The 60,948-nt window shown below is 48.0% G+C and overlaps 1 protein-coding gene across 1 annotated transcript; it reads left to right on the top strand.

The window, feature by feature from the left end:
* The first annotated feature begins 19,581 nt into the window (after window positions 1-19,581).
* On the top strand, window positions 19,582-48,493 carry comtd1 (catechol-O-methyltransferase domain containing 1). Its single transcript, XM_063070301.1, has 7 exons — window positions 19,582-19,738; window positions 32,542-32,672; window positions 34,194-34,299; window positions 35,685-35,803; window positions 36,912-36,966; window positions 46,209-46,342; window positions 46,867-48,493. Exons 1-7 carry the CDS (start codon window positions 19,663-19,665, stop codon window positions 47,014-47,016), a joined length of 771 nt encoding a protein of 256 aa, XP_062926371.1. The 5' UTR covers window positions 19,582-19,662; the 3' UTR covers window positions 47,017-48,493.
* The last annotated feature ends 12,455 nt before the right edge of the window (window positions 48,494-60,948 follow it).

Genomic DNA, 60,948 nt, shown 5'->3' with positions numbered 1-60,948 from the left:
TCTGATCATTGTCAGTATAATCAGGACCTTGGTACTGGTATATAAGCCAGTAACCAGTTAACTCATCACAATTTAGCAGGATGGAGGAGTCAGCTAATTAGTGTGAGCTCACAGGGCCAGGAGAACTTGTTGGATCTTGTAGAGAGGTTCAGAGCTGCCCCGGCCAATAGGACATGGTGATTCACGGCTCAGTCACAATCCCTTCCTGTCGTTTTCAGCAGTTAATGTGTTTTTAAAACAGGAAATACAAGCAACTGGAGCCCATCACTGATTTATTTTTACAGCGTCAAGATCTGCCAGAAATGTCGAAGAGGACATTTGGGGGGTTGGGGCAAGGATTGTGGGAATGAGGCCTGGGTCACGGATCCAGGAGCAGACGATAAATTCACAGTGAGCAAGCAGAACCGCCCACACGTCACTGAGAACCGGGAGGGGATTTGTTTCATAGTTTTCTGCAGAATAAGATACAGATGGCAGTGGTGGGAATCGGATCAGCTCAGTGGTCCTGGGAAAGGGCTGGCAGAGTGGGGAGTGGGAGAGGTGCGAAGTCAGTGTATGACACAGATACGAGGTGTTTGTAACTCGGCCCGTCCACTCCAGCAGCCCACTCTCTCTATGCCCATCACTCCTTCCCTTTCACACACAGACCGTCATTAATCCACTCCCAATTCTGCCTCCTTGGGACCGCTCACAGTGACATCTAACGCACCGACCCGCATGTCCCAAGGACTTGGGAGGAAAGCAGAACAGCTGGGGAAGACCGCAAAGTCGCAGGGAAAACGGACCATGGCAGCATAGGGGTTAACGCGACTCTAAGACAGTTTGGGGCGTCGGACTTCAATTCTAGCGTCGTCTGTTGGGAATCTCTGTGTGTCATCGCTGTGGAATGTATGGGTTTTCTCTGGGTTCTCCCACAGTTCAACGATGTACTGGGTAGGTTAATTGGTTGTCATAAATTGTCCCGTGATTAACAAGATTAGGGTTAAATCATGGTTGCTGTATCTCCAAATTAAATAAATAAACAAACATGCAAACTCCACACAGACAGTGCCCAAGTTGGGATGGAAATTGGGTCTATGGAGATGTGAGGCAGCAGCACTACCTCCCGCTCCACTGCAAAAACCGAGCTCTGTTGATCGATTGATGAATTAGTGTGGAGCAGGTCCGTGGACTGGGAAATCCATCAATGAACAGGCCACTGCAGCTCAGAATCCTGTCTGTTCAGCACCCCCCCACTCCACCCCTGTCACCAACCCACATTCCAGGCAAACACTGACCTCCCCTCCCCCGTCTGTCTGCCTGAGGACACAGGAAGGAGACCTCCACTAAATTAGTGTGGTCTGCATGACCACAGGCCGTCAGTGGTGGGATCCAGTCCGGGACCCAGGCTCAAGCGGTTCTCCGAGCTCCGGCTGGGGCTGACCTCACTCGACTTCAAGTTCACTCCGTGTGAAAAGCAGCAACCTCCCAGGACATTTCAAATCTGCTAAACAGTCCCAGACACTCACTTTTGGCAATTAACAACATACAAATTCCCAAAGGATAGTGCAGCACTTGGTTTTCAGCATTTCACTTTAATCGTTCACAGATTCTCTGCTGAGCTGATTTCTGCCTCTTGTGACACTGTCTGTCGATCCACAGTTCAATCTGCAAGCTTTTCTCATCGGCAAAGTCTCCGCTGCTTCTAATTTGGTAACCGGAATCACAATCAAGTTTCATATCACTGGCATATGTCGTGAAATGTAGCAGCAGTACAGAGTAGTACATAATAGTAAAGAATAAATTATAATTAGTATATATAAGAAAAATTAAATTAAATAAGTAGTGCAATAAAAGGAAAAGTAGTGAGATAGTGCTTATGGATTCATTATTCGTTCAGAAATCTGATGGTGACGGGGAAGAAGCCGTGTCTGAATCGTTGAGTGTGCGTCTTCAAGCTCCAGGACACCCTCCCTGATGGAAGCAACGAGAAGAAGAAGAAGGCTTGTTCTGGGTGATGGGGGTCCTTAATGATGGATGCCGCCTTTCTGAGGTGTTGCCTTTTGAAAATGTCCTCGATGCCTATGTGGAAACTCATGCCCATGATGGAACTGGCTGCATTTACAACTACAAGCTAGTTGGAGCCTCTCGGATCCAACTATTATGGAATATCACCGTCCCTAGAACATCCAATCACCTCCCCTCCTGCTGTCCTGGGAGAGGCCTCTTGGGGAAAACTCCCACAACATGGAGTGCACTTGTCAACACCAGCTGGACAGTCCCAAAGGTTTTATCACATGTCAATCATTCTGTTCCTAACAGACAACCTAAAGGTAACCAAGAGGGTAGATGAGGAAAAGCCAGTGGAGTTTGTCTATTTGGACTTTAGCAAGGCATTTTGACAAGGTCCTGCATGGTAGGCTGGTCTCACAGGTTAGATGCCGCGGAACCCAAAGCGAGCTACTCAGGACGTTTCAATATTAGCTTGGGGGTAGGAAGTAGAGGGCAGGTTCAAGTCTGTTTCTGGGAGCGAAGGCCAAGGACTAATGCTGTGGTGCCGAGGTCAGCGTTAGAACCCTTATTCTTTATTATTTATATAAACGTTATTTATGTAGAGACACAGTGCAGAACAGACCCTTCCAGCCCAATGAGCCATGTCCCACCACCCTGCAACCCACCGATAAGCACAATGACCAATTATAAGTAGATTACCTCACTAACCAGTACGTCTGTAAGTAGATTACCTTACTAACCAGTCTGTCTGTAAGTATATTACCTTACTAACCAGTCCGTCTTTGGACTGAAGGAGGAAAGCAGAACACCCGGAGGAAACCCATGTGGCCACGGGGTGAACGTACAAGCTCCTTGCAGACAGCGGCGGAATGGAGCTCAGTACTCTGACGTCCTGAGCTGTAATGATGTCACACTAACCACTTTGCTACTGCGGTGCCGTTGATAAACGACTTAGATGTGAATGCACAAGGCTTGATTAGGAAGTTTGTAGATAATGCGAATCAGGAGCCTTATGGTTGTAGGGTAAGAACTGTTCCTGAGCCTGGTGGTGTGGGACCTAAGGCTCCTGTAGCTCCTGTGTAATGGTGATATCAGGAACAGAGCATGGCCTGAATGATGCAGGTCCTTGATGAGCAATGCTGCTTTCTTGTGGTAGCACTCCAAGTAAATGTGCTTGGTGGTGGGAGGACTGAGTGACGGGCCAGGCTGAATTCATCACTTTCCGTTCCTAGGCATTGGTGTTTCCATACAAGGCACGATGTAACCCATTAGGACTCTGTACGCTTGTAGAAGTTTGTCAAAGTTTTTGATAACATGTTAAATCTACATATGTGTCTCAGTGCTTTTTTACATTTGTGTAAAAAACCTGCCACAGAAAGTTAACATTCATTTCAGAAACACACAAAAAGAAAATGCTGGAGGAACTCAGCAGGCCAGGCAGCATCTCTGGAAAAGAGAACAGTTGACGTCTCTGGGCTGAGACCCTTCATCATTTTGTGCGTGTTGCTTGGGTTTCCAGCATCTGCAGATTTTCTCGTATTTATTTCAGAAAGCCGGTCATCTAACATCACTTAAAGCCAAGTTGTAAATGCTGCATCAGCTGAGATGAATATCTCTGAGTGCCAAACAGCGGATGGCAGACATTATAAACGAAAGTGCTTCCATCTGGTGGAGAGATGCAGGACACGGAAACAGAGTCAGTGGACAAAGTGAAGACCTGGCTCCTACGGAGAAGATTCAAGATTGTTTAATGTCATTTCCTGTACACAAATGTAAAGGAGAACTAAATAATTACTACACTGGATGCAACACAGCACAAAATAAGCACAGTAAGATAAAGAACACAATAATGCAAAAACACAATAAATATAAATACACAAGATAGTTTATATAAAAAGATTGCTAGTATAAGCCATAAGACTATAAGATATAGGAGCAGAAGTAGGCCACTTGGCCCATCGAGTCTGCTCCACCATTCAATCATGGGCTGATCCAATTCTTCCAGTCATCCCCGCTCCCCTGCCTTCACCCCATACCCTTTGATGCCCTGGCTAATCAAGAACCTGTCTATCTCTGCCTTAAATGCCCCCATAAGGTAACACTATGGGTATGTCCATAAGGTGATGCTAGGCACAGGAGTGTCTGTGCATAGGTAACTGACCGGAATTGATAACGTCGTGGTGGTTGAGGGTGTGAAAGAGCAAAAGTGTTGATCAGCCTTATTTCTTGAGTAAAGTAACGGTTTTTGAGTCTGGTGGTCCTGGTGTGGATGCTACTTAGCCTCCTCCCTGATGGGAGTGGGACCAACAGTCCATGAGCAGGGTGGGTGGGATCCTTTGTGATGTTACTGGTCCTCTTCCAGCACATTTCGATGTCCCTTATGGCAGTGACCTTTTGGGCAGTTTCTACTCCTTGTTGTAGAGTCCTCCTGTTCACCATGGTGCGGTTTCTGTACGGTGCAGTGATGCAGCTTGCTACCATACCCTTCACTGCACATCTGTAGAAGGATGTGAGAATAGATGGGCACAGTCCAGCTCCCTTCAGTCTCCTCAGAAAGTAGCAATGTTGGTAAACTTTCCTTTGTAGCATGTGTTCTGGGACCATGGGAGGTTGTGTGAGAAGTGCACTCCCAGGAGACTGAAACTGCTCGCAGTTTCCACTGTTGTGCCGTTGATGTACGGGGAGAGTGAGTGGTGTGAGTTCTCCTCAAGTCGATAACCATCTCTTTTATCTTGTAGACATGAAGGAAGAGGTTATTTGCCTGGCACATAACCTCAAGGTCTTCCACCTCCTCCCTGTAGGTGATGAGCCCCGGCACTGTCATGTCATTGGCGACTTGACAATGTGATTACTCGGCTGTTTGGTTGTGCATTTGTGTATGAGCAGAGTTTACAGCAGTGAGCTCAGCACACAGCCCTGGGGGGCACCCATGTTGGGGATGATGCGGAGGGAGGAGGGGTTGTGAATCCTGACTAACTGAGCTCTGTTGGTTAGGAACCCAACACCCAGTTGTACAGTGGTGTGTTTATTCTGTTGGTTATGAAGCCTGACGCCCAGTTGTATAATGGTGTGTTTATTCTGACGAGTCAGGGTCTGTGGGATAATAGTGTCGAATGCCAAACTGAAATCCAGAAGCACACTCTGGCATAAGACCATAAGACAGAGGAGCAGAAGGAGCAGAATTAGACCATTCAGCACAACCAGTCTGCTCCGCCATTTCATCATGGCTAATCCATTTTCCCTCTCAGCCCCAAGCTCCTGTTTTCTCCCCATATCCCTTTATGCTCTGACTAATCAAGGACCTACCAACCTTCACCTTAAATACACCCAATGACCTGGCCTTCACAGTCGCCTGTGGCAATGAATTCCACAGATTCACCATCCTCTGGCTAAAGGAACTCCTCTCCATCTCCATTCTAAATGGTCATTCCTTTATTCTGAGGCTGTGCCCTCTGGCCCTAGACTCCCCCACTAGAGGGAACATCATCTCCACATCCATTCTATCTTAGCCTTTCAGCACTCAATAGGTTTCAATAAGATTCCCCCTCATTCTTCTAAATTCATTTGAGTACAGGCCCAAAGTCATCAAATGCTCCTCATATGATAAGCTTTTCTATCCAGGAATCATTTTTGTGAACCTCCTTTGAACCCTTTCCAATGACAGCACATCCTCTCTTAGATCTGGGACCTAAAACTGCTCTCAATACTCCAACTAAGGCCTTACCAGTGCCTTATAAAGCCTCAGCATTACATACTTACTTTTATGTTCTAGTCCACTGGAAATGAAATCTAACATGGCATTTGTCTTCCTCACCACCGACTCAACCTGCAAATTAACCTTTAGGGAGTCCTGCACGAGGACTCCCAAGTCCCTTCGCACCTCTTATTTTTTCATTTAGAAAATAGTCTACACTTATATTTCTTCTAACAAAGTGCATGACCATACATTTCCAGACACTGTATTCCATCTGACACTTCTTTGCCCACTTTCCTAATCTGTCTAAGTCCTTCTGCAGACTCTTTGCTTCCTCAACACTACCTTCCCCTCCACCCAGCTTTGTATTGTCTGCAAACGTGACCACAGAGCCATCAATTCCATCATCCAAATCATTGACATATAACATAAAAAGAAGCGGTCCTACCACAGACCCCTGCAGAACACCACAAGTCACTGGCAGCCAACTAGAAAAGGGTCCTTTATTCCCACTCTTTGTCTCTTGCCGATCAGCCACTATTTTATACATGCTAGAATCTTTCTTGTAATACTATGGACTCTTATCTTGTTAAGTGGCCTCATATGCGGCATCTTGTCAAAAGCCTTCTGAAAATTCAAGTACACAACATTCACCAGTCTCCTTTGTTTGTCCTGCTTGGGGTTCCCTCAGAGATGCTAACAGCATTCAGTCAGGTAAGATTTTCCCTTGAGGAATCCATGCTGAATCACGTGCCTCGAAGTACTCCGAAACCACATCGTTCACAATTAACTCCAACATCTTCCAATCATTGAGGTCAGACTAACTGGCCTATAATTTCCTTTCTTCTGCCTCACTCCTTTCTTGAAGAGTGGAGTGATATTTGCAATTCTCCAGTCCTCCAGAACCATGCCGGAATCCAATGTTTCTTAAGCATCCTTGTTTTCCAGGTGTGTCAGGGCCAGGTGTGTGACAGGTACTAGGGCATCTGTTGTAAAGCAGTTTTGTCGAAGCATACTGGTGAGTGTCCGATATGGCAGGAATGGAGTGTTTGGTATGTGCCATTACCAGCAGTTCAAAGCACTTGATGATGATAGGTGTCAGCGCCACCAGGCTGTAGTCGTTTAGTTCCGAAGATGTAGAGTTCTTTGGTACAGAGATGATGCTGTCTGATTTGAAGTATGTAGACACAGCAGCCTGGATGAGTCAAGTACTGAAGATGTCAGTGAGCTGGTGTGCACACTCCCTGAGTATCAGGCCTGGGATGTTCTCCGGCTGGCTGCTTCAGAACACTGACTCTCTGCAGAGTCCTTCTCACATCTGCTACTGTTACAGACGGTGGCTGTTCACCTGGGAGGAAGAAAGTGTTCACTTTCTAGTTTTCAGTTAGGTCCTACCACCAAACATTTTATTCCCCCCCCCCCCACCTCATCTTTCTGCAGGGAGTGTTCCTCCATGAACCCTTGTCTATTTAACTCTCCCCACTAATCTTCCTACGGTATACTAATTATTGAGGGGAATGGCCACTGCAATGCTCTGTACTAACTGCCTATTCACCGTCCCATTCCTTCACCCGACAGTCACCCAACTAACACACATCAAAGTTGCTGGTGAATGCAGCAGGCCAGGCAGCATCTCTAGGAAGAGGTACAGTCGACGTTTCAGGCCGAGACCCTTCGTCAGGACTGCAGCTTAGGGGTGACAACTTCCCTGTAACTCTGATCGATGATCGCCTCACTCTCCCGTACAAGCTGAAGGTCATCCAGCTGCCGCTCCAGATCCCTAACCCGGTCTTCAAGGAGCTGCAGCCCGATGCACATCATGCAGATGTAATTCCCTGTGAGTCTCTGGGTCTCCCAGGACCTCAACATCTGGCATGAAGAGCACACAACTCCACTAAATACCCCTGACGCAGTAAGAAAATGAGAAACTTAACAAAAACTTACCCAGCAACTTACTCAGAGCCAATGCCTCTTCCGAGCCAAAGCTTGACACTCCCACTGTCACCACTGGTTCACTCCCAGCAATGGCCACTCTGTTTGTCCCTTCTGTACTTTTATTTACTTCTCCGAGCTGGTCCCGCCACAGATTAGGCTGCCGGAGTGACACCAAACACGCGCCAAGCTCTCCTTTTAAACTCGCGCTGTCAAGCTGCGAGAAATCTCCTGGCTGTGCACTGCTCCCACTGCTGACCGGGCCAGCAGAATGATGGAATTGTTAAGCAACTCTGCTCCATCTGCCAAAAGCGGGATTTCCCAACCATTTTAATTCTTAGCCCATTCCCATTGCGACATGTGAGGCCTACAGTGAGGCCTTTCTCAGGGTGAAGGAGCGATACCTCATATTTCATCAAGGTATCTTCCAACCTGATGGCGTGAACATCGATTTGTCCTGCCGGTAATTTTTTTTTTCTTTCCTTTCTTTTTTCCTCCCCCTGCCCTCTTCTTCCATTCCCCGCTCCGGCCTCCTGCCTCTTCTCCTCTCCTGCATGTCTCCTCACCCTGGTGCCCCTCCTCCTTCCCTATCTTCCACGGTCCACTCTTCTCTCGTATCAGGTTCCTTCCTCTCAAACCATTTGCCTTTCCCAGCCACTTGGCTTCACCTGTCACATACTAGCCCGTTCTCCTTCCACTTCCTCCATCTTATTCTGGCATCTTCCCCCTTCCTTTCCAGTCCTGATAAAGGCTGTCGGCCTGAAACGTTGACTACTTATTCATTTTCATAGATGCTGCCTGACCTGCTGAGTTCCTCCAGCACGTTGTGTGTGTTGCTTCGGTTTGCTATGCTGTACAGTGCAGGGAAGATTGGAAATCAACCGTCCTGCACATAGGCAGATGCAGTCAAAGTCAACTTCATTGTCTGTGCACAGGTTACTAACAGACACATAGCATAAAATAATCAGCATTCACACAAAAATCAATAAATTAAGCATAAATTATACACAGTTTTTACAAGAAAGAGCACAATTCGAACCAAAAAAAGTCTGTTTCAGTACAGATTGATTATAGTACTCTAGTGCTTTTGTCATATTGATCAGTTCAAGAACCGGATGGTTGAAGGGAAGTAGCTGTTCCTGAACTTGGTGGTGTGGGAATCCTGCCTTATAGCTGCCCTGGATATAACTGTCCTGTGTATATACATGCAGAAACGATCAGTATTGTGCTGCTACACATACACAACTGTGCTGTTGCATGTATATATCAAGGAATTAACCTTGTTGTGTATGTACACTTCTCTAAACCAACTGTCTGGTTTGTGTATGCATTAAGTAGCAACAACTGTCCCATGTGCGTACACATATACTGTAGAAATTTAGTTGCCCAATATGTGTGCATCTTTAGCAGTTAACGGAACTACGTGCGTACAGATGTAGCAAGCAGCTCTGTACAGACTCAGGGCTCAGCAGCCCTCTGCACCTTGCACCCAGCTGTCATGTGTGTACAGACAAGTGGAACCAGTTCCCTATTTGTGTACACGTCTGTTCACTGCTGATGGGTCTGTTGAATTATACTGTTTAATTAATACTTTTTCTTGCAGCTTAACAATTAATTATCTGCTTGTGTTTTATATAACTACTTATATACATGTAACTGTTCAGTATGCTTACAAGTGGTCACGGTATGTATATACAGTTGTTCAGTATGCCCCCAGTGGTCACAATGTGTATATGCAGTCATTGAGTATATCCTCTAGTGGTCACATTATGTATATGCAATTGTTCAGTAGTCACAGTACTTTATACTTTATTGTCCCCAAACAATTGGTACTAGAACGTACAATCATCACAGCGATATTTGATTCTGCGCTTCCCGCTCCCTGGATTACAAATTTTAAATATTAAAAATAGTAAAAATTAGTAAATATTAAAAATTTAAATTATAAATCATAAATAGAAAATAGAAAAATGGGAAGTAAGGTAGTGCAAAAAAACCGAGAGGCAGGCCCGGATATTTGGAGGGTGCGGCCCAGATCCGGGTCAGGATCCGTTCAGCAGTCTTATCACAGTTGGAAAGAAGCTGTTCCTAAATCTGGCCGTACAAGTCTTCAAGCTCCTGACCCTTCTCCCGGAGGGAAGAGGGACGAAAAGTGTGTTGGCTGGGTGGGTCGTGTCCTTGATTATCCTGGCAGCACTGCTCCGACAGCATGCAGTGTAAAGTCAGTCCACGGACGGAAGATTGGTTTGTGTGATGTGCTGCGCCATGTTCACGATCTTCTGCAGCTTCTTCCGGTCTTGGACAGGACAACTTCCATAGCAGGTTGTGATGCACCCCAGAAGAATGCTTTCTACGGTGCATCTATAAAAATTAGTGAGGGTTTTAGGGGACAGGCCAAATTTCTTTAGTATGCATATGCAATTGTTCAGTGTGTCCCCTAGTAATCACAGTGTGTATATGCAGTTGTTCAGTGTGTCCCCTAGTGGTCACAGTGTGTACATGCAATTGTTAGTGTGTCCCCTAGTGGTCACAGTGTGTATATGCAATTGTTAGTGTGTCCCCTAGTGGTCACAGTGTGTATATGCAGTTGTTCAGTGTGTCCCCTAGTGGTCACAGTGTGTACATGCAATTGTTAGTGTGTCCCCTAGTGGTCACAGTATGTATATGCAATTGTTAATGTGACCCCTAGTGGTCACAGTTTGTACGCGCAGTTGTTCAGTGTGTCCCCTAGTAGTCACAGTATGTAGCACTTGTTAAGTGTGCTCTCTCTGATGGAACTGATCCTCACATTCAATAATTTCTCCTTTGGCTCCCCCTGCTTCCTTCAAACCCGAGGTGTAGCCATTGGCATTCGCATGGGTCCCAGCTTTGCCTGCCTTTCTGTTAGCTACATGGAACAGTCTATGTTCCAAGCCTACACTGGTATCACTCCCCAACTATTCCTTCGCTACATCGACGACTGCATTGGTGCTACTTCCTGCACAAATGCAGAGCACATCAACATCAACAACTTTGCCTCCAGCTTCCACCTTGCCCTCAAATTTACCTGGTCCATTTCCGACACCTCCCTCCCCTTTCTTGATCTGTCTGTCTCTATGCCTGGAGACAGTTTATCTATTGATATCTTTTATAAACCCATCGATTCTCACAGCTACCTGGATTATATCTCTTCCCACCCTGTCATGTAAAAATGCCATCCACTTCTCTCAGTTCCTCCATCTCTGCTGCATCTGCTCTCAAGATGAGCATTTTCATTCCAGAATGAAGGAGATATCCTCCTTCTTCAAAGAAAGGGGCTTTCCTTCCTCAAGTATCAATGCTGCCCTCACCTGCATCGCATCCATTCTGCGCACATCTACACTCACCCCATTCTCCCACCACCCTCCCAGGGATAGGGTTCCTCTTGTTCTCACCTACCACCCCACCAGCCTCTGCGTCCAGCATATATTTCTCTGTAACTTCCGCCATCTCCAATGGGATCCCACAACCGAGCCCATCTTTTCCTCCCCCCCCCACTTTCCACAGGGATCGCTCCCTATGCAAATTCTTTCTCCATTCATCCCTCCCCACTGATCTCCCTCCTGGTACTTATCCTTGCAAGTGGAACAAGTGCCACACCTGCCCCTACACATAGACATGTCAATCGACAGCCTCCTCTACTGTCAGAATGAGGCCTCACTCAGGTTGGAGGAGCAATACCTTATATTCCGTTTGGGTGGCCTCCACCTTGATGGCATGAACCTTGATTTCTCAAACTTCTGGTAACTGCCCCTCACATCTCCTTCACCATTCCCCATTCCCATTTCCCTTTCTCACTTTATATCTTTACGACAGCATCACCTCCTCTCTACTTTCTTCCATGGTCTTCCACCCTCTCCTATCAGATTCCCCATTCTCCAGTCTTTGTCTCTTTCACCAATCAACTTCCCAGATTTTTATTTCACCCCCCCATTTCACCAATCACCAAGAACCTTGTTCTTCTTTCTATCCTCCTGTCCCACATTCTTACTCTGACCTCTCATCTTTTTTTTCCACTCCTGATGTAGGATCTTGGCCCAAAATGCCGATTATTTAGTCTTTTCCATAGATGCTGCCTGACCTGCTGAGTTCCTCCAGGATTTTGTGTGTGTTGCTTGGTCATGTTATGTTAATACAATTGTTCAGTGTCCCGCTAGGGGTCACAGTGTGAATATGCGATTGCTCAGTGTGTCCCCTAGTGGTCACAGTGTGTATATGCGATCGTACAGTGTGTCCCGTAGTGGACGTCTTCTGTGTCTTGTCCTGCTCTACACGTTCCACGACGCTTGCAGAGACCGCCTTCTTGACCGTTGGACCTTCCATCGGTCTCGTCCGCTCAATCCGCCAGAGTCTGTCTTCACATGCTGGGATAGACAACTCCCTATCTCACCAAGGGTTTGAGACCCGTCGGCTACCCTCACCTGGTTTAGCCGGCTAGTCGAAGCCGTTGCCCGGGGTGTGGCCGCTGTCGCATGCAAACAGCTACGGGGAGCCACAGGTGAGAGCTGAGTGCCAGGTGGGGACCAAAGGTGGACTAACCGCCTTGAAAAGGACGCGACATGTTACCCCACCAGAGGTGCTACCCCTCCCTGACACCCCATACACCCCAACATATGCATATGTAATTGCTCAGTGTGTCCCCCAGTGGTCACGGTATGTATGTGCAATTGCTCAGTGTATCCCCTAGTGGTCACAGTGTGTATATGCAATTGTACAGTGTGTCCCCTAGTGGTCACAGTGTGTATATGCGATTGTATAGTGTGTCCCCTGGTGGCTACATCATATATATGCAGTTTTTTATACAAACTTAAAAGTTTCTTTGCAACACATATACACAAGGTACAGATAATCAATATTTACAAAGACAGTAAGTATACTCAAATTAAATTATGGTTATTACCGTCTATAAAACAGTTGTTCAGTGCGTCCCCTAGTGGTCACGGTATGTATGTGCAATTGTTCAGCGCGTCCCCTAGTGGTCACGGTATGTATGTGCAATCAACACCTCCAGAAGACAAACTGCTTCCGCTTGGCAACACATAACACGAGGGTTGGCAAAGACTTCAGAAACTGGAAAGAGGTGCTGGGTCCGCATGGTGTTGGCAAAATGAACAGTAACAGTCTACTGTTGTTGAGCCTCTGTGCTGCAAATGATCTATCACCAACACCCTGTTCAATACAAGACAACATGGCAGCATCTGAGATCCAAACAGTGCATCTTATAGATTTTCTTATCACTCGGAGGTGGGACACTGGTGACTTCAGGACAACCAGAGCAATGAACGGAGCAGGGTGCTGGACGGATCATCGGCTGGTTAGATCGATTCTCACAATATGCATTGCTCCTCAAAGTCTTAGGAAGCCAAAGGCCATTCAACAGCCATTCAATAGCGGGAAGCTGAACCACCCCTGGCATCGAGGACAATTTGCAGACAATCTGGGTGACAAGTTTATGTTACAAGGTCCCCTCACTGGAAACCCCACACAGAATGGGAGGACTATAAAGCCTGGGTAAAAGAGCCAGCTACATGTTCTGGAGTCTAGAAAGCGAAACCACCAAGACTGGCTCGATGAAAATGATGACAGCATTGCCAAGATCTTGTGAGAAAAGCAGAAAACACTGACTGCATGGCAGAATGACTTGTCTTATATTATGAAACGTGGTCAGTTTAAGCAGCTCCAGAGACAAGCACAGAGTGCACTGTGCAGAATGCAGGATGCATGGCAGGAGGGAACAGAGGAAAAAGTTCGGTTGGAGTATAAAGTCAATCTGAGTGTGGCCTCATCATGACAGTAGAGGAGGCCATGGTTTGACATAACAAAATGAGAATGGGAAGTGGAATTAAAAATGGTTTAAATGAAAGTGGTTTCAATGAAAATGCAATCATTTTTGTGAACCTCCTTTGAACCCTCTCCAGTGTCACCTTTCTAAGATAAAGGGGCCAAAACTACTCACAACACTCCAAGTGAGGTCTCACCAGTGCTTTATAAAGCCCCAATATTAATCCTTGCTTTTATATTCTAGTCCTCTTGAAATGAAATGAATGCTAACATTGCATTTGGCTTCCTCACTACTGACTCCACCTGCAAATTAACCTTTAGGGAATCGTACACAAGGACTCCCAAGTCCCTTTGCACCTTGGATTTTTGTATTTTCTTTCCATTTAGAAAATACTCAACCCTTTCATTTCTTCTACCAAAGTGCATGGCCATACACTTCCCAACACTGTATTCCATCTACCACTTCTTTGCCCATTATCCTAATCTGTCTAAGGACTTCTGTAGCCTCTCTACTTCCTTGAAGCTTCCTGCCCCTCCATCTATCTCCGTATCATTTGCAAACTTTGCAACAAAACCATCAATTCCATCATCCAAGTCATTGACATGTAACGTAAAAAGAATTGATCCCAACACAGACCCTTGTGAAACAACACTAGTCACTGGCAGCCAACCTTCATTCCCACTCTTTGCCTCCTGCCAATCAGCCACTGTTTTATCCCTGCTAGAATCTTTCCTGTAATACCACGGGCTTGTAGCTTGTTAAGCAGACCCATGTGTGGCACCTTGTCAAAGCCCTTCTGAAAATCCAAGTACACAACATCAACCAATTCTCCTTTGTCTACCTTGCCTATTATTTTTCAAAGAATTCCAACAGATTTGTCACGGGAGATTTTCCCTTGAGGAAACCATACTGACCATGGCCTATTTTATCATGTGCCTCCAAATATTCAGAAACCACATCCTTAACAATGCACTCCAATATCTTCCCAACCACTGAGGCTAGACTCTCTTCTACCCCTCTCCCTTCTAGAAGAGGGGAATGATATTTGCAATTTTCTAGCCTTCTGGAACCATTCTAGAATCTAGTGATTCTTGAAAGGCCATTACTAATGCCTCCACAATCTCTTCAGTCACCTCTTTCAGAACCCTGGGATGCACACCATCTGGTCCAGGTGACTTATCTACCTACAGACCTTGCAGATTTGCAAGAACTTTCTCCCTAGTAATAGCAACTTCACACACTTCTGACCCCTCACACTCTTGAATTATAGGCCAGTTAGCCTGATCGGGAAGATGTTGGAGTTCATTATTAAGGATGAGGTTTCAGGATATTGGAGTCCAAAGTCTGCGTGGTTTCCTAAGGAGAAATCTTACCTGACAAATCTGTTGAAACGAAGGAGAGTCAATGGATGTTCAAGCAACACACATCAAAGTTGCTGGTGAACGCAGCAGGCCAGGCAGCATCTCTAGGAAGAGGTACAGTCGACGTTTCGGGCTGAGACCCTTCATCAGGACTAACTGAAGGAAGAGCTAGTAAGAGATTTGAAAGTTGGAGGGGGAGGGGGAGATCCAAAATGATAGGAGAAGACAGGAGGGGGAGGGATGGAGCCAAGAGCTGGACAGGTGATTGGCAAAAGGGGTATGAGAGGATCATGGAACAGGAGGTCCGGGGAGAAGGAAAAGGGGGGGGGGGAACCCAGAGGATGGGCAAGGGACAGAGGGACAGAGGGAGAAAAAGGAGAGTGAGAGAAAGAATGTGTGTATAAAAATAAATAATGGATGGGGTACGAGGGGGAGGTGGGGCATTAGCAGAAGTTTGAGAAGTCGATGTTCATGCCATCAGGTTGGAGGCTACCCAGACGGAATATAAGGTGTTGTTCCTCCAGCCTGAGTGTGGCTTCATCTTTACAGTAGAGGAGGCCGTGGATAGACATGTCAGAATGGGAATGGGATGTGGAATTAAAATGTATGGCCACTGGGAGATCCTGCTTTCTCTGGCGGACAGAGCGTAGGTGTTCAGCAAAGCAGTCTCCCAGTCTGCGTCGGGTCTCACCAATATATAGAAGGCCACATCGGGAGCACCGGACGCAGTGTATCACCCCAGCCGACTCACAGGTGAAGTGTCGCCTCACCTGGAAGGACTGTCTGGGGCCCTGAATACTGTAAAGATGAAGCCACACTCAGGTTGGAGGAAGTGTATGCTCATACATTTTGGTAGAAGAAATAAAATTATTAACTATTTTCTAAATGGGGAGAAAAATTTAAAAATCAGAAGTGCAAAGAGACTTGGGAGCCCTTGTGCAGGATTCCCTGAAGATTAACTTACAGATTGATGTTAGCATTCATTTCAAGAGGACTAGAATATTAAAAACAAGCATGCAATGCTGGGGCTATGTAAGGCATTGGTCAGACCGCACTTGGACTATTGTGAGCAGCTTTCAGCCCCTTATCTAAGTGTTGGCATTGAACAAGATCCAGAGGAGATTCACAAGAATAATTCTGGGAACGAAAGTCTGACTCTGTGATTCAGAAGGGAAGGTGGGGAGAAGAGGCGAGCTGTAGTGATAGGGAATTCATTATTTAGGGGAACAGAAAGGAGGTTCTGTGGATGAGAATGAGTTTCCCAGATGGTGTGTTGCTTTCTGGGTGCGAGGGCCTGGGACATCTCAGCATTCTTAAGTGGGAGGGTGAACAGCGAGAGGCTGTGGTCCGTGTAGGTACCAATGTCATGGGTAAGAAGAGTGACGAGGTTCTGCAAAGGGAGTACAGGAAGTTAGGTGCTACATTAAAGGGCAAGAACTCCAGGCCTGTAATCTCAGGATTGCTACCCATGCCATGGGCTAGTGAGGCCACAAATAGGAAGATTAAACAGTTTGTGTAGGAAAGATTTTTGGATCATTAGGCTCTCTTGCAGGGAAGCTGGGACGTGTGCACCGGAGATGGACACGGAAATCATAGAAGTGAAGTAAAGTGTCATCCACTTCATGGGTCTGATACAGATTACAGAGAAGGAGATGTTTACCATCCAGAGGCAAATCAGGGTGGGTAAATCTCCAATGGTAGGGCCTGACAAGGTTCCCTCACACCCTGCGGGAGGCATGCAGAAATCGCCAGGGCCCTAGGCCCGAGCAAAGATATTTAAATCATCCTTAGTGGCACGTGAGGTATCAGAGGATTAGAGGGCAGCTAATGTTGTTCTGCTGTTTAAGAAAGGCTCTAAGAATAAACCAGGGAATTATAGTTCGGTGAGCCTGACGTCAACGTTGGGAAAGTAATTGGAAGGTATTCTGATGAACTGGATATCAAAGTGTTTGGACAGACATGGACTGATTCAGATAGTCAGCATGGCTTCATGTGTGGTAGGCCAAGTCTAGCCAATCTTTTTGAGGAAGTTACCAGGAAAGTTGAAGGCAAGGCAGTGGCTGTTGTCTACATGGACAACACATTTGTCAAGGTCCTGCATGGGAGATTGGTCAAGAAGGTCCCTCCAAACCTCTCTGACTGGTGGAGTGCTGCAGGGATCAGTGCTGGGTCCACTGTTGTTTTTTATCTGTATCAATGAGATGGATGATCATGTAGTGAAGTGGATCAGCAAATTTGCAGATGACACCAAGTTTGGGGGTGTAGTGGACAGTGAGGAGTACTATCAGAGCTTGCAGAGAGACCAGGACAAACTGAATTTAATGCAGACAAGTGTGAGGTGTTGCACTTCACTTGGGCCAGCCAGGTAGGTCTCACACAGTGAACGGTAGGGCAGTGAGGAGTGTGGTAGAACAAAGGGATCTGGGAATACAGGTCCATAATTCATTGAAAGTGGCGTCACAGGTAGACAGGGTCGTAAAAACGAGCTTCTGGCACATTGACTTTCATAAATCAATGTGTGGAGTACAGCAGGTGGGATGTTACATTGAAGTTGAATAAGTCATTGATGAGGCCTAATTTGGGGGATCGTGTGCAGTTTTGGTCCTCTACCTACAGGAAAGATGCAAATAAGCTCGATTTCCTTGTTTAAGAGAGGTTTGGAGGGGTAGGGAGCCCCGTGGTCGCAGTGCAGATCGGATCGATGGGTTACATGGTTCAACACAGAAGGGCCTGTTTCTTTGCAGTACTTTTCTATGACTGTGAAGGGTACAAGGAGCATTTGAAACTCTGGGCCTGTACTCACTGGAGTTTAAAAGAATGAGAGGGGATCACATTGAAACTTACCCAATATTGAAAGGCCGAGATAGAGTGGATGTGAAGATGATGTTTCCTATAGTGGGGGAGTCTGGAAACCGAGGGCACAGATTCAAAATAGGACGTACATTTAGAGAGGGCGGACGGGGAGGGAAGGTGGAAGAGGGGAGAAGGGGTGAAGGGGAGGGGAGAGTGGGGATGAGAGTAGGGGCAGGGTGGTGGAGACAGAGGAGAGAGGAGGGGCAGGGTGGTGGAGACGGAGAAGAGAGGAGGGGGAGGGGCAGGGTGGTGGAGACGGAGGAGAGAGGAGGGGGAGGGGATAAGGAGGAAGGTAAGGAAAGGGAGAGGGGCCTCATGCCACCTCAGCTAATCAAGGGAGTGCTGCCGATGATTGCAACCTGCCAACCAGTTATCACGAGTGTATGCAACAGGACAGACACTGGCTGCCTTCTCTACACTCTCAGGGGTCAGATGTTCTATGTGGGACCCATTCTGGGATTGAAACTGGGAAACCTGGAGACACTTAGCAGGCCAGGCAGCAGCTATGGAGAAAGAAACCATCACCAACTGGAAAGTGATCGTTCATGAGGATGTTCAGCATCCATACACACACCAGTCGTGGGTAATTACACACCGGGTAGTGTCCACAGGCATCTGGGAGCAGGCAGTCCTGTGTACAAACTCGAGGGCTACAAATGCCATGGAATGGTGGGAGAGATGGCCCAATTCTGCTCCTAATGAACTGGAAAACTCACAGAGCAGGAACTAAAATCTATGGAGAGTGATGGGTTCTGTGTCTCGTTGTAATAGTGGGGTATTAACTTCCTATAGTGGAGATTAACTCCTGAATTCCTAGAGTGCGGGAATTAACCAATAATCCCACAGTGAGTATTAACCCAGAATCAGAATGAGGTTCATTATCTCTGATATATGTGGTCAGGTTTGTGGATACGATGGGGTCTTTTAAGAGACTCCTGGACTGGTACATGGATCTCAGAAAAATAGAGGGCTACAGGTAACTCTAAGTAGTTTTTAAGGTAGGGACATGTTCGGCACAGCATTGTGGGCTGAAGGGCCTGTATTGGGCTGTAGGTTTCTATGTTTCTAAATGGCAGAGCAGACCCAATCGCCTAGTTCTGCTCTTATATCTTATTGTCTTATGGAGATTTACCAGAATACTGCCTGGGTTGGAGTGTGTTTCTTCTGAGGAAAGGCTGAGCAAGCTTGGGCTGTTTGGATCAAAGGAGGATGAGAGGTGACTTGGTCGAGGTGTACAAGATGATCAGAGGCAGCACCTTCATCCCAGGGCTGTCAGGAGAGGGCATTGTTTTAAGATGATTGGAGGGATGTCAGAGGTCGGTTTTATTTTACACTTAGGGGGGTAGTTGTGTGGAACGCCCTGCCAGGGCTGGTGGGTACAGGCAGATATTCAAGCGCCTCTGAGGTAGGCAGATGGGGAAAGAAAAAGTGGAGGGTTACGTGAGAGGCAATGTTTGATTCATCTTGGTTGAAAAGCTTGGTACAACAGAGTGGGCCGAAGGGCCTGTACTGTGCTGGAATATTCTATGTATCCACCTATACCACCATGGCCGGCACCCACCACTCTCCTGTGTAAAAAGACTTACCTCTGTCATCGCCCTTGTACCTACATCCCAGCACCTTAAAACTATGCCCTCTCGTGTTAGCCACTTCAGCCCTAGTTTTACTCTCCCTTTGAAAGCGAGCATAAAAGGCCTTGAGCCCGTCTGCGAATGAAGTCGCGCTGCCATTCATGACATAAGGTTTCATTTCTGCAGTGAGGGAGCATTTACTATCCCCTTGTAGTGGCGATTAGACCCCGGGAACGTCACTGTCTGCCCGAAGATTGGCTGGATCACCCATAAAATCTGAGATCGCCTTCTTGGCACCCATGGGCCTGACTACGGTTTGGACTCGGCCGGGGAAAGGCTACCAACAGCGGATATCGGCCCCGCCCCAGTTCCGAGCTGCACAATATGATCCCTGCCCCACCCGGTCTCCACGCTTGGACTTTGCCCTGACCGCCGCTTCCCCTCTTGTTGGACTGCGCCATGGATTTGAGCAACTTGCAGAAAGTGCTCGGAGTGACGGGCCTCGGACTGGGCTTGGTTGTAGGAGTGGGTCTGGGTGAGTGAGTGACCGCGCCTGCCGGCCGGTCCATGTTGGCACCTGGCAGCGGAGCGGTGCTCGCAGGGTGCTGGTGTGCGCTGGGGCCCTGGGGGGGGGGGGAGAGGTTGCGTCGGGCAATGGGGCCTGAGCAAGTTCGCCGGCGCCCCGTCCCGCTGTCCACTCTCCCGTTCTGGTCCCACGCTCCTCGTCTCCGGGCAAGTTCGGGTCGTGACGGGGCTTGACGGGGCCCTGGGCCCTCCGCCGGTCTATCGGGGGCGGAAGGAGGGCTGCGCTCCCCGGGCCGACTGCGTCCGTGCCTGGCTGTCCTTGGAGAGGGGAGGGGGGAGAGGGGGAGGGGAGAGGGGGGAGAGGGGGGAGAGGGGGGGGAGAGGGGGGAGAGGGGAGGGAGGGGGAGGGAGGGGGGAGAGGGGGAGGGTAGGGGGGAGAGGGGGAGGGTAGGGGGGAGAGGGGAGGGAGGGGGGAGGGGGGAGAGGGGAGGGGGAGAGGGGAGGGGGGGGAGAGGGGAGGGAGGGAGGGGGGAGGGGGGAGGGAGGGAGGGGGGAGGGAGGGAGGGGGGAGGGGGGGAGAGGGGAGGGAGGGGGGAGGGGGGGAGAGGGGAGGGAGGGGGGAGGGGGGGAGAGGGGAGGGAGGGGGGAGGGGGGAGAGGGGAGGGAGGGGGGAGGGGGGAGAGGGGAGGGAGGGGGGAGGGGGGAGAGGGGAGGGAGGGGGAGGGGGAGAGAGAGGGGAGGGGGGAGAGGGGGGGAGAGGGGAGGGAGGGGGAGGGGAGAGGGGAGGGAGGGGGAGAGGGGAGGGAGGGGGAGAGGGGAGGGAGGGGGGAGGGGGAGAGGGGAGGGAGGGGGAGGGGGAGAGGGGAGGGGGAGGGGGGAGGGGGAGGGGGAGGGGGAGGGAGGGGGGAGAGGGGAGGGAGGGGGAGGGGGGAGAGGGGAGGGGGAGGGGGGAGGGGGAGGGGGAGAGGGGAGGGGGAGGGGGAGAGGGGAGGGGGAGGGGGGAGAGGGGAAGGGGGGAGAGGGGAGGGGGAGGGGGGAGAGGGGAAGGGGGGAGAGGGGGGGAGAGGGGAGGGGGGAGGGGGGAGAAGGAGAGGGGGGAGAGGGGGGAGGGGGAGAGGGGAGGAGGGGGGAGAGGGGAGGGAGAGGGGGGAGGGGGAGAGGGGAGGAGGGGGGAGAGGGGAGGGAGGAGGGGGGAGAGGGGAGGGAGAGGGGGGAGGGGGGAGGGGGGAGAGAGGAGGGGGGAGGAGGAGGGGGGAGGGGAGGGAGAGGGGGGAGGGGGGAGGGGGGAGAGAGGAGGGGGGGAGGAGGAGGGAGGAGGGGGGAGGGGAGGGGAGAGGAGGGGGGAGGGGAGAGGAGGGGGGGGGGGGAGAGAGGGGGGAGAGAGGGGGAGGGGAGGGGGAGGGGGGAGAGAGGAGGGGGGAGAGGGGGAGGGAGGAGGGGGGAGAGGGGGAGGGGAGAGGGGGGTAGGGGAGGGGGAGGGAGGAGGGGAGAGGGGGGTAGGGGAGAGGGGGGAGGGGGAGAGGGAGGAGGGAGGGGGAGAGAGGGGGCAGAGGGGGGAGGGGAGGGAGGGGGGAGAGGGGAGGGAGGGGGGAGGGGGGAGGGGGGAGAGAGGGGGGAGGGGGGAGAGGGGAGGGAGGGGAGAGGGGAGGGAGGGGGGAGAGGGGAGGGAGGGGGGAGAGGGGAGGGGGGAGGGGGGAGAGGGGGAGGGGGGAGGGGGGAGAGGGGAGGGGGGAAAGGGGGAGGGGGGAGAGGGGGGGAGGGGGAGGGGAGAGAGGGGAGAGGGGGAGGGAGGAGGGGAGAGAGGGGAGAGGGGGGAGGGAGGAGGGGAGGGGGAGAGGGGAGAGGGGAGAAGGAGAGGGGGGGAGAGGGGGGAGGGGGAGAGGGGAGGAGGGGGGAGAGGGGAGGGAGAGGGGGGAGGGTGGAGGGGGGAGAGAGGAGGGGGGGAGGAGGAGGGGGGAGGGGAGGGAGAGGGGGGAGGGGGGAGGGGGGAGAGAGGAGGGGGGAGGAGGAGGGGGGAGGGGAGGGGAGAGGAGGGGGGAGGGGAGAGGAGGGGGGAGAGAGGGGGGGGAGAGAGGGGGGGGAGGGGAGAGGGGAGGGGGGGAGGGGGGGGGGAGGGGGGAGAGAGGAGGGGGGAGAGGGGGAGGGAGGAGGGGGAGAGGGGGAGGGGGAGGGAGGAGGGGAGAGGGGGGTAGGGGAGAGGGGGAGAGGGGGGAGGGGGAGAGGGAGGAGGGAGGGGGAGAGAGGGGGCAGAGGGGGGAGGGGAGGGGGAAGGGAGAGGGGGAGGGGAGGGGGAAGGGAGAGGGGAGGGGGAGAGAGGGAGGGAGAGGGGGAGGGGGAGAGAGGGGGAGAGAGGGGGAGGAGGGGGAGGGAGAGGGGGGGAGAGAGGGGGGAGGGGAGGAGGGGGAGGGGAGAGGGGGAGGGGAAGAGGGGGGAGGGGAGGGGAAGAGGGGGAGGGGAGGGGGAGGGGAGGGGGGAGGGGAGGGGGAGAGGGGGGAGGGGGAGGGGAGGGGAGGGGGAGAGGGGAGGGGGAGGTTAGGGAGGGGGAGGGGGGAGAGGAGGAAGGGGGAGAGGGAGGGGGAGAGAGGGGGGAGGGGAGGGGGAGAGGGAGGGGGGAGGAGGGGGAGGGGGGAGGAGGGGGAGGGGGGAGAGGGAGGGGGGAGGAGGGGGAGGGGGGAGAGGGAGGGGGAGAGAGGAGGGGGAGGGGGGAGAGGGAGGGGGAGGAGGGGGAGGGGGGAGAGGGAGGGGGGAGAGAGGAGGGGAGGGGGGAGAGGGAGGGGGAGAGAGCGGGGAGGGGAGAGGGGGAGAGGGAGGGGGAGAGAGGGGGAGGGGAGGGTGCAGAGGGAGAGGAGGAAGGGGAGGGGGAGGGGAGAGGAGGGGGAGGGGAGTGAGGGGGGAGGGGGGGAGAGGGAGGGTGGAGGGGGAGGAGGAGGGAGAGGGAGGGGAGGGGAGGGAGGGGGGAGGAGAGGGAGGGAGGGAGGGGCTGAGAGGAGGAGGGGGAGGGAGGGGGTGAGAGAGAGGAGGGGGGAGGGGAGGGGGGAGAGGGAGGGTGGAGGGGGAGGAGGAGGGGGAGGGGAGGGGGGGGAGGAGAGGGAGGGAGGGAGGGGCTGAGAGGAGGAGGGGGAGGGAGGGGGTGAGAGAGAGGAGGGGGGAGGGAGGGGGGTGAGAGAGGAGGGGGGAGGGAGGGGTGAGTGGGGAGGGAGGGGGTGAGAGAGGCGGGGAGGGAGAGAGGAAGCAGCCTCACACCACCTCAGCTAATCAATCTAGTGCTCTCGATGATTGCAACCTGCCAAGCAGTGGTCCTGAGGCACTAACTGCCGTCTCTGTGTGCATGCCCGGAGTGAGTTGTCCTGTGTGGGCCCTGTCATGTACAGTATTGAAATGTTACGGTCAGTTATGGAGTTTGACATTTGTCAAGTACAGTGATGGTGTCATCAGTCTGGCACAGAACAACAGGTGATGTGAGGGAGCTTGGAAGTGAGAGTGAGAAATAAAGACTTGTTCAGAGCGTGAAGTGTTGAGTCATATATGCACTGTCTGATTGAGTACTAAGATAGGCAGTCAATACGCAATGGTGATAGAATACAGATTTTGAAAGTAAGTTCAATGTTAGTTGATAAGAATGGAGAAATCTGAGATCCAAAACTTCCAATGTTTTACGGACAAGAGAAGCTCTGCGGATGCTGGAAATCGGAACAACAGATAAAGTGCTGGAGGAACTCAGCAGGCCAGGCAGCTTCTATGGAAAAGAGTACAGTTGACATTTCAGGCCTCAACCCTTCAGCAGGACTGGAGAAAAAAAGACGAGTAGAGTTAAAAGGTGGGTGAGGGGAGGAGAAACAGAAGGTGGTAGGTGAAACGGAGGGGAGGGGTGAAGTAAAGAGCTGGGAAGTTGATTGGTGAAAAGAGATACAGGGCTGGAGAAGGGGGAATCTAATAGAGGAGTGAAGGCCATGGTAGTAAGAAAAGTTGGGGGGGGGGGGGAATTACCAGAAGTTCAAGAAATCTATGTTCATACCCTCAGGTTGGAGGCTACCCAGACAAGAATATAAGGTGTTGTTCCTCCAACCTGAGTGTGGACTTATCGTGACAACAGAGGAGGCCACATTGGAATGGGAAGTGGAATTAAAATGGTTAGTCACTGGGAGATTGCACTTTTTCTGTGGACAGAGTGGAGGTGCTCAGTGCACTGGCCTTCCAGTCTACATTGGATCTCACCGATATACAGGAAGCCACACCGGAGAACCGGACACAGTATATGAGCCCAACAGACTCACAGGTGAAGTGTCGCCTCACCTGGAAGGATTGTTTGGGGCCCTGAATGGTGTAGGGGCAGGTGTAGCACTTGTTTTGGCTTGCAAGGCTAAGTGCCAGGAGGGCGACCAGTGGGGAGAGGTGAATTGATAAGGGAATCACGTAGGGAGCCAGCCCTGCAGAAAGCAGAAAATGGGAGGGGGGAGGGAAAGACGTGTTTGGTGGTGGGATCCCACTGCAGGTGGCAGAAGTTTTGAAGAATTATGTGCTGGACGCGGAGGCTGGTGGGGTGATGGGTGAGGACAAGAGGAATCCTGTCCCTGGTACGTAGGGTGGTGGGAGGATGGGGTGAGAGCAGACGTGCGTGAGATTGAAGAAATGCAATTGAGAGGTGTGTGGACCATGCCACTACAAGGAAAAGTCCTGCTGAACTTCTCTACAACTGCAAATTGAGGGGGAAGTTACCAGACATCAAGAAGGTACACACAGCAGGACTGGGAGTATGAGATCGGGATACAGAACAGAAAGGAAAGTACAAGCTGTATGTAGACGATCACAGAGACACACAAGAGTCTACTGTAAAAGTTGGGGACATGGTGCTTATTCAGCAAGAAAAAGTGGATAAATTCTCCATACCTTTCAACACAACACCACACTGGGTGGTGAGAAAATCAAGTGGTAGTTGAATCTCCAACCGGAGTGCAATATACAAGGAACACCACACATTTTAAAAAAAAGTTCAACATGCAAGAGACTTTTGACAAACAGGAGGGAGTTGAAGGATTTGACAATGAGATACTGGGACAGGAGAACAATATGATGGACAGTTACAGACAAGCTCAGGCTCACAGTGAGCAAGAGCCATTACCAGACATTGAAAGCAAAAAGATACTGGTAGAAGAGCATAAGAAAACAACCTCTGAAGTTTAACAGTTTTGTAGTAAAGTAGAGCTTTAAGTTGTGGGTTTTGAAACAATGAAAACTGTTGGAAGTTGAAAATGAAGTTTTCAGTTCCAGAGTTATCATTAAGTGTGTTGGTTATGGTCATGCATATCAGAGAATATATGTTGAATTGAAATGGTCAAATCTGTGAGTCGAATGTGTACTAATACTTTGAAGTTCATTTTTCAGGAAAGGAGGAATGTTGTGATCTATGCACTAACTAATTAGTACTAAGATAGGTTGCAAATGCACAGTAGGACCCATTCTAGGATTGAAATAGGGAAGCCTGGAGGTACTCAGCAGGTCAGGCAGCAGCTGTGGAGAAAGAAACCATCAACCATAAGATACAGGAGCCACTCTATCAAGGTCTTTCACCACTTGATAGGTTTCAATGAGGTCACCCTTATTCTTCTGAATTCTAGTGAATTCAGACCCAGAGCCATCAAACGCTCTTCATATGACATCTGGTATGATCCTTCATGAAGACGTTCAGTATCTGTACACACACCCAGTCGTGTGTAGTTTCCCACCGGACAGGCAGTCCTATCTACAAACTCAGGAGGGCTATAAATGCCATCAGCAGGTATCGGCACCACCCCAGCCCCCATTCCCCACCCACCAGGTTGGACACAGGCCTTGCCTCGGCCCTGCCATAGTGGGGAAGTGATTATTAACCCTCTGTAGTGGCGATTAGGCCCCGGGATTGACTGGATCACACATCGGCTCCAACTGCAGTCCAGGCTGGGCGGAGAGAGCTGCTAACAGTGGGAATTGGCACCATCCCCATTCCAACCCCCACCATCAGTGGGTCCCGCCCCTGAGTGAAAGAAGGGAAAAGGGGGAGAGTAGGAAAGAGGGGAGGGACAGGGATAGAGCAAGGAGAGAGGGGAGAAAAGGGGGAGAGGGGCCTTGCACCATGTACCTAACCATGTGTTTCTTAAATAATATCATTGTACTTGCCTCGATCACTTGCTCTGGCAGCTCAATCCATATATTCACCACTGTCTGCATGGAAAAGTTACTCGTCAGGTCCTTTTTAAATCTTTCTCCTCTCTAAACCTTGGCCTCCTGGCTTTGGGCTCTCCTTCCCTGCAGAAATGACTGTTACTGTCCACCTAACCTATGCCTCTCATAGTTCCAAACATTTCTGTAACACTTGGACAGCTTGGGCTGAGGAATAATTGTAGGATAAAATGCAAAGGTTGAGGTTGCTTTACAAAATTATTCACATTTGCCCTATTCTGTAATTGGAGTTCCCAGAATCTCGGGCACTATTTTCCGAATCAGGTTTATTATCACCGGCATGTGTGGTGAAATTTGTTAACTTAGCAGCAGTAAAATGCAATACATAATATAGATGGAGGAAAAAAATAAGTTACAGTGTACATACGAAATAAATTACAGTGTGATCGCGGGATCCTCGCAGCAGGACGAGGAGCGAGGGGCTCGGGAGAGCGCTGAGTGCTGGGAAGCAGCTGAAGGGAGTGTGCTTTAAAAGGAGTGTGGAGGGCAACTGAAGGGTTAAACAGAGTGTTGATTAGTTGATTAGAGGGAGTGAGTACTTGAGATAATTGGCAGGGACAAATGAAAGGAGGGGTAACTGAAGAGGAGCAGCCAGTGTGTGAGTGGCTCAGGGTAGGAGTGGAGCTTTGAGGTTTTGGCTCGAGAGGCTGAGGACAAGCCTGCTCCCAGTGAGCTAAGGCTGGGTAAGTTCCTTTAATTAATTTAATTAACTTAGGAGTAGGTAATGGAGGCAGCAGTTAGGGCAGTCGAGTGCTCTGTTTGCAGTATGTGGAAAGACAGGGTGAGTACAATCGTCCCTGATGACTACACCTGTAAAAGGTGCATCCAGCTGCAGCTCCTGACAAACCGAGTTAGGGAACTGGAGCTGGATGAACTTCCGATCATTCGTGAGGCAGAAATAAACAGGAGTTGCAGGGAGATAGTCACCTCTAAAAGTCAGGAGACAGGTAGCTGGGTGACTGTCAGGAGAGGGAAGGGGAATAGACAGAATGAGCAGAGCACCCCATGGCCATTCCCATCAACAATAAGTACACCATTTTGGACACTGTTGATGGGGACGACCTACCAGGGACAAGTTGCAGTGGTTGCATCTCTGGCACCGAGACTGGACCCTCAACTCAGAAGGGAAGGAGGGAAAAGAGGAGAACAGTAGTGATAGGGGATTCGATAGTTAGGGGGACAGATAGGATGTTCTGTGGAAGAGATCGAGAATCCCGGATGGTCTGCTGCCTCCCTGGCGCCAGGGTCCGCGATATCTCGGATCGAGTCCTCAGTATTCTCAAGAGGGAGGGTGAGCAGCCGGATGTCGTGGTCCACGTAGGGACCAATGACATGGATAGGAAGAAGGAGGAGGTCCTGCAAAGAGACTTTAGGGAGCTAGGTGCAAAGTTGAAGGACAGGACCTCCGGGGTTGCAGTCTCAGGATTGCTACCTGTGCCACATGATAGTGAGGCTAGAAATAGGAAGATAATGCAGCTAAATACGTGGCAAAGGAGTTGGTGCAGGAGGGAGGGCTTCATGTTTCTGGACAATTGGGCCTTGTTCCAGGGAAGGTGGGACCTGTTCTGACGGGACGGGTTGCACCTGAACTGGAGGGGGACAAACATCCTTGCGGGAAGGTTTGCTAGTGCTGCTCCGGGGGGTTTAAACTAGATTTGTAGAGGGAGGGGAACCAAAGTGTTAGAGCTGATAGGTGGAGGGGGATAAATGTCATGTGAGGACTGCATGTATAGACAGAAATCAAAGGTTTGTATGTGATAGAAATGTTCTCAGGTGCATCTATTTCAATGCAAGGAGTATTGTAGGTAAGGCAGATGAGCTCAGGGCGTGGATTGGCACGTGGGATTACGACATTATTGCTATTAGTGAGACTTGGTTGCAGGAGGGGCATGACTGGCAGCTTAATGTTCCGGGGTTCCGTTGTTTCAGACGTGATAGAGGGGGAGGGATGAAAGGGGGAGGAGTGGCATTACTAGTCAGGGAGAATATCACAGCTGTGTGTAGACAGGACAGCCCAGAGGGCTTGTCTACAGAGGCCACGTGGGTGGAGCTGAGAAACGGGAAAGGTGCGACCACACTAATAGGGTTGTATTATAGACCACCCAATAGTCAGAGAGAATTGGAGGAGCAAATCTGTAGAGAGATGTAAGAAACGGAAAGTTGTAATAGGGGATTTTAACTTTCCACATATTGACTGGGACTCCCACACTGTGAAAGGGCTGGATGGCTTGGAGTTTGTCAAATGTGTTCAGGAAAGTTTTCTAAATCAATATATAGAGATACCTGTGAGAGAGGATGCAATACTTGATCTCCTATTAGGGAACCAGACAGGTCAGGTAACAGAAGTATGTGTAGGTGAACATTTTGGGTCCAGTGACCATAATTTCATTAGTTTCAAGTTAATTATGGATAAGGATAGGTTTGGTCCTCAAGATGAGGTTCTAACTTGGAGAAGGGCCAATTTTGTGGAGATGAGAAAGGATCTAGGAAGAGTGGATTGGGATAAGTTGTTTTCTGGCAAGGATGTGTTGATGTGTTCAGTAAGTGGAAGACCTTCAAAGCCGAAATTCTGAGAGTGCAGAGTTTGCATGTTCCTGCCAGGATTAAAGGCAAAGTCGACAGGCATAGCGAACCTTGGATTTCAAGGGATATAGGCGATCTGGTTAAGAAAAAGAGAGAGGTGTATAGCAGATATAGACAACTCAGAACAAATGAGGTACTTGAAGAGTATAGAAAATGTAAGAAAATACTAAAGAAAGAAATCAGGAAGGCAAAAAGAAGACATGAGGTTGCTTTGGCAGATAATGTGAAGGTAATCCCGAAGGGTTTCTACAAGTATATTAAGAGTAAAAGGATAGAAAGGGACAAAATTGGTCCCCTAGAAAATCAGAGTGGTTGTCTATGTGTGGAGCTTCATGAGATGAGGGAGATCTTAAACAGATGTTTTGCATCAGTATTTACTCAGGAAACTGGCATAGGGTATATGGAAGGAAGGGAAACAAGCAGTAGTGTCATGGAACATACAGAGATTAAAGAGGAGGAGGTGCTTGCTGCCTTACAGCGAATAAAGGTAGATAAATCCCCCAGGCCTGACATGATATTTGCTCAGACCTGGAGAGAGACTAGTGTAGAAATTGCAGGGGCCCTGGCTGAAATATTTAGAATGTCCTTAGCCACGGGTGCGATGCCGGAGGATTGGAGGGTAGCTCGTTGTTCCGTTGTTTAAAAAAGGCTCTAAAAGTAAACCAGGTAATTACAGACCAATGAGCCTACATCAGTAGTAGGTAAATTATTGGAAGGTGTTCTGAGAGATCGGATATATAAGTACTTGGACAGCTAAGGGCTGATTAAGGATAGTCAGCATGGCTTTGTGCATGGTAGATCGTGTTTAACAAATCTTGTAGAGTTTTTCGAGGAGGTTACCAAGAAAGTAGATGAAGGAAAGGCTGTGGATGTTGTCTACATGGACTTTAGTAAGGCTTTTGACAAGGTCCCACATGGAAGGTTAGTTCAGAAGGTTCAGACACTAGGTATCCGTGGAGAGGTTGTAAACTGGATTTGAAATTGGCTGTGTGGGAGAAGACGGAGAGTGGTAGTGGATGATTGCTTATCAGACTGGAGGCCTGTGACTAGTGGTGTGCCTCAAGGATCTGTGCTGGGACCATTGTTGTTTGTTGTCTATATCAATGATCTAGATGATGATGTGGTAAATTGGATCAACAAGTTTGCTGATGACACTAAGATTGGAGGCGTTGTGGATGGCGAAGAAGACTTTCAAAGCTTGCAGAGGGATCTGGACCAACTGGAAAAATGGGCCAGAAAATGGCAGATGGAACTTAATACAGACAAGTGTGAGGTGCTGCATTTTGGAAGGGCAAATCAAGGTAGAACATACACAGTAAATGGTAGGGCACTGAGGAGTGCAGAGGAACAAAGGGATCTGGGAGTTCAGATACATAGTTCCCTGAAAGTGGCATCACAGGTGAACAGGGTGGCAAAGAAGGTTTTTGGCATCCTGGCATTCATAAATCAAAGTATTGAGTATAGGAGTTGGGATGTTATGGGGAGGTTGTATAAGACATTGGTGAGGCCAAATTTGGAGTATTGTGTGCAGTTCTGGTCACCTAACTATAGGAAGGATATCAGTAAGATTGAAAGAGTGCAGAGAAGATTTATGAGGATGTTGCCGGGTCTTCTGGAGTTGAGTTACAGGGAAAGATTGAACAGATTAGGTCTTTATTCCTTGGAGTATAGAAGAATGAAGGGAGATTTGATAGAGGTTTACAAAATTGTGAGGGGGTATAGACAGAGTAAATGTGAATAAGCTCTTTCCACTTAGACCAGGAGAGATAAATACGAGAGGATATAGCTTTAGGGTGAAAGGGGAAAGGTTTAGGGGGAACTTCTTTACTCAGAGAGTGGTGGGAGTGTGGAATGAGCTGAAATCTGGCGTAAATGCGGGCTCACTCTTAAGTTTTAAGAATAAATTGGATAGGTACATGGATGGGAGAGGTCTGGAGGGTTATGGACTAGATGCAGGTCAATGGGACTAGTGGAATAAAGTTTTGGCACAGATTAGAAGGGCCAAATGGCCTGCTTTCTGTGCTGTAGTGTTTTGTGGTTCTATATATTGAATAGATTAAAATCATGCAAAAACAGAAATATGTATTAATAAAGTGAGGGAGTGTTCATGAGTTCAATGTCCTTTTAAGAATTGCATGGCGGAGGGTATGAAGCTGTTCCTGAATTGTTGACTGTGTGCCTTGATGCTGCTTTTCTGAGACACCACTCCTTGAAGATGTCCTGGTACTTTGTAGGCTAGTACCCAAGATAGAGCCGACTAAATTTCCGACCCTCTGTCATTTCTCTCGGTCCTGTGCAGTAGCCCCCCCCCCACCCGATACCAAACAGTGATGCAGCCTGTCAGAATGCTCTCCTCGATACAGCTGGAGAAGTTTGAGTATTTTTGTTGACATTTCAAATCTCTTCAAATGGTATAGTCACTGTCTTGCCTTCTTTATAGCTGCATCGATATGTTGGGACCAGGTTAGGTCCTCCGAGATCTTGACACCCAGGAACTTGAAATTCCTCTCTCTCTCTCTCTCTCCACTTATCCCTCTGAGGATTGGTATGTGTTCCTTTGTCTTACCCTTCCTGAAGTCCACAATCAGCTCTTTCATCTTATTAACGCTGAGTGCCAGGTTGTTGCTGCAGCACCACTCCACTAGTTGGCATATCTCGCTCCTGTACTCCTTTTCGTCCACCTGAGATTCTGCCAACAACGGATGTATCATCAGCAAGTTTATAGATGGTGTTTGAGCTATGCCTAGCCACACAGTCCTGGGTATAGAGAGAGTACAGTAGTGGGCTAAGCACACACACCCCTGAGGTGCGCCAGTGTTGATCGTCTGTGAGGAGGAGATGTTATCACCAATCCGTACAGATTGTGGTCTTCCGGTTAGGAAGTTGAGGACCCATTTGCAGAGGGAGGTACAGAGAACCAGGTTCTGCAACTTCTCAATCAGGATTGTGGGAATGAAATGTGGGATTGTGGTATTAAATGTTGAGCTATAGTCGATGAACAGCATCCTGACGTAGGTGTTTGTGTTGTCCAGGTGGTCTAAGGCCATGTGAAGAGCCATTGAGATTGCATCTGCCGTTGACCTACTGTGGCCATAGGCAAATTGCAGAGGGTCCAGGTCCTTGCTGAGGCAGGAGTTCAGTCTAGTCATAATCAACCTCTCAAAGCATTTCATCACTGTGGATGTGATTGCTACCAGGCTCACATTCTTCTTGTTAGGCACTAATATGTGAAGCAAGTGGGAACTTCTGCCTGTAGCATTGAGAGGTTGAAAATGTCCTTGAATTCTCCTACCAGTTGGTTGGCACAAGTTTTCAGAGCCTTAGCAAGTACTCCATCGGGACCTCCTGCCTTGCAAGGGTTCACTCTCTTTAAAGACAGTCTAACAGAACGAGGGTTCATAGTTTGAGGATAAGGGGGAAGCCTTTTAGGACTGAGATTAGGAAAAACTTCTTCACACAGAGAGTGGTGAATCTGTGGAATTCTCTGCCACAGGAAACAGTTGAGGCCAGTTCATTGGCTATATTTAAGAGGGAGTTAGATATGGCCCTTGTGGCTACGGGGATCAGGGGGTATGGAGGGAAGGCTGGTGCAGGGTTCTGAGTTGGATGATCAGTCATGATCATAATAAATGGCGGTGCAGGCTCGAAGGGCCGAATGGCCTACTCCTGCACCTATTTTCTATGTTTCTATGTAACATCGGCCTCCGAGACAGAGATCACAGGGTCATCAGGTGCAGCAGGGATCTTCACAGCTGCAGTTATTTTCTCCTTTTCAAAGCGGGTATAGGAGCATTGGATTCATCTGGTAGTGAAACATTGCTGCCATTCATGCTATTGGGTTTTGTTCTGTAGGAAGTGTTTTTCACCGATGTCTATTGGTTTATGAGATTATATTGTTAAGCATGTTTATTACCGTACCACCATTACCTGTATTTCTGTTCACACCTTGGGATTTGTCAAGTTAATATTTGCATGCTTTTGGATTAATTCAGAACTGCTCTGTCTTTCCTTCAGGGAAGAGGTTCTTTTCTCAGTCTCACGGAAGGTCTTTTAAGAGTCACGGAGGTGCCAAAGATGATCCTTTGACGAAATACGTCCTACAGAATTCCCTGCGGGAACATCCTGTGCTGCAGAAGCTGAAGCAGGTCAGTGAAAAGCAGTGATGGTTACCCCTTCAGTAACTACCCTGTCAGACGCGAGACAGGGTGTAAGATGGGCCACGGTTACAGGGAGACTGTCAGGTGAAGGAAGTTGGTTGACATCTCTGGGCTGGGTATGCACCCCCCTCTTCCCAGGGGGAGCCAGTTACTGGGGGAATGGCTTTGGGATTAGTAACTTCTGTTTTAGAGAAGTTGAAGAAGATAAAAAGATTAACTATATTCGCCACATGTACATTGAAACATACAGTGAAATGTGTTGTTGGTGTCGAGGATCAATACAGTATGAAGGTGTGCTGGGGGCAGCCCACCAATGTCCCCGCGCTTCTAGCACCAACATAGTGTGTCCACCACTTACTAATCATAACCTGTGTGTTCACGATTTACTAATCATGTCCACAACATAGCACGTCCACAATTTACTAATCATAACCTGCATGTCCACAATTTACTGATCATAGCCTATATGTCCACAATTTACTAATCATGTCCACAACATAGCACGTCCACAATTTACTAATCATAACCTGCATGTCCACAATTTACTGACCATAGCCTATATGTCCACAATTTACTAATCATGTCCACAACATAGCACGTCCACAATTTACTAATCATAACCTGTATGTCCACAATTTACTAATCATGTCCACAACATAGCACGTCCACAATTTACTAATCATAACCTAGATGTCCACAATTTACTAATCATAACCCGTATGTCCATGAGTTACTAATCATAACCTGCATGTCCATGATTTACTAATCATAACCTGCATGTCCACGATTTACTAATCATAACCTGCGTGTCTTTGGACTGTGGAAGAAACCAGAGAATACGGAGGAGACCCACAGGTCATGGGGAGAATGTACAAACTCCTTAGACTGCAGCAAGAATTGCCAGCTTCACTAGCATTGTAAAGCGATTGTCCTAGCCACTACCCGGAGGGAGGGGAAAGGAAGGCAAGGGAATGTGAAAGTTTGGAGCTGTGCAGGAGTGTACCTCCCTGTGATTAGATAAGGAATGTCTTTCTCCTGTTGTGTTTGCTTTCCTACATTGTGTGTCTGGCCTGAAGAGGGTGTGCATCTGGTACCACTAAGGGATGGAAAAGTAGTGGGGTGATAACTGTATGATGCTTAAAGAGTATAAAAAGGGCACTTTCTTGGTGAAGCTGTTTTAGGCTAGATCATAACTTTGGTTGGTGCTAAGATCTGGAGAAGACGGGACAAGTACGTATAGAGATTGTGGGGGTGGGCGGTGGGAAGGCTGCATAAAGTTTGTCAACATTCTGCAAGTTAGCTTGTTTAGTGAACGATAAGTATTTTGATTACTGTAGACATTTATCTTTCTTTGTATTGCAGTTCTAATAAAGTGTTTTCTTGTATTTAGAACGTGTGCGGTGCCTCCCTTTGTTTGTAAATGCCCTGAGATGAATCAGGAAAGAACACCAAACAAATTTTAAAATAATTAACCCCTCTCACTCAGCATCTTCTGCAATTCTTCTCCAGCGGACTCTAGAGGATCAGAATTATTTAATGATGGTGGCGTGTGAGGAAGCTCAGCTCCTGGCAAACCTGGCCACTCTCATCAAGGCCAAGAAGGTTATTGAAATAGGTGAGTCCCACCTGAGAAGCCTGCCACAGGAACTGCCTGTTGCCCGTCACTGTGGGTCACCAGACATGAGACAAGATCCAGTTGAATTAAAGCAATATGAGCAGAGATTCTTCAAGGGATTGTCTCCTCAGCTGTCACTGTTGCTATTTCTGCTCCCATTCCCCATCACCTGCCAGCTCTTGCTCCAGCTCCTCATACCAGATATCTCTCCTCTGCACTTCCAGTCCGGATGAAGGGTCTCAGTTGAAATGTTGACTCTCCATGGAGGCTGCCTGACCCTCTGATCCCACCAGCAAGTATTTAAGGTTGTTGTCACAGATTGTGGGCTCCCCTCCTTTGCACCTATCATCCCACCCATGCTGCTCGTGGACTGCGTACTCCACTCCCAACGGGTAAGAGGCCACGTAGCATCCACACCAAGACAGGCACTTTCCCCGAGCAGTAAGGCTGATCAATATTTACATTTTTTTTCTTTATTATTGTGTTCTTTATCTTTGTTTTTTTTTGTGCTGCATCAGATTTGGAGTAACAGATGCTTCGTTCTCCTTTACACTTGTGTACAGGAGCTGACATCAAAGAAACTTGAATCTTGTTGAAAAGTAGCCATTGCAAGTGTGAATAAAAGGTCCTCGTAATCCTCCTGAGGAAAGGAGGTTACCTCCTCGTGAAGCAGTTGCAGAGAGTGAGGGACTCCATTGTCATGCCGGGAGGGGCCACTGTGGACAGTCAATGAGTAGGACGGGCTCAGCTGCAAAGGGAGAGGATAGGGGCAAGATTACCCGAGTGGAGGTGAGTGGAGTTTTCTTGGGCTGTCTCAGCTGAGGGGGAGAGCTGAGCTGGTTAGGTGGCGGACAGTATTGTCATAGGAATGAGGGTGTTGAGTTTCGACAGTGGCTTTGGAATATACTTAAATGGAAGACAATCTCGGAGACTGCCAACTACTTTCTGTAGGTTGTACAGAGCAGTGTCCCCACAGCTGTGGGTCACAGGTAAGGAACTGATGGAAAATAATTGTAAAAATAAATCATTAAGTCCCTTCATAAGCCAGGACAGCAGACTTTGAGGTCTATGGCTTTGACAGTCTGAAGCTGATGAGGCAACGGTCAATCTGAAGCTGGGACTGATGGGACAGTGAACTCGGAGGGCTGGCACACTGATGGTCTGAAGCTGGAATGGAGAGGGCAGTGGGCACTAAGGTCCAGCAGCCTGGCGGTCTGAAGCTTTGGACTAACGGAGCAGTGGACTCTGAGGTTGATCACACTGGCAGTGTAGAGAGCACTCTGTAATGCACTGACCCCAATCCTACAGAACAGGGGAGTAGCTTTCCTTTGTCTTGCCTTGGCCAGTTTGGTGGCGATGGTCTTGAGTTTGTGCTGTTTCCTCAGGAGTCTACACCGGATACAACACGCTGAACATGGCCCTGACACTGCCAGCTGATGGCGTGGTCGTTGCCTGCGACATCAATATGGACTTTGCCAACATTGGGAAACCATTTTGGAGCGAGGTGAGAAGAGATTTCAATTAAAACGAGGTTACCTTCAAAGAGTAAACATTTTTGTGTAACTGGTTTTCAAACTAATTGTCCCTTCAGAGAGTGTGTATGTTTGTAGAGAAGGGGGTTGCACAACTCCCCGCTCCCTGCTCCATTCCCCCCATTCCCCATCCTTGATCTCCCACCACTTCTCTCTGTGGTCTTGTCCCCCCACTCCCCATTCCTGATGACCCCCCCCCCCCGGGTCCCAGTCTCTCCCTTCCCGATCTCTCCATTCCTGACCACCTGTTCCTGATCTCCCCTGTTGGTTTTATTTGTAAGGTGTCTCTGTACGTCCTTCCCAGGGAATGCGTGTGTTTTCTCCGGCTCTGTTTTCCTCCCACACTCCAAAGACATACCGAATAGGCTAGTTGGTCTTTGTTTCTTGTCTGGTGATTAGGTTCACGTTAAATCGGGGCTCTTGGGGGCTGCTGGTGTGATGAGACTCTAACTAGAGGGAATGTTCTGCACTATTTCTAAATAAAGAAATAAGCCAAGGATGAATTGTATTTAACCCTTTCCTTACAGTGGATGAGAAGGTGAGTCGTGTGGGTGGTCGGGGGAGTAGGGAATGGGGCAGTTTAAGATGGGAAGGGAGTGTGGGATGACCGTGGTAACCAGAAGGCCTGGCCCAGTGAGTGGGTTATCTGCCTCTGCCTCACCCCGAACACCACCACAACCCTATCTCCAGCATTCTGTGCAGCCCTGAGCCTCATTCAGGCCCTGATACTGTTCACATGTCAAGCTCCCAACTTACTGATGTCCACCATAATGAATTCCCTGTGAATTGGGGGGAATGGAAGTGTGGGAATCAGGGTCAGTGGATCTGGTAAATCTCTGGTATTGATGGCTGCGGACCTCAGCACCCCTGCCTTGCTGTGGGAGGGTGACCAGTGATCCCAGCCACTAAGGCAAGGCATGGAATTCTACCATTAACCAAGCGGTCTGTGGCCCGCAGTTTGGGCAGCTGACAGAATGAGGCTGTGGTCCCAGCACAGAACCCCTGTGTCCTCAGTGTCTCAGGCAGGGCTGCACCTCACCCGTGGTATTGTTCACTTATCGTGTGATGTGTCGATTGCAGGCTGGAGTGGAACATAAAATTGACCTTCGCATTAAACCAGCTTCAGAGACACTTGGTGAGTAAGTCCCACACCAGAGAAGGAGTAACAGTGAATGTACTAAAATCCTGCAAACGTCTGGTTGTTTTTGGACCAGAATTCTCTCCCAGAGGCAAGGTGAGTGGGTGATCAGGTCAGGGAGCCACTTTCCCACAGGGCGGTCCCTTCAGAAGCTCAGGTCACTCTGTGGACCTCATTGCTGTTGATCCAAAACCCAACCGTGTCAGTGTGGATGGGTGGGCTTCACATTTACCACTGGGCCTGGAGATGTTGAACCCAAATTGCAAGACAGCCTCCAGTCTAACTGCCCGTGCATTCGACCCCCGCCATGGCACCATCCTGTCCAGCTGTGCTCCCAGTGAGTATCAGGAACGTGTGTCGTGCGCTTGTAGGGCTCTTGTATACAGGAGGAAGGATATCTCCTATGATTATACAAGACCTTGTTTGAAAATGCTTTTGGAATAGCATCTGCAATTTTGGTCATATTACCCGAAAATAATTTACTTGCCATGGGAATGCAGAGAAAGTTTCCGGACCAGCTGCAGGTCCCGGAGGGAAGGTTGAGGAGATGATCCATTTATTCTCTGGAGTGTGGAAAAGTGAAATGTACAGAACTGTTGAGCAGATTCAGAGTGAATAGCTTCTCCTATCCCAGGAGTTCACAGACTTGAGAGAGAGACAAGGAAAAATCTGTTGGGCGGTGGGTGGGTGTGAATCTGTGAAAATCTGGACCTTGGAGTGCTGGGAAAACTCAGTCATTGATACTGTTTCAAATGGAGACAGAGGGACTCTGGAATAGAGAGAGAAGGCAGGAAAAGGTGTTTTGAGATGGAAGGTATTGAGTGAGGGATCAGGCTCAAGGGGCTGAATAGACTTCTGCTCTGATTCTGTGTTGTGTGTACAGAGTACCTGCCTTCTGTAAGTGACCAGGCCCAGGCCCCTGTCCAGCCCAAACTGCACTGATCTGAGTGGTCTTCCAGGACCTAACAAAACCAAGAGTGAACACACAATCTAGAGAGTACTGCAAGACCCTGGAGAGTATTCAAGAACCAGATGGGATTCTATTGCAATCTAGAAGTTTCATGGTTAACATATCGACTGGTTACTGCATAGCAGAGGCTGACTGAGCCTGAGCAGCAGGAAGTCAGCTCCATACACAGAGGATCTCAGCTTCTGATGGAGGGAGAAGGGGATGGATTGAGTTAAGACTGAGGATCCCAGGAAAGTATTCATGAACCAGGCACGATTCTATAGTATCTAAACACAAAATACTCTGCAGATGCTGGGGTCAAAGCAACACTCACAACACGCTGGAGGAACTCAGCAGGTCGGGCAGCATCCGTGGAAACGATCAGTCAACGTTTCGGGCCAGAACCCTTCGTCAGGACTGTAGGGGAAAGGGGCAGAGGCCCTATAAAGAAGGTGGGGGGAGGGTGGGAAGGAGAAGGCTGGTAGGTTCCAGGTGAAAAACCAGTAAGGGGAAAGATAAAGGGGTGGGGGAGGGGAGGCAGGGAGGTGACAGGCAGGAAAGGTGAAGAAAGAATAGGGGAAAACACAATGGGTAGTAGAAGGAGGCGGGACCATGAGGGAGGTGATAGGCAGCTGGGAGAGGGGGCAGAGTGAAACTGGGATAGGGGAAGGGAGGGGGAGGGAATTACTGGAAGTTGGAGAATTCTATGTTCATACCAAGGGGCTGGAGACTACCTAGACGGTATATGAGGTGTTGCTCCTCCAACCTGACTTTAGCCTCATCATGGCAGTAGAGGAGGCCATGTATGGACATATCGCAGATTGGGGGACCGCTTCGTCGAGCACCTCCGCTCCGTCTGCCACAACAGACAGGATCTCCCGGTAACCACCCACTGCCACTCTGCTTCCCATTCCCATTCAGCTATGTCCATACATGGCCTCCTCTACTGCCATGATGAGGCTAAACTCAGGTTGGAGGAGCCACACCTCATATACCGTCTAGGTAGTCTCCAGCCCCTTAGTATGAACATAGAATTCTCCAACTTCCAGTAATTCCCTCCCCCTCCCTTCCCCTATCCCAGTTTCACTCTGCCCCAGCTGCTCCCTCTTGGTTCCGCCTCCTTCTACTACCCATTGTGTTTTCCCCTATTCTTCCTTCATCTTTCCTGCCTCTCCCCTCCCTGCCTCCATTCCCCCACCCCTTTATCTTTCCCCTTACTGGTTTTTCACCTGGAACCTACCAGCCTTCTCCTTCCCACACTCCCCCCACCTTCTTTATAGGGCCTCTGCCTCTTCCCCCTACAGTCCTGACGAAGGGTTCCGGCCTGAAACGTCGACCGATCTTTTCCACAGATGCTGCCCGACCTGCTAAGTTCCTCCAGCGTGTTGTGACTGTTTCTATAGTATCTAGAAGTTTCAAGTTGACAATGTTTTGTTAAATTCCAGGTATACCTCTGAATCAATTAACAATTGAAGTTTTCTGCTCCCTGGAACTGTATCAAGGTGTCCGGATCACAGATCTGATACGCTGCGCTGCAGGGCAGGGACTCCCAGCACATAGATGTAGTGAGTTGACACTGTGCCTTGAAGAATTTAGCCCCTTGTTTCCAACAAGGTGACACCGGGAATAGCGGTATGCTGACTGCAGGTGGAGCTCGTGTCATTCAGAGGCAGTTTGCACTGATTGGCTTGAGGCACCATTGATGTCATTTCCTGGTGGTCTGCTCCGCCTTCTGACACGCCCCTTTTGTATGAGTTAGTTGTCCTAAAATTTGTGGAATGAGCCGTAAGTCAGAAACTGTAGGACCGGCATGAATTCATAGTAAAAATCCCTCAGACTAATTACCTGAATACACAAGGCAAGGAGATTCCAGTCCTTTAAACTGTTAATTGTTTGGAATTAACCTGTGGTTGTTTTTGCTAATTAATCATAATTTGTTATTTTACAATTTCAAATTGAGTTGAAGATTAATTTTCAGCTTGTTAATTGAAACTACATCGGCCTCATTGTATGATCTTCCCCAAAATATGAAGCTATTGCCACGAAGCCCATTGCCATTAATCACTTTGAGAAGAAAAAGGATCTAGTGCTTTTCTGGCGTGTATGACGATTGCCCTGAAGCCCATCAGTTTGTAAATTGAACAGGTTCCACTCCCTGTAAGAATCCCAGCCCAGTCTAGGACTGACTGCGCGTGTTTGAGTGAGGCATGTGCCCACGCTGTGAATAGAATGTGATGCCACTCTTACCCTGGCTCAGTAGAAACACAGCCCCTGACGGACTGTAGGTGGGGGGAGGACACAGCAGTCTGTACTGATGTCCTTATCCTGGGGTCGCGCTGACAGCCCTGGACTGCCGGAAGGTCTGGTGTGGGGCAACACACAGACGGTGTGGTTGTATCTGCTGACTGTCCCACCACCAGTGTCGAATCCACTGCTTTAAGATGAAGGTTAGTTTTATTTGTCACATGAACATTGAAATATACAGTGAAATTCATTGTTCATGATAATGATCACAGTATGAAGGTGTGCTGGGACAGCCTGCAAGAGTCACCACGCTTCCAGCACCAACATAACATACCCGCAACCCGGATGTCTTTGGACTGTGAGGGGAAACTGGAGCAAACCCACACAATCACGGGGAGAACGTACAAACACTTGAGAGAAAGCAGTGTGATTGGACTTGAGGGCAGTTACTGCCTGAGCTTTCTCCCACCTCACCGGTCCGCCAGAGCCAGTGACTCAGATGGACATCAGCCTCAGGACAGCACTTACCAGGAGCATTTGAATTGAACCAGAGTCCGCCTCTCCCAGTGAGAGCCATTCCCTGCCCACTGTGCTCTCGGGAGTCATGACTCCTCCACCCTGGTGTCTCCGTGTCGTTGGCCCTGGCCCACTGAGCTCTCAGCAGACCTTAATGAGATCCACCGAGCAGGGAGATGCGATCCATTGATGGCCTTATGTGATTTTTTTTTTAAGATTTATTGGAAATTTAGAGCCACTGAAAAATGTGGATATAGCAGACAGGATCACTGATCTGAATAGTCATAAACGTAATCAGGATTTGTACTAGATATCTTTGATCTACCCGGTTAGAAAGTGGGGAAATTAATTTTCAGACAGGGCGGCTGAGTGTTTGCTCAGGGTGGTCTGCTCAGGGAAATAAAACAATATTAAAATAATAAAAATATTGAAAAAGAAGGAAACAGTCCATACCCTTATCCCTCCATCAGAAGCTCAGATCCTCTGCACAGGGAGCCAACTGCTTCAAACCCAGTCAGCCACCACAATGCAGAAATGAGTACATATTGTTAAAGGTGATAACCATGAAACTTTTAGATTACAATAGAATCCAGTCTGGTTCATAAATAGTCTTCAGGGAAGGAAGTCTTCCTGGGTCTAAGGGTACTCACCAGATCAAATGCTCACTCTTGGGTTTCTTCAGTGTTGGAACAACACTTGGATCAGGACAGCCTGGACGGGGCCGGGCTGCAGGGGTCTGACTCACAGCCTAGACGGGGCTGGGTGGCGTGGGGGTCGAGGTTACAGCCTGGACGGGGCCGGGCAGTAGGGGTCGAGGTTACAGTCTGGATGGGGTGGTAGGAGTTGGGGTTGTTCTGGTGACACACACACCTCATCAATAAATAACCTTTCAAACCTCAGCATTTTTCCCTCTTTTTGCACTACTTGTTTAATTTAGCCTCCATTGTAAATATATACTTGTTATGATTGATAGGCTATTAAGATTATGTATTGCAATATACTTCTGCCACAAGCCGACAAGTTCCAGGGCACGCTGCTTGATGGTGACATTCTGATAACTTGCCAGTGAGAACGTTGTCCAGATCTTTCTTTTACGTTCCTCACTCTGAGAGCAGCTGGGCAACATGTTATCCTTGGAAAAAGGTTGCCATAACTTCCATCAGGTCCCAAGGCTCTGTTCTGTGGGATCTCTGGCAACCAGCAAGGTACATCAGGTGATCAGTTCACCCAAAATGGAAACAAATTAGCTGTTTAAACATTTTACAGAATAATAAATAAAGATTGGGTTATGAAGTCACTCAGGTAGTATTGATAAGCTTTTATTTTGAATGTGTTTTGAAATCAGTTTTCATTCAAAATAATGGTGATATAATCCAGAAGCTTGAAATTACCGTTGTCGAGCAGCATGGTTTGATGAGCAGACCTCGTGGCTCAGCTTGGATTTCCAGCCTCTCTCGATTTTCTCTTCTTTGAGCGAGGTCTGTGAGTGCTTTAGGCAAACTTCAGGGCTTTAAATAGAACTTGTTTACCTTTGGGGTCATACAGTTTTTAAAGAGACACTAATTTGTGTATTTGAGGTGTACATCAATAATTCACTCGATTACTTTACCGCTCACAGTGGGAGAAGCTATGAGGATGTAAATACCAGTCCGTGCCCAGGCAGCTACTGCTTCCAATGTTCCGGAAATGACTGGACTCCTGTCCCCCTCCTTAAACTGAAGCAGGAGGATGAAGAGCATGAGATGGTTGTGGGCCAATACTCAGTGGAGTTCAGAATAAGTGGCGATCCCCTTGAAACCTATTAAATATTGGAAGTCCTGGACAGAGTGTGTGAGGAGAGGATGGCCCTGGATCTTCTGACTTTTACTTTTCAACCCGTCTTTCAGGTTGGAGACCATATTGAGCTCATTGCTCTGGCCAACAACAAGACCATAGCACACAGGAGCAGAATGAGGCCATTCAGCCCATCGAGTCTGCTCTGCCATTCCATCATGGCTGATTTATTATCCCTCTCAACCACATTCTCCTGCCTTCTCCCCACTATGGGACACCCAGGTGCCAGGGTCAGGGACATCGTCTACAGCATTTTAAAGAGGGAGTGGGAGCAGCCAGATGTCTTGGTTTACTGTATTTTGGTACCAATGACTTGGGAAGGAAAAGCAAAGAGGTCCTGAAGGGAGAATGTAGAGAGCTAGGCAGAAAACTGAGAAGTGGGACCTCCAGTGTAGTAATTTCTGGATTGCTGTCTGTGTCATATGTTAGTGAGGGTAGAAACAGGATGAGTTGGCAGATAAATGTGTGGCTGAGAAGCTGGTGCAGGGGGCAGGGCTTCAGGTTCCTGGATCATTGGGATCTCTTCTGGGGGAGGTATGACCTGTACAAAAGTGACGGTTGCACCTGAACCCGAGGGGGACCAATATTCTCACTGGCAGGTTTGTTAGAACTGTTGGGGTGAGTTTAAACTAATTTGGCAAGGGCTGTGGGAACTGGAATGGAGGGGCTCAGAATAGGACAGATGGCAAAAAAGCAAAGATAGCATGCAGTCAGACTGTCAGGAAGGGCAGGCAGATGATAGGATAAAATTGCAGCCAGCAGGGTGAGTATCAGTGCACTAGAGATGCAAAATCAGAAAGGATAGCAAATATAGCACTCAAAATGTTACATCTCAATGCATGGAATATAAGAAATAAGGTGGATGATATTGTTGCACTATGACAGATTCAGGTATGATGTTGTGGCCATCACTCAATCATGGCTGAAGGATAGTTGTAGTTGGGAACTGAATGTCCAAGGTTACACGTTATATTGGAGGGATAGGAAGGTAGGCAGAGGGGGTGGCATGGCTCTGCTGGTAAAGAATAGCATCAAATCCGTAGAAAGATGTGACATAGGATTGGAAGATATTGAACCCGTGTCGGTTAAGTTAAGAAACTGCAAGGGTAAAAGGACCCTGATGGCAGTTATTTACAAGCCTCCCAACAATGGCTGGGATGTGGACCACAGATTACAGCAGGAAATAGAAAAGGCGAGTCAAAAGAGCAATGTTATGATAGTCATGGGAGAGTTTAACATGCAGGTCGATTGGGAAAATCAGGTAGGTAATGGATCTCAAGGGAGTGAATTTGTTGAATGCCTACGAGATGGCTCTTTAGGGCAGTTTGTTGTTGAGTCTACTAGGGGATCAGCTATACTGGATTGGGTGTTATGTAATGAATTGGAGGTGATTAGGAAGCTTAAGGTAAAAGAACCCTTAGGAGCCAGTGATCACAATATGATTGAGTTCAACTTGAAATTTGATAGGAAGAAAGTTGGAATTTGTTGAGGAGATGACAAGTAGGATAGATAAAGGGGATGCAGTGAACATTGTGTATTTGGACTTTCAGAAGGCCTTTGACAAGGTGCCACACATGAGGATGCTTACCAAGTTAAGAGCCCATGGTATTACAGGAAAGTTACTAACATGGTTAGAGCATTGGCTGATTGTAGGAAACAGTGAGTGGGAATTAAAGGATAATGTTTGGTTGATCACCAGTGACTAGTGATGTTCTGCAGGAGTTGGTGCTGGGACCGCTTCATTTTATGCTGTATATAAATGGTTTCGATGGATTAGATGGCTTTGTTGCCAAGTTTGCAGATGATACAAAGTTTGGTGGAGGGCAGGTAGCATTGAGGAAACTGGTAGGACTTAATTAGGAGAAATGGCAAAGAGAGTGGCAAATGAAATACAATGCTGGAAAATGCATGGTCATGCACTTTAGTAGTAGAAATGTGCAGACTATTTTCTAAACATGGAGAAAATCCAAAAATCTGAGATGCAAGGGAACTTGGGAGTCCTTGTGAAAAATACCTTTAAGGTTAACTTGCAGATTGAGTCGGTGGTGAGGAAGGCAAATGCAATATTAGCATTGATTTCAAGAGGTCTAGAATACAAGAGAAAGCATGTGATGCTGAGGCTTTATAAGGCACTGGTGAGACCTCACCTTGAGTATTGTGAACAGTTTTGGGCCCCTCATCTAAGAAAAGGTGTGCTGGCATTGGAGAGGGTTCAGAGGAGGTTCACAAGGATGATATTGGGAATGAAAGGGTTATCATATGAGGAAAGTTTGATGGCTCTGGGTCTGTACTCACTGAAATTTTGAGGAAGGTGGGGGGGATCTCAGTGAAACCCTTCGAATGTTGAAAAGCCTAGACAGAGTAGTTGTGGAAAGGATGTTTCCCATGCTGGGAGAGTCTAGGACAAGAGGGCACAGCCTCAGGATAGAGGGATGTTCATTTAAAACAGATGCAGAGAAATATATTTAGCCAGAGGTGGTGAATTTGCAGAATTTGTTACCACAAGCAGCTGTGGAGGCCAGGTCGTTGGGTGTATTTAAGGCAGAGATTGATAGGTTCTTGATTGGACACGGCATCAAAGGTTACAGGGAGAAGGCCAGGGAATGGGGTTGAGGTAGGGAAAAAAATAAGGATCAGCCCATGATTGAACGGCAGAGCAGAGTCGATGGGCCAAACGGCCTAATTCTGCTCCTATGTCTTATGGTCTTATAACCTCCAACACCTTGACTAACAAAGAACCTATCAATTTCTGCTTTAAATGTACTTGACCTCCGCAACCAAATATATAGGCATCTATTAGTCTCATGAGACCATGGATTTGCGCCTTGGAAGGTTTCCAGGGCGCAGGCCTGGGCAAGGTTGTATGGAAGATGAGCAGTTGCCCATGCTGCAAGTCTCCCCTCTCCACACCACCGATGTTGTCCAAGGGAAGGGCATTAGGACCCATACAGCTTGGCACCAGTGTTGTCGTAGAGCAATGTGTGGTTAAGTGCCTTGCTCAAGGACACACACACTGCCTCAGCCAAGGCTTGAACTAGCAACCTTCAAATCACTAGACGAATGCCTTAACCACTTGGCCACACGCCAACACCCACGTGCACATGCACAGATGCATGTGCATACACATGTGCAATCAAATGTAATGAATTCCACAGATTCACCACCCTCTGACTAAAGAGATTCCTCCTCATCTGTTCTAAAGTTCTTGTTTTCTAAGGGTGTGCCCTCACATCCTAGAATCATCCACTATAGGAAAAATCCTCTCCATTTACAGCCTTGGTGTGTAACTCCAATAACTTTGGCAAAGTTCCTCTTAAACCCCTGATCTTTACCAGCTTAGCCAAAAGCAGCAGGCACATGGGAACGCTACCACCTCCAAGTTCTCCTCTGCCCTCTCTCTCTGGAGATGTACCAGCTCCCTCATTGTCGATGGGCCCAGAACCAGGGGTCCCTCACCAGAACCTTCAGCAGAAGCTCTGTGGTTTCGGATGATGGTTCACCCACACCTTCACAAGGGCAATGTTGGCCTTGTCTGTGTCTTGGAGAGGTGGGTGGAATGTGTCACTGACTGGGCTGTGACCATAGCTCGGTAAACCCATCAGGTAACACGCAGGCTGAGCTCCTCAGTGTCGGTGACCACTCTGCCACATTGGTTAATGTCACTCACCTCCTGATAAACCCTCCGGTTCCTCAACAGATGAGCTCCTCCAGGCTGGTGAGGCTGAGACCTACGACTTTGCCTTCATAGACGCCGACAAGGTGAATTATTGCTTATATTATGAGAAATGCCTACAACTTATACGCAAAGGAGGAATAATCGCAATTGACAATGTAAGTACACAGTGTCCATAAACACTGGCCAGTAAAGGGGGCTGTGGGGTTGATGAGAGGGGGCAGGGGGCAGACAGCACCCGAGGTTTTGAATTGAACTTGGGTCTCTGGGGTTCTAAGGTAACACTGAAATCAGTTGTATTATTGCAGCACATTATCCGAAAGCAGAAACAAGAGAGCTTTACCCTCGGGTGGGACCGAGGGAGCGTGTGTGTCTGCATTTAAGTGTATGCACATGCATATGTAGGTATGCATGTGTGCGCCTGCACCTCTGTGCGTGTGTGCATATTTTTGTCTGAATTTGTGTGTGTGTGTGTGTGTGTGTGTGTGTGTGTGCACCCTCCAGAGCATGCACTGATTTGAATTCTCTGGTGCTGATAGATTCTGTGCATTTCCCCGAGGAATGGCTCACTGTGCTTCACTTGGAATATTTCAGACTCCAAGAGGAACAGTGGCTACAGTGACCAGTACAGTCTGTGTTAGCAGAGTTCCTGTGGAGTGACTCACCTGTGCTTTCACTACAGGTTCTGTGGGGGGGCCGTGTACTGAGCCCAGGAAATGATGCTGAGACACTCAGCATTGACGAACTGAACAAGAAGATCGCCAGGGACAGTCGGGTGAACGTCAGCATGCTTGCCATTGGTGATGGGGTCACCCTAGCCTTCAAGCTGTAGTGGTTGCACCTTCCACGGGCTGAGACAGTTGAAACGCTGCAGAGTCGCAGCAACAGGCCATTTGGCCCATTACCTGAAACCTTTCTGCACTTTTGATTTTGATGCTCCCCTGTAACCTGCCTGACTCAGTATTCACCCGTTTTCCCGCCCACTCACAGTGACAAACCATCTCCTTCACAGAAGTGTTCGCTAGAACCAATCAAGCAAAGACTGAAAAATGGAGCAAATTCTTCAAATTACAAACACAGGAGGCGGGAGATACTGACATTGAAAACACTTACACAGTCTGCTGGAGGAACTCTGTAGGCCCAGCGGCGTCTATGGAGAGAGAATGTTTGTTACTCCATATTCCAGCATCTGCAGCCTCCTCTGTCGTCTTTCATTGGTCAGTCGGTACTATGTCCATACCCAGAAGGAAACCAACATGGAGGAGAGTAAGAGGCTCACTGGGGTTCAGGAACATGTGATTTCAGCACATTTGCCAAAGTCCCAGTGTATGGCACATGCCTGTGGCACACGGTGCAGTGTGTAGCCTCGCTTGAACAACGGCCACGCGACCCATGTCCAGGCCCTGCACTGGAGGATGTGCCCTGGCACAATATCCGTCTGGGTTACTCCACGGGCTCCACGTGGGTCCTACTCCCCCTCCAGGGTCTCTCCGGGCCCCCTCCACCCCCCCGTGGGCCTCTCCGGGCCCCCTCCGGCACCCCCCCCCCACTCCAGGGCCTCTCTGGGACCCCTCCGGCCCCAGCCCCAGCCCCCTCCAGGGTCTCTCCGGGCCCCCTCCACCCCCCCGTGGGCCTCTCCGGGCCCCCTCCGGCACCCCCCCCCCCAACTCCAGGGCCTCTCTGGGACCCCTCCGGCCCCAGCCCCAGCCCCCTCCAGGGTCTCTCTGGCTACCTCCAGCCTCAATACAACCTGCCCCAAGCCTCCCCCGCCATCCACTATCACTGGATAAACATTGTAGATAACTGACATCTGCACAAAGACATCCTTGCCTTAAATGACGTCAAAAGATGGTGGGAGGATTGGGGGCTTCTTGGGAGCAAGTAACTGGGGGCAAATGCCTGCCTGGCAGCCCCCGTGAAGCATAACTGCAGCAAATTTTTTTTCACCAAATGTAGCTTTTAGATTGAATTCTTTGAGTTTTGGATTAAAGCTTTACCAGGTTTTGCAGAGAGTTACATGGGGTAATGCTAGCAATCAGTACTGCTGCTCTATCATAAATCACTAAATCTCTGTCACATTGAAGTTAATTTTATTTGCAAATGAAATGACAAATCAAATCAAGAAAGCTTTTGAAGATATTAAATGAAGCCATAAAAAGTGTTTATTACCAAAGTGACCCGTTTCATTGTTTATTCTGCTGAAGTGAGATATTGTTGAGTGCAGAGCTTCAGTTAAACAATTTCTGTAAATGTTTTCTGTATCACTAATAAACAATATTAAATTTCCCTGCGGGGGAAGATTAATAATCTCATGGAGAGACAGGCACTGATTAGAGGTGGTGTGGCCTTCTCAGAACCAGATTCTGTCTGGAGTGAATTCTGTGAAGTAGTAACATGGGTAACGAGGGTTGGGAATAGATGTGTTTACAAGGACTTTGCGAAGTCTTTGTAAGACCCATTTTCTTCGGCAGTTGAACGGGACACAACTGCGCAAGAGCGTGTAAGTCAGACCGCGAGGCAGTGGGAGTGTTTAAAAGAGCAGATTAACGGAGCAGGTGATGGAGTAGAGGGAGACAGACTAGGAAGGCTTTGGCGAGCAGAGGCTGAGGAAGAGCTTCACTCCAAGTGAGGTAAGGCCGGGTAAGTTCCTTTAATAAATCGAATTACCTTAAGAGTAGGTAATGGAGGCAGCAGTTAGGGCAGTCGAGTGCTCCGTTTGCAGTATGTGGGAAGTCAGGGCGAGCACAATCGTCCCTGATGACTACACCTGCTAAAGGTGCGTCCACCTGCAGCTCCTGACAAACCGAGTTAGGGAACTGGAGCTGGATGAACTTCCGATCAATTGGGAGGCAGAGGCAGAAATAAACAGGAGTTACAGAGAGATAGTCACCCCTAAGAGTCAGGAGGCAGGTAGCTGGGTGACTGTCAGGAGAGGGAAGGGGAATAGACAGAATGAGCAGAGCACCCCGTGGCTGTTCCCATCAATAATAAGTACATCGTTTTGGATACTGTTGTTGGGGATGACCTACCAGGGACAAGTTGCAGTCATTGCGTCTCTGGCACCGAGATGGGACCCTCAACTCAGAAGGGAAGGAGGGAAAAGAGGAGAGCAGTAATGATGGGGGATTCGATAGTTTGGGGGACAGATAAGAGGTTCTGTGGAAGAGATCAAGAATTCCAGATGGTCTGTTGCCTCCCTGGTGCCAAGGTCCACGATACCTTGGATCGAATTCTCAGTATTCTCAAGAGGGAGGGTGAGCAGCTGGATGTCGTGGTCCATGTAGGGACCAATGCCATGGGCAGGAAGAGTGAGGAGGTCCTGAAAGGTGAGTTTAGGGAGTTAGGCACCAAGTTAAAGGACAGGACCTCCAGAATAGCAATCTCAGGATTGTTACCAGTGCCACGTGCAGGAGGGTTTAGAAATAGCAAGATAGCACAGATCAACACGTGGCTGAAGACATGGTGCAGGAGGGAGGGCTTCAGATTTATAGATAATTGGGCAGTTTTTCAGGGAAGGTGGGACCTGTTCCAGTGGGACGGTCTACATCTAAACTGGAGGGGGACAAATATTCTTGCAGGTAGATTTGCTAGAGAGGTTGCGGTGGATTTAAACTAGATACGAGGGGGGAGGGGAACCAGAGTGTAGAAACAGAGGTAGAGAAGAAGGAAGAAAAAGAAAATAGTAAAGTTGTTTGCACTGTTAGTGATAAACAGAGAGTAAGAGGTGGACAATTTCTTAAATGCATTTATTTACTAGGAGCATTATAAGAAAGGTGGATGAGCTCAAAGCATGGATTGATACCTGGCAGTATGATGTGGTAGCTATTAGTGAAACATGGTTACAGGAGGGGTGTGATTGGCAACTAAATATTCCTGGATTTAATTGCTTCAGGTGTGATAGAATCGGAGGGACAAGAAGGGGAAGTGTTGCATTGCTTGTCAGAGAAAATGTTACAGCGGTGCTCTGGCAGGATAGATTAGAGGGCTCATCTAGGGAGGCTATTTGGGTGGAATTGAGGAATGGGAAAGGTGTAGTAACATTTATGGGGGTGTATTATAGATCACCAAATAGGGAGTGAGAATTGGAGGAGCAAATTTGTAAGGAGATAGCAGATATTTGTAGTTGTGATTGTGGGAAATTTTAATTTTCCACACAGATTGGGAAGCCCATACTGTAAAAGGGCTGGATGGGTTTGGAGTTTGTAAAATGTGTACAGGATAGTTTTTTTTGCAGCAATACATAGAGGTACCAACTAGAGAAGAGGCAGTGTTGGATCTCCTGTTAGGGAATGAGATAGGTCAGGTGACAGGGGTTTGTGTTGGGGAGCACTTCGGGTCCAGTAATCACAATGCTATTAGTTTCAGTATAATTATGGATGGGTCTGGACCCAGGGTTGAGATTTTTGATTGGAGATAGGCTAACTTTAAGGAAATGTGAAAGGATTTAGCAGGAGTGGATTGGGACAATTTGTTTTATGGGAAGAATGTAATAGAGAAATGGAGGTCATTTAAAGGTGAAATTTTGAGAGTACAGAATCTTTATGTTCCTGTTAGGTTGAAAGGAAAGGTTAAAAGTCTGAGAGAGCCATGGTTTTCAAGGGATATTGGAAACTTGGTTTGAAAAAAAGAGATATCTACAATAAATATAGGCAGCATGAAGTAAATGAGGTGCTCGAGGAATATAAAGAATGTAAAAAGAATCTTAAAAAAGAAATTAGAAAAGCTAAAAGATGATATGAGGTTGCTTTGGCAAGTAAGGTGAAAATAAATCCCAAAGGTTTCTACTGTTATATTAATAGCAAAAGGATAGTGAGGGATAAAATTGGTCCCTTAGAGAATCAGAGTGGACAGCTATGTGTGGAGCCAAAAGAGATGGGGGAGATTCTAAACAATTTCTTTTCTTCAGTATTCACGAAGGAGAAGGATATTGAATTGTGTTAGATAAGGGAAGCAGGTAGGGAAGTTATGGGAACTATGATGATTAAAGAAGATGAAGTACTGGCGCTTTTAAGGAATATAAAAGTGAATAAGTCTCCGGGTCCTGAAAGGTCATTCCCTTGGACCTTGAGGGAAGTTAGTGTGGAAATAGCAGGGGCTCTGACAGAAATATTTCAAATGTCATTAGAAACGAGAATTGGCGTATTGCTCATGTTGTTCCATTGTTCAAAAAGGGTTCTAAGAGTAAACCTACCAATTATCAGCCTGTGAGTTTGACGTCAGTGGTGGGTAAATTGATGGAAGGTACTCTTAGAGATGGTATATATAACTATCTGGATAGACAGGGTCTGATTAGGAACAGTCAACATGGATTTGTACGTGGAAGGTCACGTTTGACAAATCTTATTGAATTTTTTGAAGAGGTTACTAGGAAAGTTGACGAGGGTAAAGCGGTGGATGTTGTCTATATGTAAGGCCTTCAGTAAGGCCTTTGACAAGATTCCACACGGAAGATTAGTTAGAAAGATTCAATCGTTAGGTATTAATATTGAAGTAGTAAAATGGATTCAGCAGTGGCTGGATGGGAGATGCCAGAGAGTAGTGGTGGATAACTGTTTGTCAGATTGGAGACCGGTGACTAATGGTGTGCCTCAGGGATCTGTACTGGGTCCAATGTTGTTTGTCATATACATTAATGATCTGGATGATGGGGTGGTAAATTGGATGAGTAAGTATGCAGATGATACCAAGATAGGTGGAGTTGTGGATAATGAAGTAGGTTTTCAAAGCTTGCAGAGAGGTTTAGGCCAGTTAGAGTGGGCTGAAAGATGGCAGATGGAGTTTAATGCTGATAAATGTGAGGTGCTACATTTTGGTAGGACTAATCAAAATAGGACATACATGGTAAATGGTAGGGCATTGAAGAATGCAGTAGAACAGAGGGATCTAGGAATAATGGTGCATAGTTCCCTGAAGGTGGAATTTCATGTGGATAGGGTGGTGAAGAAAGCTTTTGGTATGCTGGCCTTTATAAATCAGAGCATTAAGTATAGGAGCCAGGATGTAATGTTGAAATTGTACAAGGCATTGGTGAGGCCAAATATGGAGCATTGTGTACAGTTTTGGTCACCAAATTATGGGAAAGATGTCAACAAAATAGAGAGAGTACAGAGAAGATTTACTAGAATGTTACCTGGGTTTCATCACTTAAGTTACAGAGAAAGGTTGAACAAGTTGGGTCTTTATTCTTTGGAATGTAGAAGGTTGAGGGGGGATTTGATAGAGGTATTTAAAATTGGGGGGGATAGATAGAGTTGACGTGGATAGGCTTTTTCCATTGAGAGTGGGGGAGATTCATACAAGAGGACATGAGTTGAGAGTTAAAGGGCAAAAGTTTAGGGGTAACATGAGGGGAAACTTCTTTACTCAGAGAGTGGTAGCTTTGTGGAATGAGCTTCCAGCAGAAGTGGTTGAGGCAGGTTCAATGTTGTCGTTTAAAGTTAAATTGGATAGATATATGGACAGGAAAGGAATGAAGGGTTATGGGCTGAGTGCAGGTCGGTGGAACTAGGTGAGAGTAAGAGTTTAGCACAGACTAGAAGGGCTGAGATGGCCTGTTTCCATGCTGTAATTGTTATATGGGAAACTGGTTCAAAAGGTTAGGGTCCAAAGAATCCAGGGCAAGTTGGTGTGGGAGACAGAGTGATGGTGGAGTCCTGGTTTTGCAATAGGATGCCAGTGTCTGCTGTTGATCAGTGCCGGAGTGATCAGGTGCTTATTCAGGCACAGAGTGCTGGGCAGCGGGGTTAATACAGAGGGGTAGCCTCTGGTGGTCTGAATGGCCTGTTTCCATGTGCGTGATCGGCACACAGGCAGGATTGCTGGAGTCACCATGGAAGATGGCACTTCAGCCTGCTGAGAACACACTAACCACTAACATTTACACCAAACCTACACAAATTCCACCAGCACACCCCTTCCACCCTTCCCCTACACCCTGGGGGTAGTTTACAGTAGAGAGTTAACTAACCAATCTGCACGGCATTGGGATGTGGGAGGACACCAGAGCACCCCAGTCACACGGAGATTGTGCGACAGCACCGGAGGTCACAAGGAGAATGTGCAAATCGCACACCGACAGCACTGGAGGTCAGGACCCTGGGTGGGCTGATCTGCATCAGGGCTGCCTTACACAGCCCCCACCCTTCTCACCTGCCTCTCCATGCTTGAACGCACTTTCATTTCAAGCTTTTCATCCTAATAAATGTTGTTAAACCAGAACGGCCCAGGTTTCTCATCACACCCAAATCCTACGCTGCTAACTATTCAATGTATACCCAGATCCCTTCCAGGCAGAGGGCAGAACTGTGCTAGCAATGGGGTCGTTTACTTATCCCAAGGCAGACAAAAGAGGCTGTCTAATTGGATCTTAGCTTGCCAGAAAATAGAATAAAATTCTACCTATTTCGGAGGAGCTTCCTGGATATCCCAGCGGCCTTGTACTTTGCTCTGCAATATTAATCATTGTGGCGTTTAGTACAGATTCTTGAAATTAGCCATTTGCTGATGTCTCAGTAGAATCCTGAGAATATAAAGAAAGCCCTTGTTTTCGGGGAGAAGCAGCCCAGATTCCCACTGCAATTATCGTATGAAAAAGAAAATATTCAAGATCTGCACTAATTTCCTTCCAGCCAGGAGATGGGATTCTAAACTGGATTCTGTTTCCTGCTGCATTGTCCCTTCTATATGCCTCAAGGTTGATAAACATAGGAGATTCTGCAGATGCTGGAAATTCAGAGTAACACACATAGAATACTGGGGAAAACTCAGTAGGTCAGGCATCATCTGTGGAGAGGAACAACTGTTAACATTCTGGGCCAAGGCCCTTCCTTGTGAATCCCAATGTCTAAGCCTGAAACATCAACTCTGTAGGTGCAGCCTGACCTGCTAGGTTCCTTCAGTATGTTGACAGTTATTTTCAGTTCCAGGCTCAGTAAGACTGTAACGGTGAGGTCTGGACCCTGCTGCTGAAGCTGAAATGTGATACTCTCCAATTACCCCTGGAAAAAGTTGCAGTGAGGCGCCTGGAATCTCTCGTGGTTATTCACCTGGCAAGCATTTCAGTCAACCAGAAATAATTCAGATTCAAACCAGAAGCCATAATCCTGGCATTTATTCCCCTTTAGACAGCAGTTCTCAGGAGTAACTAGAATCTTGGACTCTTGGAACTTTCTAGAAAATCAATAATTTCTCTCAGTAGTAACATGATGTGGAGGGAGAAATCTTGCACAAGACACAATCTCGGGTGTAGTGAACAGCGAGAGAGCCTGCAGAGGGATCTTGATGAGCTGGAAAAAATGTATTAAATTCCATCTGTCAGGCTTTGCACTTTGGGAGGATTAATCAGGGTAAGTCTTACACAGCAAACTAGGGCGCTGAGGAGTGCAGTAGAACAGAGGGATCTGAGAATACAGGTCCATAATTCATTGAAAGTGGTGTCACAGGTAGACAGGATCATAAAGAAAGCTTTTGGCACATTGGTCTTCATAAATCAATGTACTGAGTACAGGAATTGGGATGTTGAGGTTGTATAAGACATCAGTGAGGCCTAATTTGGAGTATTGTGTACAGTTTTGGTCACCAGCATACAGGAAAAGATGTTAATAAGATTGAAAGAGTGCAGAGAAAATTTACGTAGATATTGCCGGGTGTGAAGGACTAAGTCACAGGGAAAGGCTGGACAGGTTAGGACTGTATTCCCTGTGCTGCAGGAGAATGAGCAAATATCTTATAGAGGTATTCAGAATTATGGGGGGTATAAACAGGGTAAATAGATGCAGGCTTTTTCCTCTGAGGTGATGTGAGACTAGAACAAGAGGTCATAGTTTAAGGGTGAAAGGTGAAACACTTGAGGAGAACCTGAGGGGGAGCTTGTTCACTCAGAGGGTGGTGAGAATGTGGAATGAGCTGCCAGTGGAGGTGGTGGATACTGGTTCCATTTCAACGTGAAGTTTGGATAAGAACATGGACAGGAGGTCTACAACAGGATGTGGGTCAGCAGGACTAGGCAGAGTAACACACACACAAAATGCTGGTGAACGCAGCAGGTCAGGCAGCATGTATAGGAAGAGGTACAGTCGACATTTCGGGCCAAGACCCTTCGTCAGGACTATCGGAAAGAAGAGATAGTAAGAGATTTGAAAGTGGGAGGGGGAGGGGGAAATAATAGGAGAAGACAGGAGGGGCAGGGATAGAGCTAAGAGCTGGACAGGTGATTGGCAAAAGGAATACAAGGCTGGAGAAGGGAGAGGATCATGGGACGGGAGGCCAAGGGAGAAAAAAGGGGGAGGGGAGCACCAGAGGAAGATGGAGAGCAGGCAAGGAGTTATTGTGAGAGGGACAGAGAGAAAAAAATAGGGATGGGGTAAGAAGGGGAGGTGGGGCATTAACGGAAGTTAAAAAAAATCAATGTTCATGCCATCAGGTTGGAGGCTACCCAGACAGAATATAAGGTGTTGTTCCTCCAACCTAAGTGTGGCTTCATCTTTACATTAGAGGAGGCCGTGGATAGACATATCAGAATGGGAATGGGATGTGGAATTAAAATGTGTGGCCACTGGGAGATCCTGCTTTCTCTGGCGGACAGAGCGTAGATGTTCAGCGAAATGATCTCCCAATCTATGTCAGGTCTCACCAATATATAGAAGGCCACACTGGGTGCACCGGACACCATACAATCACACTAGCAGATTCACAGGTGAAGTGTCGCCTCACCTGGAAGGACTGTCTGGGGCCCTGAATGGTGGTGAGGGAGGAAGTGTAAGGACATGTGTAGCACTTGTTCCGCTTACAAGGGTAAGTGCCAGGAGGGAGATCGGTGGGAAGGGATGGGGGGGGGGAATAATGGACAAGGGAGTCGTGTAGGGAGCGATCCCTGTCGAAAGCAGAAAGTGGGGGGTGGGGAGGGAAAGATGTGCTTAGTGGTGGGATCCCGTTGGAGGTGGCGGAAGTTACGGAGAATTATATGTTGGACCCAGAGGCTGGTGGGGTGGTAGGTGAGGACAGGAGGAACTCTATTCCTAGTGGGGTGGTGGGAGGATGGAGTGAGAGCAGATGTGCATGAAATGGGAGAGATGCATTTGAGGGCAGAGTTGATGGTGGAGGAAGGGAAGCCCCTTTTCTTTAAAAAACGAAGACATCTCCTTCGTCCTGGAATGAAAAGCCTCATCCTGAGAGCACGTTGGTGCTTGATTACAGGAGGGGAATTTCTAGAATGTCTATGAGATGGCTTTTTTAGAGCAGCTGGTGGTTGAGAGCTAGGGAGTCAACTATTCTGGTTTGGGTGTGGTGCAATGAAACAGAATTGATTAGAGAGCTTAAGGTAGAATAACCCTTGGAGGATAATATGATTGAATTCACCCTGAAATATGAGAAGGAGAAGCTAAAGTCAGATGTATCAGTATTACAGTGGAGTAAAGAGACATGAGAGAGGAGTTGGCCAGAATTGATTGGAAAAGAACACTGGCAGGGATGATGGCAGAGCAGCAATGGCTGGAATTTCTGGAAACAACTCAGAAGGCACAGGATATATACATCCCAAAGAAGCAGCATTCTAAAGGAAAGATGACACAATCATAGCTAATAAGAGAAGTAAAAGCCAATATAAAATGTCTCCCATGTAGTGGATGGACAATGTCTCCCATCCACTACATAATGTACTGGGTGGGCACAGGAGTACATTCAGCCAGAGACTCATTCCACCGAGATGCAACACAGAGTGTCACAGGAAGTCATTCCTGCCTGTGGCCATCAAACTTTACCCAACCTATCCAAGTCACCCTGCATCCTCTTAGCATCCTCCTCACAGCTAACACTGCCGCCCAGCTTCGTGAATTCCGCAAACTTGGAGATGCTGCATTTAATTCCCTCATCCAAGTCATTAATATATATTGTGAACAACTGGGGTCCTAGCACTGAGCCTTGCGGTACCCCACTAGTCACTGCCTGCCATTCTGAAAAGGTCCCATTTATTCCCACTCTTTGCTTCCTGTCTGCTAACCAATTCTCTATCCACATCAATACCTTACCCCCAATACCGTGTGCTTTAAGTTTGCACACTAATCTCCTGTGTGGGACCTTGTCAAAAGCCTTTTGAAAATCCAAATATACCACATCCACTGGTTCTCCCCTATCCACTCTACTACTTACATCCTCAAAAAATTCTATGAGATTCGTCAGACATGATTTTCCTTTCACAAATCCGTGCTGACTTTGTCCGATAATTTCACCGCTTTCCAAATGTGCTGTTATCACATCTTTGATAACTGACTCCAGCAGTTTCCCACCACCGACGTTAGGCTAACCGGTCTATAATTCCCTGGTTTCTCTCTCCCTCCTTTTTTAAAAAGTGGGGTTACATTAGCCACCCTCCAATCCTCAGGAACTAGTCCAGAATCTAACGAGTTTTGAAAAATTATCACCAATGCATACACTATTTCTTGGGCTACTTCCTTAAGCACTCTGGGATGCAGACCATCTGGCCCTGGGGATTTATCTGCCTTTAATCCCTTCAATTTACCTAACACCACTTCCCTACTAACATGTATTTCGCTCAGTTCCTCCATCTCACTGGACCCCCTGTCCCCTACTATTTCTGGAAGATTATTTATGTCCTCCTTAGTGAAGACAGAACCAAAGTAATTATTCAATTGGTCTGCCATGTCCTTGCTCCCCATAATCAATTCACCTGTTTCTGTCTGTAGGGGACCTACATTAGTCTTTACCAGTCTTTTCCTTTTTACATATCTATAAAAGCTTTTACAGTCAGTTTTTATGTTCCCTGCCAGTTTTCTCTCATAATCTTCTTTCCCCTTCCTAATTAAGCCCTTTGTCCTCCTCTGCTGAACTCTGAATTTCTCCCAGTCCTCAGATGAGCCACTTTTTCTGGCTAATTTGTATGCTTCTTCTTTGGAATTGATACTATCCTTAACTTCCCTTGTCAGCCACGGGTGCACTACCTTCCTTGATTTATTCTTTTGCCAAACTGGGATGAACAATTGTTGTAGTTCATCCATGCGATCTTTAAATGCTTGCCATTGCATATCCACCGTCAACCCTTTAAGTGTCATTTGCCAGTCTATCTTAGCTAATTCATGTCTCATACCTTCAAAGTTACCCTTCTTTAAGTTCAGAACCTTTGTTTCTGAATTAACTATGTCACTCTCCATCTTAATGAAGAATTCCACCATATTATGGTCACTCTTACCCAAGGGGCCTCTCACGACAAGATTGCTAATTAACCCTTCCTCATTGCTCAATACCCAGTCTAGAATAGCCTGCTCTCCAGTTGGTTCCTCGACATGTTGGTTCAAAAAACCATCCCGCATACATTCCAAGAAATCCTCTTCCTCAGCACCTTTACCAACTTGGTTCACCCAATCTACATGTAGATTGAAGTCACCCATTATAACTGCTGTTCCTTTATTGCAAACATTTCTAATTTCCTGTTTAATACCATCCCCAACCTCACTACTACTGTTAGGTGGCCTGTACACAACTCCCACCAGCGTTTTCTGCCCCTTAGTGTTATGCAGCTCTACCCATATCGATTCAACATCTTCCCGGCTTATGCCCTTCCTTTCTATCGCGTTAATCTCCTCTCTAACCAGCAACGCCACCCCATCTCCTTTTCTTTCATGTCTATCCCTCCTGAATATTGAATATCCCTGAATGTTGAGCTCCCATCCTTGGTCACCCTGGAGCCATGTCTCTGTGATCCCAACTATATCATAATCATTAATAACAATCTGCACTTTCAATTCATCCACCTTGTTATGAATGCTCCTTGCATTGACACACAAAGCCTTCAGGCGCGCTTTTACAACTCTCTTAGCCCTTATACAATTATGTTGAAAAGTGGCCCTTTTTAATGCTTGCCCTGGATTTGTCGGCCTGCCACTTTTACTTTTCACCTTACTACTTTTTGCTTCTACCCTCATTTTACACCCCTCTGTCTCTCTGCACTGGTTCCCATCCCCCTGTTATGAACTAACCTCCTCTCGCCTAGCCTCTTTAATTTGATTCCCACCCCCCCAACCATTCTAGTTTAAAGTCACCTCAGTAGCCCTCGCTAATCTCCCTGCCAGGATATTGGTCCCCCTAGGATTCAAGTGTAACCCGTCCTTTTTATACAGGTCACGCCTGCGCCAAAAGAGGTCCCAATGATCCAAAAACTTGAATCTTGAGGAGGACTTCATAGAACACAACCATGGCTTTCTTGACAACATGTTACTGAACCTACAAGGGAACATGCTATCTTCGATCCGGTCCTATGCAATGAGACAGGTAAAATTAGTGATCTTGTAGTTAGGGATCCTCTTGGAAAGAGTGATCACAGTATGATTGTGTTTTTCATACAAATGCAGGGTGCAATAGTTCAATTCAAGACCAGTGTATTATGCCTAAGCAATTGAGACTACGATGGGATGAGGGAGGATTTGGCTAGTGTAGACTGGGAACACAGGCTGTATAGTGGGACAGTTGAGGAACAGTGGAAGACTTTCAAAGAAATCTCACAGTGGTCAACAAAAGTATATTCCAGTTAAAAGCAAGGACAGTATGGTGGGGAAACCAGCCACGGAAAACTAAGGAAATAAAAGGCATCAAACTGAAAGCTCGTGTGTACAAAGTCACCAAGAGTAGTGGGCAACTGGAAGACTGGGAAAACTTTAAAAACCAACAAAGAACCACTAAGCGAGCAATAAAGAAAGGGAAGATAGATTATGAAAGTAAACTAGCACAAAATATTAAAATGGATAGTAAAAGTCTTAATAATTATATAAAGCAGAAAAGGGTGGCTAAAGGAACGTAGGTCCCTTGGAGGACGAGAAGGGGGAATTGATATTGGGTAATGAGGAAATAGCAGAGGCTTTGAATGATTATTTTGTGCTGGTCTTCACAGTGGAGGACACCTCTAACATGCCAAAGAGAGAAGTTACGGATGCAATGGGAGGTGAGGACCTTGATACAATAGCTATCACTAAAGTGGTAGTGCTGAGCAAACCTGTGGGCCTGAAGATAGATAAGTCCCCTGGTCCTGATGGAATGCATCCCAGGGTACTGAAAGAAATGGCAGAAGTTAAAGTAGAGGCTTTGGTGATAATTTACCAAAATTCTCTGGACTCTGAGCAGGTCCCTGTGGATTGGAAGACAGTGAATGTCACATCAATGTTCAATAAAGGATGTAGGTAAAAGGTAGGTAACTGTAGACCAGTTAGTTTAACATCTGTAGTTGGGAAAGTGCTTGAAGCTTTCATTAAAGAAATAGCGAGGTATCTGGAAAGAAATGGATCCATCAGGCAGACGCAGCATGGATTCAGCAAAGGCAAATCCTGTTTGACAAACTTACTGGAGTTCTTTGAGGATATAACGAGCGCAGCGGATAGAGGGGAACAGATGAACGTTACTTACTTGGATTTCCAGAACACGTTCGATAAAGTACCACATAAAAGATTTATCCATAAAATAAGGATGCATAGAGTTGGGGTGATGTATTAGCTTGGATAGAGGATTGGTGAACTATTAGAAAACAGAGTTGGGATACATAAACAACAGGAATTCTGCAGATGCTGGAAATTCAAGCAACACACATCAAAGTTGCTGGTGAACGCAGCAGGCCAGGCAGCATCTCTAGGAAGAGGTACAGTCGACGTTTCGGGCCGAGACCCTTCGTCAGGACTAACTGAAGGAAGAGTGAGTAAGAGATTTGAAAGTGGGAGGGGGAGAGGGAGATCTGAAATGATAGGAGAAGACAGGAGGGGGAGGGATG

The sequence above is a fragment of the Mobula hypostoma genome, chromosome 18 (assembly GCF_963921235.1).
Source record: "Mobula hypostoma chromosome 18, sMobHyp1.1, whole genome shotgun sequence".
Classification (NCBI taxonomy): domain Eukaryota; kingdom Metazoa; phylum Chordata; class Chondrichthyes; order Myliobatiformes; family Myliobatidae; genus Mobula; species Mobula hypostoma.
This window is presented reverse-complemented; position numbering and strand designations above follow the sequence as displayed.

Excerpts from the sequence above, each read along its gene's own strand:
- comtd1 (XM_063070301.1), top strand. The coding sequence starts at position 19,663 with ATGGATTTGAGCAACTTGCAGAAAGTGCTCGGAGTGACGGGCCTCGGA. Across the intron at positions 36,967-46,208 it reads ACCAGCTTCAGAGACACTTG|ATGAGCTCCTCCAGGCTGGT; the intron begins GTGAGTAAGTCC and ends GTTCCTCAACAG. Across the intron at positions 46,343-46,866 it reads GAATAATCGCAATTGACAAT|GTTCTGTGGGGGGGCCGTGT; the intron begins GTAAGTACACAG and ends CTTTCACTACAG.